Source organism: Diadema antillarum, unplaced genomic scaffold (genome assembly GCF_040938485.1).
Source record: "Diadema antillarum isolate AM-2024a unplaced genomic scaffold, OU_Dant_1.0 seq00000667_RagTag, whole genome shotgun sequence".
In the NCBI taxonomy this organism is placed as follows: domain Eukaryota; kingdom Metazoa; phylum Echinodermata; class Echinoidea; order Diadematoida; family Diadematidae; genus Diadema; species Diadema antillarum.
The window spans coordinates 440827-512915 of record NW_027271577.1 but is presented as its reverse complement, the minus strand read 5'-3'; the positions used below and the strand labels follow the sequence as shown (position 1 = coordinate 512915).

At 37.6% G+C, this 72089-nt stretch overlaps 2 protein-coding genes across 2 annotated transcripts; both read left to right on the top strand.

The window, feature by feature from the left end:
• Positions 1-12635: 12635 nt before the first annotated feature.
• On the top strand, positions 12636-35718 carry LOC139736850 (uncharacterized). The gene is made up of 9 exons (XM_071647513.1): positions 12636-12788; positions 19612-20133; positions 25229-25404; positions 26012-26140; positions 26572-26908; positions 28618-28894; positions 29702-29807; positions 31902-31952; positions 32801-35718. The coding sequence occupies exons 2-9, from the start codon at positions 19734-19736 to the stop codon at positions 33212-33214; spliced, it is 1890 nt and encodes a 629-aa protein (XP_071503614.1). The 5' UTR covers positions 12636-12788; positions 19612-19733; the 3' UTR covers positions 33215-35718.
• A 5191-nt stretch (positions 35719-40909) lies between these two features.
• LOC139736851 (uncharacterized) lies at positions 40910-63219 on the top strand. Its single transcript, XM_071647514.1, has 9 exons — positions 40910-41395; positions 50483-50670; positions 53934-54062; positions 54273-54606; positions 55592-55751; positions 58627-58705; positions 59405-59455; positions 60164-60356; positions 60759-63219. The coding sequence occupies exons 1-9, from the start codon at positions 41026-41028 to the stop codon at positions 60944-60946; spliced, it is 1692 nt and encodes a 563-aa protein (XP_071503615.1). The 5' UTR covers positions 40910-41025; the 3' UTR covers positions 60947-63219.
• Positions 63220-72089: the final 8870 nt, after the last annotated feature.

The following is a 72089-nucleotide window of genomic DNA, read 5'->3' as shown; positions in this document are numbered from 1 at the left end:
TAACAATAATAATAACCCACAAAAGAAAAACAAAACACTGGTTATGGCTATACTGTGGATCTTATACATTAGGATATAAGAGCAAAAACGAAACCTGCGTGCTCACAAACACGGAACTGGACTGCTATATGCTTCCATAATTATGATCACCGCCAGTCTGTTACTAGTCTAATTCTTCACCAAAAATGCTGCTTTTCTCGTGTATAATTCGTAACGGCAACCCGAAGCAGATCGTGAGGGATGTATTGTTATTCAGTGCAGCATCTTAATCCGTGAATTGCAGGATCTTTCTTCTATGTCTTGGAGACCAAAAAAAAAAAAAACAAAACATCAACAACAACAAAGAAACAAACAAACAAAACAAAAAATCCAAAAAGAATTGAAAGAAGTAAGCTATAGTACAATACAGGAAATATGAGTGTCTGAAAATATGATGAAAGTCTAAACAATATTTTCCTGTCCTGAACAAGTAACATATTCCCATACTGTATATTCATGTAGTCTATCCATCTTTTTGGACTCCCAAAAGAAAATTGTCCTACGATGAAGTGCGCTTTTTCAGAAAAAAATAACAACCGCACTAGAATGGCGTATATCCACCTAATAGGCTTGGGAACACCCTTGACCTACTAACGATTTTACCCCTGACCTTATCATATCGTACGTGAATAGGTATCGTTCCACGTGCCCAGAAATGATTATGATCTATCTTAAATAAGAATGTGCGGTTTAATTCTTTGAGTACCACACTGAAACATGGTAACTGACCCAGTGTCTGGGTTGTAGAATCACTACTTGTCGAGCCGGAAATACCATGTCTTTCCTTGAAATTCGTTTAGGTCGGTGTTTGTGCTTTGTGAGCGATTCTGCCTGACTTTCGACTGAACCATGTTCGTTCGTTTTGGTTTTTCATTTGACAAGATGGCTGCGGATAACCCATATCCAGCTGTACTATGTAGCTAGTCTTTGAGTGGGGACCAGTTACAGTATACTAAATACTTGGGTCAGTTTTGAGTACTATTATGTAGGCCTACTTGACTCTGTACGAAACAGTATACTCTATTTCCTATTTGTTCCATGTATAGGCACTTCACTGATATGCGACCTGCCTCATGAGTGATTTCCTTCTGTGTAAAACTGCAATATGTAAACTGATTCAATCTTTACTGTTGTAGAGTCCATTGTCGAGCTGGATACACCATGCCTTTTGTTAGACTTAGGTTTCGGCTATTTGAGTTGGCTCGGTTAGAAATCCCTTTAAGCAATACTGATTTTCAGCTTGATCCTGACTCTTTTAAATCCCTTGAGATAGACTCTGTGACCCAGATAAAACCTTCAGTTTTCAAACGATAATTACTGATACACATCGAATCCATCACAAAGCAATGTAAGCTACAATCATTAAAGATGTCTTTGTTACAGTGTCTATTCTTTCGGGAAATTAGTCCGTTAATTGACGCATGCGCACTTTGCAATATTACTCTGCCTGGCTCGCGGTTCGAAAGTGGATTTCCCCGCTCAAAATCTCCTATATCACCGTATGTACGATTCTACAACCAGGGAGGTGAGCAGTACAGCAAATTCTCTCCAAAGGGATATTAATAACGCTACTCTTTCTTCTGTCCAGTGAGGCATCTTATATGAAATTAACGAATTGCAATGTTTAAACAAATCCAAAATGCACACAATCTGCAAGAATCTTCAGCTAAGGTAGAGTGGACCAGAAGAAGAAGTTTACAAAAAAACAGCTAGCATGCACGGCACTGAGTTTTAATAGGGAGGTGAGAGAAATCACCTCCCTGGTTTTAAAGATGACAACAACAATAGGCCTATAGTACACACATGTGATCCTTGAATACACCGTGCGTGTAATGTACTATACACAATCACTAGCTGCTTGTACATGCGCTTTCCATTGCCAGCTGGCTAACCAGAAGCGTGGAGGGATCGAGAAAATTTCGGGCTGATGGAGACGCACCCAAGATAGCGCGCTATTTCACGAATTAGCGCTCTAGTTGACGAACTAGACCAAGATTTTGGGGGAAATTTTCCCGATCAAATAGCGCGCTATCTGCGTCTTCACTACACAGATAGCGCGCTATTTTGACATCGGACTAGTTTGGTAACCGCAAGATAGCGCGCTATTTTGAAACTTCGGGCTGATGAAGACACGCTTTAAGGCAACCCGAGTGACACAATGCTTTACTAGGGTTTTCGACACCGTTTTGTCTCACCAGCCAAGCTTCTTATCTGCACAGTTAATCCCTTGTACAAACATTGACCTATAACAGAAGAAAGCACTCCTTTGAATCCATACACGAGTGGCAAAATTGATCTAATTGGCAAAGGGTCTGGGATTCAGACTACCCTTATCTAGAAAACGGTGTCGAAATAATCCCCAAACCCGAGTTGGGAAAGATTTTAGACGTGCAACTCCTCCTCCAACTCGGGTTTGAGGATTATTTCAGCACCAGTTTGTAGGTGTGTAGTCTACATCAAAGACACTTATACGTTTGCGGCAGTGGAAATGCATTGCTGATGACCAAATTACTTTTAATTGTTGCATGATTGTGATGTGGGCATCGTAATATTGTGTTAATTTTCTACCAAACACAAGCTGCAAATTTTATTATTACGTATTCTATTCAAGAAAGTGCAATCTTTATTTGTGCAGGATTTTTTTTTTCTCTGCAAGAATACTTCACAGTTCTTTACCACTCTAGTCTAGGGATTGATTCAACACTGTTTTAGGGAATTGCAAGGTCTAAAACGTGAATTGTACAAAGATATCATATTCTGGGAGGTGGGGAAGTCTCTTCCCACCTTCCCGGCATGATTGTAGAAATGGCAGAGAGAATACTCATGGCAACATAGCAACAGCAATGTGCGGCAAAGCACACTGATGTGCGCGTCCACCCATGCATGCAGTCATGATAAATGTAAAGAGAGTTCACAAATCAGTAAAATCAGTTTTCTTGTCAACACAGCCAACGTTTCACTAATACACATGCATGCACAAATATCAAACTAAGGTACGTGTGCCGTGATTATCAATATTTGTTAATATACTGGCAATTTCAGACGGGAAATCCTTCGTGTTTCACTTGAACGGTGTCCAATTTATTGGTCAAGTGACATCTAATGTTATCAAACACTTTTTTGCTTTATTTTGTTGTGATTGTATTCACACTTCAGCGTGATGCGCTGGTGTGTATAAATGTGTGTTATTGCTTATGGGCTTAAGAAAATTACAGTTGTAACTGTAACTGTGAACTGTGTCTTTCATGTATATGTAGTTTAATCATGATATTATCATGCGCAAAATCATATCATGATGTACAATGTATGTATATATATATATATATATATATATATATATATATATATATTTATATATATATATTTATATATATAAGAGGAATGAGTCTCAAATACGCCATCTGTAGATCCAACAAGAAGGTTTTTATTCACAACATTTTCAACCCACCTCGGGTTGTCCTAGTATACACTACACTGACGAAGGCCCGAGGCGGGTTGCAAATTTTGTAAATAAAAACCCTCTTGTTGGATCTACAGATGGCGTATTTGAGACTCATTCCTCTTATAATTATAACATTCGAAGTCCCACACGTGGAAAATTCCAAGATATATATATATATATACATAAATATAGTTTTATTTATTTATTGAAAGGTTTATTATTTTATTCATATCACATCTCGTAGCCCGAGGGCTAAATTGCGTATAATATTACATAAAATATATACATACAAATTCAAACATTCAGACGGTTACAGAGTAAAGCATTTGCACGTGTGATAGAATTATGTGGGAAAATATCACAAGTACGCAAATCAATAAGTTGAGCATTATCCTATATAATATATCATGCAAGATAAGAACATATTCCACATTTGTCAAAACAAGCAGAACTATATAAAAAATACTGTGACGGCTGGTTTGCCTCTACTCCAATAAAACTACATAACATCATACACAAAACATCAGGTTTGCATGATTGATGATAACCAAACATAAAATATTTAAAAATTTAAAGATGTGATTGCACAACCCCAATATAATTATATCAACTATTTTTTTTTTTAATATTCAATAACCAAATTTCATTCTAATGACTAGATTATCAGATGAAACATATACCCTAGCACTCTCACCCGACCCCTAGAAATACCCGTGACCCACATTCTTCTTTAAACATAATCCAAATAACAACACCAAACTCACAGAATAGTTCCTCTAACGGTCCAAAAAATATACATAAAAATATACATAAAAATGTCATATTTCTCCATTCAGAATTGCAGATTTATGAGGAAAAAATTGCTTTATGGGGGTGATTTTCAAAGCAAGTATCACTACGGAAGAGATGCAGAATATAGAGATACGAGAGGGATAGAGGGAGAAGGAGAGATAAAGGCATGTAAGTAGATATGTGTATACAATACATATACAAGTATACACAATACGCACAAATACACAGCCATTTGCATGTACTCACATACCATGTTCAAACCTTTGTATAAGGGGGCAGGGTTACAAAAATAACATATTTATATTCTGCGTAGCTTTCTCAGTAAAATACATATCATAAACCACACATATTTGTTAATAGATATTGGGAAAATAGAAAGATACCCGGTGATGAACAGCAACATAGTCAGAAAAGTTGCTCCATCAAAATAATAACATTATCAGTCAAAGCTTTCGCCTCCCGGGGGAGATGGGAAGGACAAAACAAATTGGATAAAAAAGAGGGTCTAGCAAATTTTGGATGTGCTTATAATACATCATACAGGTATACACATACATACATACGTACATACACAGACTTATGTATGTGCATACATAAATACGGACGTTTGTATGGGGTGCAGAATGAAAAAATAACAAATTTATATCCTATTTAACTTTCACAAGAATAAATACATACATATCGTGGACCGCACATATAAGAATTGTAAAGATAAGGAGATACAGCAACGTGATAGGGAAGGTGGCCCCATCAAAATAAAAACAGAGTCAATGAAAGCTTTTACCTGGTAGAGTAGATTGGAAGAACAGGGTAGAATGGGTAAAAGAGGGGTCTAGTAAAGATAGAGAGGGAGAAGGAGAGACAAAGAAGGACTACGTGAATGTGTGTGTGCACACATACGTATACAAACAAACACAGCCATATGCATGTTCAACTTTACTCAGGAATCCAATATTGATGTAATCAGAAAAGTAATCCATTAAGAAAGTAACATAATGAAACTCATTTGTATTATGCAATAGGGTAATAATATAGAGGTTATGACCTTGATAACCTTTTCTGGACAGGAAAGGAGGAGGTTAAAATGAGAAAAAGAAGTAAAAGGCTGAAGGAGAGAGAGAAAAAAAAAACTGTAAGGAATGAGTATGAGGGGCGTGCCATCGCTCTGACCAGACAGAGACCTGTCAGTCATCTTAACCCGGGATAACAATTCAAAATGATTTACATTGATGTAGAATTCAACAGCCTTGTGAGGTAAGGAATTGCACTATTCTCGAAACGCTTAGTGCGACATCTTTTTTCCATCTAGCGCTTTGTGTGTCTGAGTTTTCGAAAGGACGCATTCAGCACAAACCATTTCTGGAAGTACACAGAGTTTGCCGATTTCTGCGCAAATTTCATAGACAACTCCTCGCGTCTCACTTCTAGGCTGGAGATTTGGGCTGTTTCCAGTGCTACCTCGTAGATATATACATATATGTGTGTGTGTATGTGTGTGTATGCGTGTCTATGCATTCATTTTTTTTTTAACACCATGATATGTTATTGATGGAATCGGAACCAGGAAAAATTCATCGTTATTAGCACATACTTTACCAACAGTACTTTTTGAACCAGGAATCAATGTAACGGCTAACAATGTCGTATGCTTATTAATGTACCATTCTATGTATCATACACTCCTAACACATTTTAAATCCATGTAACGTCACTTTTATCAGTGCCTCTGGACCTGGATTTCATTAGTGGTGAAATAAAAATGACGCAAATCTGTATCAGATAAACGTTTAAAACGCTTGATTCCGTGTCAGATGTGATGCTTTTTAAAAAAATTTCTACATTCATCATCATGTTTGTTTCTGTGGAAGGGCAAGATGTGCGGGTATATGTGTGGGAAAGTGTAGCGAGCCATGAACGTTTTCATTTTGCGGTATTATACCAGTGCCTGATGATGAAAGAGTTAGGATGACAGAGTTGCCTAAGATATCTGTGGCTTGTTGAGTTAAACTTTTTTCCATGAGAAACACTCTGGTACGAACTGGGAACTGATTCTTCCGTTGACTTCAATAGGGGGGGGGGGGGGGGTAACTGTGTTCAAAAGTAACCTGAGATTTCTCACCTAAAAAGTCTCACTCAACCCCTGGTTACGCAATCCATTTGGCTCTTTTTTTTCTCATTGGGGATTTTCACATTCATCATATTAACTGTTCAGGGACGGTTTTGTGAAAAAACAGAATTTCATAACTTTCCTAATTTTTTACTCTTGTGTTTGCAGAATTTTACTCATTCATTTCAGACTAAAGTTTATCTCGTCATAACTTCTCTTTAACAATCTATATTTTGTCAAGCTGTAGACGTGTAAATGGCATGGTAGGCTGAATTTAAGTTAAAGGGGATGGCTAGTAACTGATCAGTGGGATTCAGTGTAAATGCTGAGGGATGATTGTTCCAATCCTTGTGGGATTCATTTAAGAGTACATTATATATCTACTGTTGTGTGAAAATTATTTGCTTCAGAACGGTCTCATATTCAAGTCATGTGCAGATTAATGCCCCGTCACTGACCAGGCACGCTAACCTGGAAACATTAAACTGCACATTACTTGAATATGAGATAGATATATAATGTACTCTTAAATGAATCCCACAAGGATTGGAACAATCCTCCTCTAGCATTCCCACTGATTCCCACTGATCAGTTACTAGCCATCCCCTTTAAGGGGTGATATTTCCTCATTCACAATTATGAACATGACATTTGTACGTTTTCTGTTGGGCCTGCCGTACCACTCCGTTTTGCATATCCCATCCCTACTAGTCATACGAACAATCTAGGTATGAACTCGGAAACGCAAGGAGATCCAAATTTTGACTGTGAGTCATCATACATGTAGCCTACTGATGCATTGAGAAGGAAAAAGAGATCTACGTAACCCGCCGTTAACGGGACTGTACAGTACTGGTTGAGGTAAGGGATTCATGTTTTGAACATTTCTAAGTGAGATAATGAGAAACCTCTTATGAAATATGAAAGAGCATGTAATTTTAAAGAGGATTCAACGCTTATTTGATGAAAATTGGTTTTGAAATGGCCGAGATATCCAAAAAAGTGATGATAATAAAAGGCGACATGCCACAACTTTATTAGGATCGCTTTGTTTCACCTTGTTTTTGGATATCTCAGCCATTTCAAAACCGATTTTCATCAAATCAACTTTTGATACCTTTTAGAAATGCATGCTCTGTGACATCTCATAGAGTAGTTTCTGAATATCTCGCAAAATGTTAAAAGCTAAATCCTCACCTCGACCAGAACTGTACACACCCTTTAAGGCTGCAATTTATGATAAATTGGCTGTTCGTCTGATACACACGCACACACACACACACACACACACACATACGCACACACAAACAACAAACAAGATCAACAATCTAACAAAAACACAACATCGATCTGGAACAATCAACGTTGAAACCGTTTATCCACAAAGTGTCAAGACACGAAGGCATTCTTATCTATCACTTGTCAAAGCTTTTGAAAATAATTGTGATTATGCAAAAAAAGGTATAGGATTCCCCTCCCCAAGAAAAGAATGACTTTTTCTTTCATTTGTTTATATTTTGACTATATTTCATGTCGTATAACTCTCAAAAAAAATCGAGTCAAATATTCACTCTTGAAGGAGTGAATACAAAAAAAGAGTGAATTTCGAGTGAAATTGGAGTGAATTTTGAGTGAAAAGGCTCATTTTCACTCATTTTGGAGTAACCTCAGGGATCACTCGAAGATTTTGGAGTGATCCCAGAGGTCACTCTAAAACGAGTGAAAATGAACATTTTCACTCGAAATTCACTCCAATTTCACTCTAAATTCACTCTTTTTTTGTATTCACTCCTTTAAGAGTGAATATTTTCACTCGATATTTTTTAGAGAGTATGAAAATATCTATTAAATGGCAGCATCTTTCGTTGTTTAGTTTTGCTGTTAAGTTTAGTTGAGTCGATTAACATAACAAAGTAATGTGAACTCGCCTATATATCAAAGGTGATAAAGAAGATGAAAAACATAGTGCATGATTTGAGAAGGTATCTAATGCACGCTCTCTCAATGAAAGAAAAAAAAACAGAAAAGAAGAATAACAGAACAAGCAGTCGAACAAAAAAGACCAAATCGACCCGGAACACAGAAGGTCACAAACTGGAGTAGCCCGCCTTCATCATACTCACGTGCTTATACACAGGTCCTATCAGTGTACACATGCAGTATATCAAAACACAAATGGTGTCGGTGATATGGGGAAATCCCTCTGAATCAGTCGAGTGTAAAGACAGATGAATAACCTTTGTGTTCCTTTGCTTCTGTGGCTGCCTCTGAATAGCACCGCCAATCATTAAACAAACATAGAAAACCGCCGCCCACTGGTGTATGACTCTTTCGCTGATATTAATACTGAATGTCAGTGTCTCAGCTCCAAAGTACGGAGGAGCAATTTTGATTATGAATTTTTTTTTTTGTCGTGGTTCACAACATAATAATGATAAAAAAAGGCGTCGGATGAGTTTTCACGATACTTCGCAAATTCATGCTATGTGATGAATAACTCTACTGAATAAATTTTGATCTTATTTTACATCATTATGAAAAATCAAAGGTCAGTGAGCTTTTGCTATAGCCGTATAGTTACTGGTAAGCTAGGACTCTCTATTTGTATTACAGTTTATTCATGTTTTAAATAAGTTGATACTTATGTCCACGAAATGCTGCAAAGAAACGTCCAGTGATAAGCTTAACGGTCAAAATATTATTTTCTAGCAAAGCTTCAAGCCAAAATATTCAGAGATAATAATTGGCAGCATATTATATCATATAATTATACATACAGTATATGTATAAATACATATGTATATAAACATGGTGAAAGGTCGAAGGGCAAGGACGAAGACCATTATAATTTCCTTTGAGATTGTCATTTTACAACCAATATACCAACAAGGAAAGACTAATATATTAGGTAACTTGATGAATAACACAGACAGAAATAAATTGGAAAAACATTTCCTACATGCACAAGATGAGTTGTCTACTCAACCCTTTAAAGTTATAGGTTAATTATTTGTAGGTTAATCTAATTTACACGATAAAGGAGGGGACACGATGGAAAAAAATCGTATGCAAAGTCGTCAATGTCAACGGCATTCGGCAGTAGCATTGAATTAACTTTGGCATCGAAATAGTTATGTACGTGTAATCACGTCTCAGCAGTTCTCAAAGGAATATGGGAGTGTAGTCTGGACGGGGAAGAGTATGTTTACTCTAACACCCTAAATATTGAGAAACTTTTGTGGGCAAAATGTGAGCCCTGGATTAATAGGACCATACGCGGATAATGGAGTCAATAAGCCATTATAATCATGTCCTCCAACGGCTGTTGTAAACGCTTTTTCCTTCTACTGCTATTTTAATTGTAGTTTAGTCCATACAGATTTCTCAGTGTTTGCATCGCAAGCTTTCCCATTTTTAAAGGGTTATATCAAATTCTTTAAATTTTCATTGATTTTACGAAAACAGAGGGAAGCTGCAGCTGTTGGCTACGTGTGCATAACATTTGTTGTACTTTGCGTGACATTCAGCTCCTACATTTCATAATTGCATGGTGTCTTTTAAAAACTATGGATTTGATACATAGCATTCTTCATCTGTCGAGTTTTTGTCGTGCGGGTTTCTAAAGACGATTCTAAAGACGTCGTACCAACAGGTTGTGCTTTTTTTCTTATGGATCTCTTATTGTTGGCTAGTCTTGAAGGAGGGGGGGGGGGGGGGAGGGGGTTAGATACATTGCTCTATTCGTGAAAGATAACAAGCAGGAATAATGATACAAGATGTCTGAAGGACGAACTATCGAATGAGCCACCCCCTCCCCCTTCCTCATCAGAGAGATGAAGGTGCTTTCATGCAGTACAATGTAAAAATCGCACACAACACTAGATATGTGATAAAGAAAGACGTGCCTAATGGGCTATACTCACACTGTTATTGTGAATGACCTAGAAATGAAGTGGATTATATGATAATTCACATTTTCCAATATCTTTCGAGAGAGACTTTGCCCAAACATTCTCTTTTATGTAAGTCTCATGTTGTTGTCGGTTTTTTTTTCTTTGAGAATGATGGCACAGATCTTTTTTTTTTTTTGTCTTTAGATCAATATCGGAATTGCAGTTTAAAAAAGAATACCATGCACGTGCATGTGACAGAGCATTATCGTAATGAACAAAAAGGTGACTGTGCTCTTGGTGCCTGTAGGTACAGTTCAATTATCAATACCACTTTGATAGCTTACCACCATTCCATTTTGGATTGTGTGTCCAACATATTGAACGTACTTATCATTTTATGTATAAAATATGTCAAAACGTGCATTTGCTTACATAATTATTATAAACGCGATGTAGACGTAACTAGCATTTTCTTCTAGTGTTACCTCTGTTGCAACAACCACAACAACAACAATAACAGCAAGAAAATGAAATGATAAAATGGCAGCGCCAAACCAATAGCACTGGTGAAATGAATTGTAGTTGGTAACAGCATAAAAATATGTGATGATTTGTCATCTGATTATTACATTCAGACATGTGACATGGAATCTGATATACTATAAATACACTTGTTTATTTCACATTTTTTTTAAAATGGTGAATGGTGAAATTCAACCCGCAACTCGATGAAAGTCATATGGGCCGATGACTAAACAGCTCCCCCATGCACTTTCCTTCTTCAGGGCCGGCGGAGCGTTTTCAAAAGTGGGGGAGGGGGGGGGGGGGGGGGGGGCTCTTCCGGATTTCATGAGCTCACAAGCAAAAAAAAATGAATAAATGAATAGATAAATAAAAAAGTCCTTAGCTCATTATCTCCCCTTCCATTTCCGGGTTTCTTCAGCTGACAAGCAAAAAAAAAAAAAAAAAAAAAAAAAAAAGGTCTTCAGCAGAAAAACATAACCTTACCGCGCTCACACTTCAAGATCTCTATAGATCTATTTCTATTAGTGCCACTTAAGTACTTTCGGGTTAAAAAAGTGGGGGGGGGGGGGGGCCAAAGTGATGACACCCTATGTATTCCTTTCTATGGTGCACAAAAAGTGGGGGGGGGGAGGGGGGGGGGGGCGAGCCCCCGCCGCCCACAATCCCCCCCCCCCCCCCACCCCGTTCCGCCGGCCATGTTCTTTAAAGATAGTATTGCCAAATTATTGCGACGCCGCAACATTTTGAAGCGAAAGATGTTTTTCCATCTGATTTGACGTCAGAACGAACGCCACAGAAAATTTGTTTGTAATCGTATTTCAGGTTAGATTCTGGTAAATTCGGATTCATCATCAAGAGTTCGGTGAACAGAACACAGAATAATTTGTCAGGTGATCCCATCACTATAAGCCCTTGAGGCTTTCACGGGACACCTTTTTCTTTGACTTTACTACACTTCTCTTCTCTTGTTCTTTTTTTTTTGGTCTAATTTGTTACCTCCTTGTTGTGAAAATCTATGTCATCCTTTTGATGCACAATGTTCATTAATAATGTTTTATTTCATCTTTTTCAGTTGTTTATAATGAAAGAAATAAAAGAGAGATTTATGCTCTCAGTCATATCAATAACATTAAAATAATTTTCAATTAACAGATTCGTATGCATCAAAAGATAATCACTATGTAAACAGTCAACGTATTCAACATCTCCTCCCCCTCTCTCTATCATTTACAATATATATATATATATATATATATATATATATATTGTGCGTGTGTGTGTGGTGCGTGGGCGCGCGTGTGTGAGTGGGGGTAATATAATACTTCATGTACAGAAAGAGAGTGAAACAAAGTGCGATGAGAAAGGCGAAAGGGGTAAAGAAACATAATCAACCAACTTAAGGAGATGTTACATATTTTAAAAGTTTTCAATAATGCTATTGAACTGAATGCTTGGCAAAAGAAATACTGGAAGTATTTGATCAGGGACCCACCCGTATGAATGATTAGAACTGGACATGCTGTATAGCTGCAATCGTTTGTTTGATGCAATATTATCGGTTTTCCAGGTATTGAAGTATGTTGCAGTCAGTACAGATACTTTTCTGACAGTTTAATGACACCTTTACGAACAACTGATAAGCTGAGATCATTTGGGTTACTTTTTCAGAAATAATGGCACGCAGATCCTCCTTGGATCCTCCATTCCTGCTCAAGCTTTTTCGATCAATCCGAACAATTCCATTGTTTGCGTCGCCTCCATTATATCTTGGATATTGAGCAGTATAGTATTGCCTTGTGTCACGGTTGTGTATGACTGCACATGCACAGTAGTATTTGCCATTATCGTTTCCCCTTTGTGCCCTACGCCTCGTTACAGAGAGCGGTGTGTTCCTGCACACTACATGCAATGCTCTATGTTGTGTGGAGATAGGATACGCTTTAGAGCATTTCTGGTCACAATATCTGTCAAGCTGGACCCCTCCACCGAGGTAAGTTTAATCACCTTTAAAGATTTTTCCTACGGATTCTTCTGCTATTTCATTTCTCTTTTCTTTCCTCTCTAACAGATTTAGATAAATGTGAATGTTTTTGAAGAGCTGGCTCTACAAGCTGGAAACTATAGGCTTACGCTCATAATAAACTCCGCCTGCATTCCTGGTCTGGTATGATCGCTCAGAACGGGTAATCTGATGCTGCCGCCGTGGCATAGCTGGATGGGCTTTTTAATACTAGTACGCGAGACCGCCAGGATCACGATTTTGTCACCAGTATACTAAAAACTAGTCCTGTTATGATTAACTGAGACTTATAAACAAACTGATGCTTTTGCATGTGACATCAACGAAAATGATTGAAGCGTGTGTGTGTGTGTGTGTGTGTGTGTGTGTGTGTTTCATAGTATTATGATTTGTGATTTCCAGAGATTTCAGGATTTACATAAAAAGCACCCAAGTTTGGTCTCTGTAAGTTGACACTGTTTCGACGCGAAATCATTTGGGTAGGGCAGGGACTGCTCAGTTAGTTTGAGAGATACACATAACGGAAACTTTCATTCATTCATTTATTCATTTATTTTCTCCATTTCCAACAGAACTTGTAAATACAAATTTTTCACATAAAATATAAGTACATAATATGTCAACATTACAAAATATGACATTTGACAAATGTGAAATTTATGAATATAGAAATGATTAGGTGAAAAATAAAAAAGCACGAAGACCATTCTGAAGTTTAGACAATGCAGGAGATGGGGAGGAATGCTGAAGAAACAATGCTCGTAGGGTGTGTTCCCCACTTGTTCTCGAGACCAACAAATCTTGAAATCTTGTTAATATTGAAGCTCCAAACAAGTGTGAAGATAGGGGCATGCTGCATGGTGTATTCAAATCCTGACTTTTGGTAAAACATGACAGGAAATGATACACCAATGATGGAAGTATGATGATTATGATGATATAAATGTTCGTAATAGTAAATCACAATAACAATATCATGAACGATTTCTTCATGAAGGCAAGAGTACAACATGCCCACATTTTCATCATCGACAATTACCGAGAATTATACCCCGATCGCTAACACTTAAGATGCTAACTCCGAGTTAAACATTCAATATGTATCTAAAAACCACCCACTTTACAAACTATTCGCATTCCATTATGCGAAAGTTTCTTGTTAATGTGTTAATTGTCATTCCGCTAAGCATAAAATTACTGTGAACATTGTCCAAGGACTGAATGAAGTAAATAGACAAATTGGTTTACAGTTCATTCATGAAAAATATTTATTAATTACATGGCAGCCTTAGTTCATTCTTTTGATATTCAATTTTCAATAAGGTAATCTCCGAACTCGTCGTAGTTGTCAAATATTCTAAATGATTCCAAGTTGTAAAGCAATTACTGATGGAGGTATCCTGTTAACTTTTTGAGAAATTTGTAAACACATTACTTTATCTGTTTGTATGAAGTAAAGATTGCGTTCAGGAGCAAGCATTCAATCTGTTAGGTAATGCAATTCATGTTCGACCAATAGGTGAAATGTTTTCATACACTTGTCGGAAAACAATATGGGCATAACATTATTCATTAACTTCAGAAAGCATGCGATATCAGTGAGTACGAGTCGTGAAGTGTAGGTCAGGCTCAAAATCTGTTCTAGTTAACAAATCATTTGCAAAGCCGTCAGCAGTACTAAAAACTGAGTCACTTTGACCCTCAGAGTGGCTAAAAGTACAAGTTTCTATTTTTGGTTCTTTATCATTATAAATGTATATATATATATATATATATATATATATATATATATATAGATAGATAGATAAATAGATAATAGTGTAACTTTCCACATGTTGGACTTCGAATGTTGTAATTATAAGAAGAAAGAGTCTCAAATACGCCATGGATCCAACAAGAAAGTTTTTTTTTATTGCAAAGTTTTCAGCCTGCCTCACAGGCAGGCTGAAAATTTTGTAATAAAAAGAAACCTTCTTGTTGGATCCGTGGCATTTTTGAGACTCTTTCTTTATATATATATATATATATATATATATATATATATATATAATTATATACAGTTACTATTTTCATTGGTATTGCTGACCGAACAAGTATTTTTTTTAACTTCACGATGTACAGACCCTTTGCTAATCTTTCAAAAATGAAGTATCCAAAATCTCATAATGGTTTTAATGTAATAAATGATTCCTTTTTCATTCAATACAACATTAGATACTATATCACAGTTTACCCACACATTGTTTCCTATTAGATTTTAATGTTCTCAGTTCTATAGCGTGCTATTGCCATTATTACAACTTTCACATATTCAAATCATACACTCAGATGCTGTTTCATTACTTAAACACATTAAAACCCAAAGACATTTGCATGCACGAACAGACACAATTCCCTTGAAGTAGAAAAAAGTAAAAGTTTTGGAAAAAGGAAAAGGCATTTTGATGAAGATTAAAGACTGTAGAAAAGTAAGACTTCTTCTGCTTGGGGAAGAAACGCGGTGGTCTGCCTCCTGGCAACGGGGGAAGGGCCTCGCTTCGTCCTACTGCCAGTACTACTAGGAATGGCCCTCTTCCGAGAGAGGTTCTACTATTTGACAGCAGGAAGGGGCACCTTGAGAAGTGATTGACTAGCTCCGCCAAATTGGAGAACTCCTCTGTTCTCAAACGTTTAACTGTACATTGGATTTTGGTTAACGTTGGTTCCAATACAAAAAGAAAAAAAATGCGTGAGATTTTGTTCATCAATCATCTTCTGTGCAAATCAAATTTCATCAAAGAAAATCGTTGCTGCTTTTGTACTTTATATATTCAAACGCTTGTGCATTTGGGGTTTTTTTTATGAATATCACTTTTACCTTCGCATTTGGGCAAATCCAGGAGAAAAAGGTTTGAGTTAAAACAGACAACAGAATATATTTCTGAAAAAAAAAATCATATTTTTGTCAGCGTTTGCGGAATACGCTTGGAATATAATAAAGTATATTACTGTATTAATGCGATATATTTTGAAATAGAGCACAATACCTCCTGCAGTTCAGATCATCAATCACCAATTATTATAGAAATGAAGACTATATCTCCCTGAAAAGGTAATTACATTATTTTTTGTAGAAAGTGGATCGGTTTGAATATTTTTTTTTATTGTCACAATTTATGTGACAAGCATTTATCTTTTGTTACACATGTCAAACATATTTCATATGTTACATTTTGATATGTTTATTTGATACCGACAGATCATCATATCGATTGTAATATGTTTATTAAAAATGATTTATGTAACTATAATGCTTCATGATTAATACTCTCATGTTCACCGAAATGTTTTGATTCGTTGACGATGTCAAAAAAAAAGGGAGAGAAGAAGATAAAATCTCTGTGGATGGGGGTAACGGAAAAAGAAATTTCCCCGTTGTTATACAACACATTTCTACCTGGACTCGAATATAGATTCATCTAAAAAGGTATTTACCCAGCCAACACAACATCTGTGAAAGGTTTTTCGAGTTTTGGTCACCGTTGAACGAAAATGAAATAACAACCGGCTTCGTACAAGAACGTACTCCTGAAAAATATGGAAGGGCAACTATACATTAAGCTATCAAAGCTATATATGCACAAAATTTACACTTAATTTATACATTTCTAGAGTTTACATAATCTTACACTGTCAGGCATACATTCTCATACATTCTCACACAACGCACTGATTTATATTGAAACGACATTCCCCCACACTCATCTACACATTTACAAGAAAATTGTCATAGTGCAATATTTCGTCTCGCTTTTTAAACCATGATAATTATGCACGGTAAAGTAAATAACATGAATAAGGACATTTCCTTTTGTAATTTGTTTGAACCACCATCCAAGTCTTGTGATGGAAATCTTGTGACGTTTTCCTCCCTATTTTCTGACTACTCATTTCTGTGTCGTGTTATTGAATTTTATCAAGGACAATTGTTTATTAATTTACAAATTCTCTAATTTACAATTTATACATAATGAGTCTATCTTCTTTGATTTGCATAATTTGTTTAAACTCAGTTTATATTTTTGTTACCTTACCTTTATCATAACGTGAACCAAACCAAACAGTAGATGCAACAATAAGGATAAGACTGTTGACGAAAATAATAATCAGTACATTGACTGTAATTTTCACTTTCCCACTGATACATCGTACATCAGGATGTATTTTGTATAGATACTAACAAACGCAATGCTTGCTCACAGAGAGTACCGCAGTCCCTCATAAAGATATAAGAGCAGGCTGATGGTATTATTTGTTTTTCGTGGCCTTTACCGGCATGAATCAAAATTGAATATAGTAAAATGTGTAAAAAATTCGACACAGAAAGTCCCTTGATAAAAAGTACGAACCAATATGCATTCCTTTCAAATGTGAATTGTCACTATTGTGAAAAAAATCCACTATTGACAGATGTAATATACGAAGATTTCATTCGGCTATCGTGCTTAACCTTGCCGCAGTCAGACTGGCAGTAAGGAAGATGAAAATGAATACGATTTAATTTCTTTATCATTTGACGGGGACATACAATACTGCTGAGAGAAAAGAAATAACAAAACCTATAAATAATTGTCGAAGATACAAAAGCAGATGTCGTTTATTATCACTGCGTGCATTGTAAATGTTGCTATGCATAAGAGACACAAGTAAAGATTTTGTATTTGAATTGCGAAACACTTGAGAGGGACATTCCCGAAGAAGCAAACTCGTAGTGAACTCCTGCTTTCAGGAGTAAATTGTCAAGTTTGGTTAGAGAAAGAAGAAAATTCAACCCTAATGTTCAGATTCAAACCTCATACTGTTTATAACTGATTTCGCAATATATTCAGAAATAAGTAAATAAACCAACCGAAACTAATTTTCGGAGGTTTTTTAAACTAGAAAAAAAAAAAATCCGTTACAAATCGTTGAAAAAGCAAAACCAACGCTTTTGCCCTACAGAGATATGGCCCCTGTGGATGACATCAATTTGAAAGGTATTTTGAATTGCCGAAATAGATAATAGGCCTTCAGACGTTAGAGGTCTATCATGTGACACACATGGTAAGGATGATATTGAGGATGATAATGATACAAATGATAGTGGTTTATTATAGGTAAAGCGCTCACTCCATCAGCCTTTATTAAACCAGACTGTTACATGGGTTACAATGGACACTATATATGTATATATATATATATATATATATATATATATATATCTTTCTCTTTCTCCTGTGTTCTGAGTGGTCGTGCAGGTTCACCTTTTTTTCCTTTTTTTTTTTCTTTTCAATAAAGTAACGTAAGCATCCCCCTTCCCTGCTACTGTGTGCAAGTGGTTAGATGGTTTCCTAGGAGAAGTTTTGATATTTCTATTATCTATCTCGTTCTGAGTGAGGATTAGGCAAACAACAGAGGCAGGCAAACATAATGTTATAGCAGTTACGCAAATGCTAAGACTTGGCAAATCATTTGATCTCTTCGATTGAGCAAACAAACCGCCATTAAAGTAAACATAACTGACAGGTTGAAGTCCAGATTGTGGTTCTTACTCTTTTGATGTGCAACCTGACGCAAACCATTGGTACCAGCCAAACTAGGAAAACTGCTTCGTGTGGACTTGATTGAATATCCCACCCCAAAACAACAACAACAGCAACAACAACAACAACAACAACAACAGCAACAAGACTTTTATTTGCCTGTCTCAGACTGCATTCCTTCTTGAGCCATAGTATTGATGAGCTAGATGTGTTTCTATTTTGAATGTCAGTAATATAAGGACTGATCATGTGACGTACTTTGTACATGAATGTAAATGGAGCATCGCTATAAAATCTCTCAGTCTGGTAGAAAAAATAAAAGAATATGGTATCTTAGTTTTTGATCGTCACGTCTCCTCAGATACCCCAGCAACCTTTGACTACTGTGTCTACTTCTATCGCTTAGGTAACCAAACAATGGAGTACACAGTTCAGCATAGCTATCTTATCCTGTGTGAAACCTGAAACTGCAGTCCGTGTTCACGTTGCGCAAATTTAAATATTTTACGTATTATTTCCTCTTTGCAGTGACATTTTTCATTAGGAAGTATACGATGATATATGAGCTATAGTTTTTCAAGGCTTCCACGAGTAGAGACATACGTGATCGACGGTTAGTTTTGTTTAAAACTACTTGCCTATTTTTTTCCAGTGCTAATAAAGGGGGGGGGGGGGGAGCTTGAAATGGAGCCTCTGCATGGAAACTAGAAGTTTTCATAGGTCTTACCAGCTAAAAAAGAAACCAGTTTATAAGACTGGACTTTCGATGTACGAAAATGCATGCTAGTATATTCTAGGTCTCTTTACATTCATGCATGTTTGAACGCTTGTAATGTAGGGCCCCCTATGTATAAGTACACATGTGCATACAGTTGTACCTATGATTCGTATGAAGGTTTGTATGTGTGTAATTAAGTGTATGTATGCAGATATGTATATCCATACAAAAATACATAAATAAGGCCTATACAAGTATAATGCCTGTATCTAGACAATAACGTCGAAACTATGAGCAGAGAAAGCCCGTCTGTCAACACTTGGTAAGCGGAAAACACTATCCCCACTATAAATTGAAGTACTTGATGTCACAAATCCATGATGAAGAAATGCGTAGAAGTGGATAAAGGTTTCTAGCATTTCTATCAAATGTTGCTTACACAGTGTTACGTCTTGAACACCTCATTCAATTGTGATGTTCTTTTTGTGTTTTTGTGTTTTCTCGTTTATTCTAGATTCGTGGAATGTTGGGAGAGGACTGTATATAAATGAAAGCTATGGGCAACAAGCGCTGTTTATTATGATTGATTGTGGACTCAAGGTACATGTCATAGACAATCATTGTTTCTGAGTCGTGATGTCCGGAGTAATTGATTCTGTGCATAAGACTGGCCGTATGTTGCCTGAACCAGCAAAACCGACAAGGAAGCCGCGCCCTCCCCCGCCGAACCCGGGTACCGAGCCGCCATGTGAGGCTCCCGAACAGCACCCACGTACCCTAAACTTGGCGTCAGAAGTGTCTGGGAAGGAGCGCAGCAATAAGTTGACGAAGTTTGTGTGCGAGAACGTGTTACCGCAGTGCATCAAGGTGACCGAATCGTACAATATACCGGGATGTGACGTCAAACTCGAAAAAGGCGCAATTCTTATGCTGCATTACATCTTCAAGAATCCAACCGTCTTTGCCACCAACCATATGGGGAAGAACGTACGACTGCCTGTCTACGCGCGTCAGAATTACGAAATTCTTCCACTAGGTTAGTCTGAGTGGTGACACGACATTTGCTCCTGCGACAATAATATTTGACTATTGGTCAGGTCTTATTTCATTAGTAGCAATTATAGCAGGACCAAATGTCATGGAACCAGTACAAAGACAAATTCATTTTGAACTCTCTCCTTGAGGTCCTGTTTTATCCTAGATGTTTGCATCTTTATGTTTTATATAATATCTCATCTCGAAAGCTTTATTCTTTTCTCATGAGTGGCTTTCATTTGGCACAGTGCCACAATTACTCTAGTAGATTAGAAGATATCGAGTTGGTATAAGTGCGTATGATAATACTCTTCATTGGCAATAATCGGTTTCTAACACCGCAAGATAAGTCGAAGGAAAGACATGGAAGAAATCAGCAGTCTTACATTCTGGCCTAATCTGAACGTGTCTATCAAAACCAATAAGGAACTAACACAACAACGAAATATTCTTTATGATTTTATAGTATTTGCTATCAAGTCTTTATTATCCTCCGAAACATTCCACAGAACGTTCTTTATGTTATCATACATTTTTGCTTGTCAAAGCCGTTACGTGCACCACAGGAACATCACCGCTTTCATAAAGTCAAAAGTTGAAAAAATTACCCGGAGAAAGGCGGATGTTCGCCTAAATGTGCATATTTTACGCCATTGATTATATTTTTATTCAAATTATAATGGCAACGTGACAAATCAACAGAAATGGGGATACATTCAAAGTATTTCATAAACAGACAATGAATCAACTGACTTGCGTTGTTTCTGTTTCAAATTTAAAGATAATATATCTACATGATTTACGAAAATGTAATCATACTATGATTTTTTTTATCAATGAAAAACAAGGCTTTATACGAGTCGATGATATAACACTTAATGCAAAGAAAGGATAAAATAAAAGGAGAGCGTATTTTTCTCTTCGTGTTAGTCAAAAGGTTGAAAAACACTTATGAGCACGAAACCATGACTAATCCAATGAGCTCATGGGATCATTAGAGAAAGCGCCAAGAAAGGTGAATCCTGAAGAGGTACTATTTCTCTACATTAACTATTTTGAAGTGGTTAACTGAAGTGTTTACAGGGATTGCCGACCTTAAAGGATACTTCCGGATGATTTTCAGACTTTTGCATTTGACCATTGATTAGTCATACTGGCTGCATACTGGGACGAGGAATATAAATGTTTTCAAAGTCCATAACAAATAACAAGGAACGAGGATGCGTGATGACATAGCAGCTTCACTTGAAAATGTATGATTGGGTGCACAAGAAAACAAAACAAAAGACGAAAATGTACATAAATAATACCTAAATAAATACACAGGTGGATTTGTTGAACAGAATAATGGTTTTGTATGGAATTACATTGCTCCATATACATGTCAGGAATATGTGAGCCTCCTGCGTCATCATGTTGCATTTCATCGTTTTCTCATACATATCCCAGCGGAAGAAAAATGATGCCGCGTACTATGGTAGTAATACATTGTAATACAAAGGAAATGAAAGGATAATACTGTGCGTATCCCCCCCCCCCAAAAAAAAAAAAAAAGAAAGAAAGAAAGAAAGAAAGAGGTAATCCAACTTTAGAGGGCTACTGTTCCATAAATGTCAACTATGAAGGGCGCAATGTTGGTTGTGAGGAAAGGGGAACCATTTTTTCTCTCTTTTATTGATACCTAGTTGTGTTGACAAATGTCATGATTCACTGAGCACATTAACTTTGAACACAATAATGTAATGTTGCACCTTTTCCAAGTTTTAGCATTATCAGGAAGGAACATTGAGTTTCTCACTGAAATGCACGAGATTTGTCAATGAAAGTGATCTAGTAAATCGGCCAGCCTGCAGGTTTGTGTTTACAGCTTTTACTTTTTATAGTCTACAACCTTAAACATGACCACCTATTAGATAACCTGGTCACTCCCACAAAGGACAACCCACACAATCCGTTTTCTCTATTCATATTCAAGACATGGTATTTCTTTGTGAGATAATATGTTGGATATGAAAAGAGAAAATGGATTGTATGGGGTGGCCTTTGTCGGCATGAACGTCCGAAGGAAGCAACACTGCTATAATCATGCATTGCAAAACTTTAAATAGAAAAAATACTGTATTAAGATTTCATGTATACTATAATGCTTATTCTGACATTATGGACATCGGTATTACATTAATGGTTCTTGATTGTAGTGCACTGATATGGTTGACAGGGAAGAAACAATTTATGTACGATTGTGATTTTAGGAAACCACGTACCTAGTCAATCAATTCACTCCCATATGCACTATTAATAACACAATAAATTTTCAACGGAGCTGATGACTAAATAGAATAGATGCAAATGAAAATGCCACCGGAGGAGACCCTGATAATGGGATATTCTAAAATCCACACAAACTATGATGATGACCGAAAAGTCTCAGATAAATATGTCGCCTCATGGACAAGTCGGTGTTTGTTTGTTTGTCTGTCTGTTTTTAGTTGTGCGAATATTTGCAAAACGCTGACTTTTTCATGCATTTGCTCACGATACAGCTAATTGGTTTTACTTTGGGAAATCCCTTAGAAATCCAATGGTAGTTCCATCTGTTTATACAAACGACCATATTTTTGTCATTTTGGCGTTGGATACGATATAGGAAGTGACTACTTTCACATCGCGAAGAGAGGAAGAGTGAAGTTCGGCTGATGTACCTCGTGCTATGTAATTTCCTTCAGATTGGTCTGACTTTAACCTTTTCTTGAAGTGATGTCAATCTTAGATTTTTGACGATGCTTATAAAACCAATTAATATCATGTTATATCTTTATCGCTATAAAATCAAATGTCTCCGTACGATCTGTCATCTATGGTAATATAAAATCATTTTACACATGGGAAGGAGAGACGAATTGTTAATTTTGCTGTCAGTGTTTTGTTGAGCCATCACAGGCAAAGTACAAAAAAACAAAACACAGCACTTAAACTGAGGAGGAAATATCTGCTCGGGAAAACACTCCCCTCTTGTCGTCCGAACAAAAGGGCCTGACAGTTATGACAGAATACTTTAGTTTAGGATAGTCTCATAGGGTGCTTTGCACAATATTCATTAGTATCAAGTGGTCGGTATATTACTAAGTTGATCGATGGAGATCCGCATACTTTCCCATACTGTTGATGTCCGAAGTGGCCTACATTAGGATTTCACTCAGACCTTTCGAAATCAAAGTTTCACACATGTTCACACATCTCTGGCAGGGACGTAGTTCTATAATTATGTGGAAACCACTTCCTTTCCCAACTTCAGTTCAATGGATGAAGCTTATATAAGAATATCGTGATTCATAACATCAAATTACTTCCGTGTTTGTCAGGAAGAATTGTTATTGCTGACGACATATTTTTAATGCATCGTCTCCATACTCGGTTTGTAGATTTTTATTCGTGAATTATACAAACCTCACATAGTCACGTACACGTGCAGATGTTTGCTAAGAAAAAAAGTTGTCTCTCTTCAGTGCCATTCCATCCCACTCTCAAATAAACTTGATTTGATTATCAGGAAGTAAAATCAACGAAATAACAGTTTGGAGATCAGACATACACGTTACAGTGCTACTATTCGCAGCCATATGGAATGAGTTGAAGATGTCATCGCTTCACTAATTTCCCCGGTGCTAATGTTGCATTTTTATTGAACTGAAATGAACATTAAAAACTTATATATCCTTTTCATAAAGGTATTGCTGTATTTATTTGGGAATGGTAACTTTATAAGTGATGGGTTTTGTTGTTGCTATTCCAAATTATCTAACATAGATCATAACAACAAAATATAACATTATAATGATGATGATAATAATAATAATAATAATAATAATAATAATAATAATAATAATAATAATAATAATGATAATAATAATGATAATAATAATACAATGTTGCACAATGTATTATTGCCAATTGTGGACCTCCCGATTTGGGCTGATTTTGGCCGGCAACTTTCTTTTTCAACTTCAGCTGGTTTTATTGTTACTTCCTGATCCGTGAAGGACAAATGACTCATACGTCATTTTAGCGAGTTTAGGGGATGTCCCACAAAAATGAGAACGAATCCTCTGCGATTTTACTGAGTAAGCGCATAATAGACGGAATCAAGCTACCTGGCTTTCCCGCTCCGTTTTCCATCATTTGCAAATAGCGTGTATTGTGATAGTGATTCTGAGGTCACCTCTTTCCAAGGACCATATTGAAAAACTGCTGAACTGAAAAAGTTCTCTTTTTAAAGACATTGATTATAGGAATATTTTGAATGGACGAGTGAGCTAAAGGCTTTGTGTGAAAGGGGATTCCAACGATGGTTTTGGCATATTTTCCATATTTTGTCCAATTTTTACACCATTATTAATATTATTATTGTTATTATTATTCTTATCATTATTGTTATTATTACTGTAATTATTATTGTTATTGGTATCCTCATCATCTTCATTGTTATTATCATTATTATTATTATTATCAGTAATGTCTGGTGGATAAACACACATAAGCATTAAATTGTTAGTGCATTATCTGTTCTGAGTTTCAAAGTAATTGAAGTGGCAGTAACCCCCATCTATCTATCTATCTACACTAACCATTCCCTCTATCTCTCTCTTACTTCTTATAAGAAGTTCATAAAATTTATCCCAGAAACTCTATACAAGTATTACATTTTCTCAAGAAGTTATGGATTTGTTTGGTTGATTTTGTTTCTTTAAGATTATAAAAAGAAAAATAAGTAGTGTTGCATTACATACAGTATTGAATGATAGAAAGGAATTGTCACGCAAGTAGGCCTACTTCAAAATGCGGCTGGATGGCCCTACTCAGCTCCGCCCTAATGGCGGAGATGTTCTGCCGAGGGGTCCGGGAGAAAATACGTGAACATACAAAATCAGAATAGCATCCAGTATTACAATTGATATATTTATGCAAACATGTTTATACTATGTTTATACAATACGGCAGAAAACATGAGGTCAGTTTGGATAATGGTATTTCCGTTCTCTCAATTCACCTCCCTTCCCCCTCCCCCTCTCTCCTCCCCCCTCCCTCTCTCCCAATAGACCAAGCACTTGATGACGTGGAGTACGACAGCACCGAGGAACTCATCAACGCCAAACCACTGCCAGGTGCCGTGCGCGTGCTCGACGCACACTGCTCCTGCCATCCCGAAGAGCCGCAAGAACCCGATGACGTCATCGAGATCGACCGGGTGGAGGTCGACAGGGAGCGCGGCAAGGTTTCGAATTGCAATTCTTGAAATTCGTGACATGCATTCGTTCATTCGCTTTCCCATAGAACCATAACATTTGCTCACATTTTGACTGTTAACACACTGGCGATTTTACCCATCAATATAAACACCCAAACCCATATAGTTATGTGTGACGTTTAGAGTATTCGATATTCTGACGTGTATGCATGACATTAGTGAAGAATATATAGACATATTTTCTTGTCATTCTGCTCCTCCTTTTGAAAGATAGGTGTGCCTGATCCTATATCGAAATCATACACCTAAAGGTTTTTGATAGATGATGTTCCATGCATTTTATTTCGGGAAGGGGGGGGGGGGCGCTGTTTCATTGTGCTTTGCTTGCCAATCTATGTAACAAGAATATATCAAAAATTACTAATTCGAATGTTATCGTAAGAGGGATTTTAGCGAACATAAATGCCCCCGTCCCCGATAAATGTGGTCCGAGGTCTCTATATGACTGAGGACCGAGCTCCATAATATATCACATCTATAAACCGAATCTGCGTATCGCATGTTATCCCGAGCATGTTGTCCGTCAATAGTGAGTAGAACCGTATGATCATACTTACTATTCCCCCCTTCGCAGGTTTTGGTGGGTAGCTGCGACGGAGTCAAGCTTCGGTACTCCACCGAGATGAACACAAGCCGCTATACGACCATGGTGTCTCCAGACTTCCATACCATGTCGGAACTCAAAGACCGCAAGTTTCCTCAGGTGAGAGTAAAACTCACCATTCAGTAATTTCTAATGGCATTATGTTTGTTTGTTTGTTTGTTTTTGTGTGTATATGTGTGTGCCTGTTTGTGTGTGTGTTTGTGTGTTTGTTCGTTTGTGTATTTGTGTGTGTGTGTGTGTGTATGTGAGAGTGTGTGCGTGTGCAGGGGGATGTTTTGAGTAGTATGAGTGTGGCATCAATACGCAATATTATCAGAACTAGGTGTCATACCAACGTGGTCAAGATGTTTCCCGGAGGATGTCGTTTCTTCATTGATGCCCATCCATTATAAAATTGACATTACTTTCTTTAGTTCTCCGTGGTTTCGCTGATATTTCGCTTATTCATCACTGTCAGTATGCAGATGGTACTTTTTCAATATGTACATTCACTCACACACGCTATGAAATATCGTTATGTCTTCAATCAGCGCGTTCGTGTTCCTGACCTCAGCAGAGGTTTCTCCAAGCGAGACATCCAGAGCGAGAAGGTCTTCGTCCTGCACAAATTCTCGATGGAAAGTCACCTCTTGGCTACGAAATACGGCGACAAGCGTGTCTACCAGATACCCCTGACCACGCCCCTCTCTTTCGAGCCCAAAGCGGGGACTGCGGAGATCGCACGAGCGCTATGTCCACCGATGTACGCGCTCGTCAACCACACCTGGGGCTTAGTGGACCCAAGCCAATCGACTCTCCCACCTTCTATGGAGGCCATACCGCAGCCGTTACCCCCAGTCCTCGAAGCGTGGTTGAAAAGTGCTGAAGGTGAATGACACGTCCTTATCACACCTGCAACTCTTTCTTTAAAGAATACAATGCGCAAACGAAATCTAAAATCTCGTAGTATAGAACACATTGTTGCTTATACCATATAACATTTTTTTAAACAAAGAATAAGCTGGAACTCGTGCATCATATTTATCATTTTTACAAAGACGAGTTTTGTGATCAATGGTATCAACCGCCTTACGAAAGTCTATAAATATGACAATAACGTGCTCTTTTGGTGACCGTTGTTTCCCAACTCTACTGTACGATAGCAAAGTCAGTTGAATATGGTTTTAAAACCAAACTGCTATTTATTAAGGGTGTTCTCAACTATTTAATTTCAGGGGGACTGTTTAATTCTTCATCATTTATATAGTCAATTTGATGATGTGTTTTTACTTTATTTATCATATCACTTATCACCTCCCTCATTTGGTTCATATCATTGTTTGCTTTTTGCAGTTGTTAATTCTCCTTGATATAAGACATCTTAGACATACGATTTTAGTAAACTTATTTGGTCATGTTTACACATAAGGGCCAGTTATTGATGCAACTTACTATTTACGGGTTTTAATTTTCAAAGGGTTCTTTGCTCTTTTTGCACAATTTTGTTTTTTACTTGCTAAGGTATTTCATATGATGATTTTTTTATAGTAATCAACTTGTTTCACTTTGTTTCGGGATACATTCAGAAAACACGCACAATTTTAACATGGTAATGTACTTTGCACCATAGTCCTCCTCCCCGTAAATTTAGGAATCGTATTGAAACAAGCTGATGATGTGAAACCAGAAAAAAATGTATCTTTTATGTTAATTATGTCATAACTATTTTGAAACGTGTTTTCATGGAGAATTATTTACAATTGTAAAAACTACAGCTGTGTTCTGGCATGATCAGTCGCCCTCTGTATTACTGTAATCCAGGTCAGGTTTATGCTATACGTATGAAAATCATGACAGTGAAGTGACAAAGGCGTTGACGAATGGATCATATACATGGAAATACGTAATGACAGCATTGCGAATGTAGGGCTCCATATCTTTCCGTATATTGTGTGTGTGTGTGTGTGTGTGTGTGTGTGTGTCAAATCTTAAAAAATGACGAACACAACTCTATTGCTTTGCTGATTTGTGGGATTTAGCCAATTTCACTCCTGATCCGATCTACTTGAGTATTTAGGACGGTAGAAATGATTAGAGATTACACAAGTCAAATTAAGACCTTCCCCTTAATGTATATATCTCGTCAATTGCAGCTCCAGCTGTTTGAGGGGATAATATACACCGTATGTGTATGTGTGGTTTTCTCGTAATTAAAATACAAAGAAAGGTGCCTTCCCTAGGGTAACACGAGGACTATCATAGTGCAATGGCGCAGTAGTCCGTGTTCTCATTGACTGTAACGCACAGAGAATTTTTTAAGCATAAACGAACCCCCCTCAAAAAAAAAAAAAAAAAAAAAACAAAAAAAACAACCGAGATGGTGAATTTGAATTGAAGAGTTATCAGGTTGTAAAACAAACACGTTTGTACATATTTTTTTTTTTCGAAACAGTGATAATGGTCGGAACAGAATGTATGCAAATGAGGTGATTATGATGATTTCATCACTGCACACCATTGCTTCGTACACAAAGGTATTCAAGGAGTTCCTGATTTTGCTCAATAATCTTGGTAACTGCTGACCCTTATCTTTCAAGGTAAAAATATGTCAGCGACAACAGCGGACCGACGAAATAAGGATCTCGAGGAAAAGGTTAGTGAGGCTAACAAGGAGATGGCCCAAATGAAAGCTGAATTAAACGCTCTGAAGCGCAGAAGATCCCCCGGTGCTCCCGCGCCTCCCCCTCGGCCCGCAAAAGAAGGGTTAGCACCGGCACAACCAACGCCTCCTTCTCTACCGCCACGCCCACCTACCCTTAGGAAGCTCTCAACATCAGATAAAGGGGAATACGACCAGCTACAAAATGATGAAGTGTAAGTGATAATAGTAAAATGTGTGTGTGTGTGTGTGTGTGTGTGTGTGTGGTTGGATGTGGTATGGGTAAACTATTACATTTTCATTACAATTGTTATCAATTAAACAAATGAAATGCTCGGTGTGTTCGTTATCAACCTTTAGTTACTATTACAGGAAGAAACTCTTTATTATTATTTTTGCCCAAGTGTCCAACTGATGTGAAAATTTTTGTTAGGTTGTACAGAAATGTTAGATATGTATCAGAAATATGTTCTTATTACAATTGAGCTGAAATTGATAAATACCTCTAAAAATGTGTGCGTGTGTGTGTGCTTGTGTATATGTGTGTGTTTGTATGTGTTGTGGTGGATGGGTTTTATGGGAAACGAATGCAGATTTCATTCTAGTGCATGCATCGTAGTGAATTCTAGCACGTTCTACCACTTCAACAGAAATGTTGAAATAATCATGTTTGGTTCATTCTTTCCTGTGTACTTTATAAACTATCAATTTCTTCTACTAAATTAAACAACAACATGAAATTGATAAGGGGATGTTACTCCTTTACACCAGAAAAAATATCATCCCTTATGTGTTGATATAATATTATATTCAGACGTTGAAACCAAGGTTTTTCCTTATTGTATTCACTTATGATAACCAGGCTAAGGTGAATAAAAAGAAAAAAAAAGAAAAAATATCATAATTGTCCTCGTTTAGAAAGTCTGCTGCTTGGAAATATGATAATAGACTTATGATATAGTCAATAATGTCATCTAACATATTTTCGCATCTCTTTGTGTCACTTTTTTCTTTTTTGCCAGTTACGAACACGTCTGGAACTCACAAAAATCCCCCAAGCCTTCCGAATCAATGGACCCGCAAACATTGACAAAACACGTGAACAGCGTATTGGCAGCGAAAGAAATAGTAAGAAAACTGGGCATTTTTTTAATTTTTTAGTTTAAAGAAGAAATCCACTCCAAAAATAAATAAATTTCAAAGGAAATAGAAAAATAGTCCCTACAGAATGAAACAAAAACGACAAAAAAATCGGATAATAAAATAAGGAAGATATTACATTTTGAAATTTCACATTTTTTTCGGAAAACATTTTTTGAACAGTGCTTATGAATATTCAGATAATGATGCTTACCCTCGAAATTTTTCATGTATGTTCTTTTTTTAATGAAATTCGGAAAATTGTTATATGTGACCCTGCACCTCAAAACAAACAAAAAGTCGCCAGACGTGAATTTTTAGTTAAGACCATATTCTGAAAGAGCAGACTTTAAGCTTTAAAATGATGTATAATTCAAATCAAATGGACTCTCCTAACCTATCTAAATATTGGAAAGAAAGCACAAACTCAGGAAAAGTGTGAACTGAGAAAAGAGGCTCTGAAGTACAGTGTCTATTCAAGCGCTTAATCTTTACCAAACCGCGCTGGCTGTGCGATGAATGGGACAAAAAACAGTAAGTAAACCACCAGAGTAACAACAATGAAGGGATTATTAGATTAAAGTGAAATTAAGCATGCCTCATTAACACAATCTGTCCATAATTAATGCAAACTTTTAAAGCAGTAGCACTATCCTTTCAAAAGTTATTAGAGTTGAAAGTGAAGAGTGTGGCAAGGTTTTTCAGAAATGAAAAAGGGATTCTAAAGACACACCTTATCACACTATTCTACCAAAAATGTTCGAGCTAGGTAATGCAAGTAAAAGCATGTTACCATACCAAGATATATCAGACTTAACATTTGTTCCTTTTTATTTTTGGTGGCTTGTAAAAGAGAATTTTTATATTCATACAGGTGAAATATGAGATATTTGTTACTTTTGTACATGAACAGAATTCGAAATTTTAAGAGCATCACATCGTCAACTCGCTCATTTAAATATTTACAATGACTGGTCAAGAAATGTTTTCCGAATAAAATGTGAAATTTCAAAATGTCACATCATCCTTATCATTTCTTATTCGATTTTTGTCATTTTTGTATCGCTCTGTAGGAAATGTTTTCTCTTTTTTTTTTGGAAGATTATTTATTTTGGAGGATTTACTATCTAATGCGATGAACTTTAATTCACTTAAGCATAACCTTACAACTTACGACGAATGGACGCAGGAAAAATAAACTACATTATTATGTTCTGAGAGTGTAATCGTTATTGGATAATAGGGATGGTACATATGTAACAGGATTTACAAAGTGTTTGTTTGTACTTAACCTTTACACGGTTGTTGTTTTTTTTTTTTCTTTCATTATCTCTTTAAAGTGAGAAATGTACTCATGTGTGTGGGATGTATGTTAATAAATTGAAAACAATATATCAGAAATAAAAATGTAAGTTGATCTAATTATTACAATTATTACATTATCACTTCGTGCTTTTTACAAAAATTAAGTTAAAATTCGTATAATGTGCGTTATTAATAATAGCGATATTAAAGAGCAGTTCAGATTTTAAGCCTAATTCGTTCCGTGAGGTATATTGTCATGTTTGATAAATATAACAAAATCTGAAGATGAAATATGAAAAAAGATGTCTCAAGAAGGAGATTAGTGTGCGATCTCATCATACATAATCATGAATTCATTTATGTCATCTTCATCGTTTGAGTGACAGTTGGCAATTGATTAAGAAAGGCTTAAAGGACTCAATCTTCCATGTTTTTAATGTTTTGCAACGTTGTTTACATGTCTTCGACAACCTGATCCTGCCCCGCATCATTTTGGTTCCGAATACCCCAAAATGATGTGTCGTCACGCGTTTGTTGACCCTTAGTGATGTCATTTAATCGCATCACCAAAAATGTACAGCATTAGGATAAAATGTGCCGCAACATCGACTTGTTTGTGTGTGTGTGGGGGGGGGGGGGGGATGGGGGCTCTCATTTCTTGGCTGTTGTCACGTGGCTTAATGCTATTTCGTCAAACAACATAGTGATTATCACAGAAGTTATATCAATTTCTAATCGTGTAACTCGGCACCATCTTTTGTTGTGATAAACCTGCAGGAACTCGTGGACGTCAGGAGGGAAGCTAAATTTCTGGCTCAGAAATGCGAGGTCAGTATATCATCGAAAGTATGGCGTAACGTTAACCAAAGGCAAAGAAGCACATACCAGAACCACGTATTGTGTCAGTGTGTGCAAGAAAAATTTAGCTCTGTACTTTGCGTTTGTGTCAGAATATTGTCAGAATATTCTAAGTTTTATACCTTTTTTGGTTGACGCGCATGAGGCCTGTATTTGAAAGTGACCTAATGTACAAATATAAATGCAGCATAATCCCATTTAAGCTGACTACATCATCTCTTAAAATAAGCATGATAAGGGCTGGTCGATTTCGTAACATTCTGAGGGCGCTCAAGACTTTTGTTGCTAGCTTTTACACTATTTTGTAGCAATGAGGTGCTGGAAAAACGACGAGGAATGACTTGTAGCATTGCAATGCATCATTGGAAAGCTTAACATGGCCAATAGAAATAAAATTAAACACAGCATGATCAGGAACTGTATTAGGTTTGTTTGATTAGGGGTCACATTTATATAAACAAAATATTCGTTGATTGTTTGTAATGATATTGGATGACACCAGAAAGTCATGAGAAACAATCAAACGGCCATGAAATTTTGTGTTGAAAGTTCTCGTCATGATCTTATACATGCATTATTGATTGCTAGACAAACTTGTCAATCCCATCTCACCCATAAAAAGGTTTAGACAGTACTTGAAAGATTTTGTCCTCAGTCGTTCTTTAATTTTCAACTGACGAGCATGACGAGATTCAGCTTCAGCGTGTATTTCCTGTGGTCTAGCTGCCTTTTTGATAAGGTTAAGAAGTTGTGTTCTTTGTAGGTCAGTATCTTCGAAGCAATATGTTTGATTAATTTTCCAATTACATGCTTTGCAGAAATTGACAAAGGAGAATCTGGAATTGAGAGACAAGCTATCCAGATCGCCAGGGCGATACGTAAATATCCCCTCTCGAAATCCTTCCGAGGAGAGGGTGGAGGATGACTACGAAGACAGCCATGAGTACCTCACCCCGATCATACCAGAGAAACGACCTCTGCCCATCGGCTCGTCAAGCACGCTTCCCAGATCGACGAGCAGGGAGGACGTAGAATCGCTCAGCGTTGACGGGGTCAGAAACTTGCTTCTAAAGCTCGGACTTGAACAGTACGCCAAGCGATTCGCTGACGAAGTCGTGAACGGCGCCTTACTGGTCCATTTGGAGGAACAGCATTTTCTGGAATTGGGCATGAGCGCTTTCCACGCACGCAAACTGAAGGTTAAAATTTCAGGCGGATTGCCTGCCACTTAAGTCTACGAAATGGGCGCAATTCCCTGAAATCTTGATAGCGGAGGTGTCCATGTTATCCTATACAGTGGAAATCTGACCAGGACTTGTGACAAAGATCAATGTAGATCAACAACAAAAAGTAAAGAGGATACTCGGATCACCTAATTACATGTGACAAACGCGAAGATTTGAACTACTCCTTGAATAAGGACGACAGGAATGCGATGCGCGGATGTTCCTACTCAAACCCATTTCCTGGGATTTCTCATAAACGCAACCATTTGCCAAAGTCTAATAGACTGTAATGGATACACTGAGCGTGGTCCTGGCGGACCCTTGGTTGTAACCTGAACATGAAGTCGTATATATGCCACACCCGGGTGTTTTCATGATTCTAAAGTGTTTTTCATGGATTTCATCGTTTGACAGAAAATAGATGATTTATCGTCACTGTGTACGCATTCGCCGGCCCTTGCAGTAACTCCTATTAAGTCGTTCATAATACAAGAAGTAAAATACGTTGTAAATTCCCAAGAAGAGCGCTTTCATATTTGTTGGACATAATGCTTATCAGGTGCAGAGATTGGTCAACCAATAAACCATCAAAGAATATGAAATGATGAATATGATAATATATAATAGCTTACTTACGTACATAGTCTGCATATCCGTAAGGTTAAACAATAAAGAAAAAACACTTTGACACAAGCATTTTGCCCGATAAAAGCTGATGGATCTTGGCAGTTTGAGCATTAATATGCAAACAAAGAACACGCAAAAAGCTTTCTTTTTTATGCTCTAACAGTAATTTTTCTTCCAGCGTTGGTGCTGTTGAATTCTATTGCTGTGAATTGTAGGATTTTCTAGATGAAATAGCAATGTGCTTCATGTGGCATGTTGAAATAAACGTTACTCTTCCTGTTTGTCTGAAGAAACTTATAATATATCATAGGCATATTTACGCAGGGTAGCCGTATGTGTCAGCACTGCTCTCATTATCAACCAGTCATTGCACGACAGCTCTTTGTCTCCTGTGTCCCAACTGTCCAAGGGGCGTTGTAACTAAACGTCTTGACCGCTGTTAAATGTATCGGAGCTGGACAAGCCAAAGAGGTTCAAGAGCTGCATTTCCAGCTGGCTTTGACATCATTATTGGGTGTCATCAGGTGTCAGTTTTCTATGAGTGTGACAAAAAGACTTTACAGGTGCCTTAGTGCCTTTGTTGATGATTGAAGTCGTCCACTTTCTGACCAATGTGAAGGATTATGCTGAGTACGTTTTGCTGGTTTAGTCATTGAATGAAAGAAATAATGTCACCTACTGGTAACAAAAATTAATGTGAAACAATTCATGTTAGCTCTGCTCAGTATATATATGTGCAAAATTGTAAATTAGGGCTGTATTTTTTGAAAGTGTTTGAAACTGTACCCATATGGAAAGCCACTGTTATCACCCTTCTACTTGACTCCGACATAACTAATGATATGATTATCAGATTCGTGTCCTGAAATGCCCAGTCAAGTATTTTTTTTTTTGGTCATCTTATCTTATCAATCTTTGAGCAATCTCTATTAGCGCACCTCTCTCTCTTAACCTTTTAATGTATCACTCATCTTTTATAAGCAGGGATGGCGGAAACTATTATACCCTCGTAAAGACATGTATCTTTCTTAAAGAGTGGCTGCATGGTCATTATGCAATGAGATATGATATGTGAGACAGATCCAGTTTGGCACATAAGTAGTTGTGGCTCCTTCTATCGTACCTCCCTGGATGGTCAAACCAACTCCTCGGCAATGGTGCTCATCAGAGTCCAGAGTACGGCCACTCTTACATTCATTATAGTGCGCCCTCAACAGCGTATCTTATTCCTAAAATGCCTTTGATGGAAGCCAATGGTAAGAAGAGGATACAATACATGGTGTACTTAGTCCACTGAAATTTTACATGTTTCTTTTTCCTGCTGTCATGCACATTTTGTAAATCCAGATGCATTTTGTATTTCTCTTGTATGACATGACAATTGAGAGACACTTCGCTGTGTGCCCGAACACTGCTTCGGAAAGGTCACTTTCAAGATATTAGCTTCAAAGATGTCAGAACATTTTTTTTTTCTTTTTGTTTGTGAGCCATGACTAAATCACAGACAATGGATGAAATCTACGTATTACACATGGATTTTCGCTTGTATATAACCCTCCTATATAGCTCTAACAGGGAATGATAATGATTAGTCTATAATACGTCTGTGAAAATCCATATGGAGATAATTATAGTGTTCATGATAGTCAGACCTCCACTTGAAATAATGAATTTCAGAGAATCTAAACTGTAATGAATGTATATCATAAATCCGGTCCATGGTAATGGAACATTGCCTATTCCCTGAATGTCTTATCACTACATTACAGCGTATGAATGTGCGTGTGTTAGTTGTATCTTAAAAATACATTTCTATGGCCATATTTTGCAGATATTTGATGTAATTTCTATAGAAAATAACTATTACTGAAAGAAATATCACATAAAAGACTGTCATGTTGAACTACGAACTGATTAATTTGGTCCTTAATTATCAATTCTGATGTTGATAAACGAAAGTTCAAGATCAATTTAAAGTTCATGTATATACGCACAACACACATATGCACACTCACAATGGATGTACTATTGTGTTTGTATTATATACATAATATATGTGTGTATTATGTAGGTACGTATGTACAGTATAATGGTCTGTGCATCATGAAACTTACAAAAAGTCGCCAGACATGGGATTTCAGCTTGGGCATATTCTGAACATGCTGTATAACTCAAATCGACTCTCCTAACCTTTCTAGATATTAGAAAGAAAGCATACGTTCTGGAAAAGTGTATACAGACAAAAGAGGCTCTGAAGTAGGCCCATAGGGTCTAGTAATCGCTAATTAGTTCTTCCAAGCCGTACTCTGTGCATTGAATGGAACATAAAACAAACAAACAAACAAAGTAGGATGTAAACTTCCATAGCAATAATACCAAAGAGATTATCAGATAGCTGAAATTGAGCGTGCTCTATTAAGACATTCAACCCATCACTAATTTCATTCATTCATTCCTTTTATTTTTATTTTCTCCGTCGCAACATTTTCAATAACATTATATACTACTATGCACAGTAAAAATTAAAAAAAAAATCAACATAAGTAGTCAATAAAAAGGGGTATTTTAGAAGGGGATCATACAAATAAGCATTATAATGATAAATCAATCAAAGGGTGGAGATGGGGGACCCACTGAAAAGCTTGTAGCTAATACTAATACTAACTTTCAACTACTAACACTAATACTTACTTTCAAGCACAAACATTATCCTTTCAAAAGTTATGAGAGTTGAAAGTGAAGAGTACAGAGTGTCTAAAAGGTTTTTAAATCATGAGAAGGTGAATGTAAGATATACGTTATCGCACTACTAGTATTCTATACAAAAAAAAATGTAGAAAAAAACTGCTAAAACACAAATTCCTGTTCGTTTTATGCTCTCTCAGAAATGTGAAAAACACAAGATTGACCATGAAGGTTGACCGTTATCACCTATTTGAGTCCTCACTTAAATTCAGGGCTTGCGACTTTCCGTTGGTTTTGTGTTTGTTCGTTTGTTTGTTTGTTTGTTTGTTCATTTTCCATCTGAGAAGATCCATGGGGTCCAGTTGGATGTGAGGCGGGACCACTTCACCGGGCTAAAAACCTTGCTCTTTGCGATGAATCAAGAGGGATCTTTTACGTGCATGAGTTGTGACTCACACACGGGACCTCAATTTTGTGTCCTATCCGAGGGACAGAGTGTTTTGCCTCTTTCTAGAGGGGACCGTATATGTTCACACACAACATTGCTAAGTCCAGACTCGGTTCGAACGCGGGTCGCTTGGGTCGGAGGCAGACGCGCTACCGACTGAGCCACCTCACCGCCCTTGTGATGATGCTCAGTCACATACATGTAGATACATATTGGATGGGCGGCAATGAACGGGTTACCTCAAGATATTGTACATCAGAGGGCCATTCATAGCTCGTGTTGAAGATTAGTGCATAACTCTGCGGTCCTTTCAAGGTAAATGCTACATTTTTTTTAGTTCCTTAATTGAAGCAGTTCGATGCGATTAACAGTGGCGGATTCAGAGGGGGCGCACTGCGCGCGCGCCCCCTCTTTATTTTTGCGTGTGTCAAAAACAAGAGAAATACAAATAAATATTTAAAAAAATGGAAGAGGGGCGTACCCCCCACCCCCTTTAATTTTGTAAAGGCGCCTCCCCTTTACGGAATTCCTGGATCCGCGTCTGATTAATATCTGTGTATATGTGTAACTCCTCTGTCTTGATTTCGCCAATCTCCTCCCCCCCCAAAAAAAAAACAAAAACAAAAACAAAAACAAAAACACCTGCATCACAAAACAATAAACACCAAAACAAGCCGACGGATATTTACAAGTTCAGTGCATCAGAGTATGTAAGCTGTATTTTCTGTAATTTTTGGGATTTCAAGTTCATCAAAAAGGTTGTTTTGATAGCAACCCAAGCTGCAATGGCAAATGTCATGGTAATGAGAAGAATACTGCTTCCTGATTGGCTGTTGCTACGAACAGTTGCCATTCTAGAAACAATCGCTGTCATTTCTTTTCTTTTAAGGAAATACGAACTATTGCACAAATGACATTTACATACAAACTATAAGAAACTGCAACAACATCAACATTATTTTGAATGGCATGCAAACCATTATTGACATGGCAGTGGTATACTCGTACGTAATATTCATATGTCTGGATTGACTTACCGCTCATGTAAATTTACGTGTCTTTATTTGTGTCATGGATTTTGTAGCTATCTCTTAATAAAGGGAATTGCAAAGACTGTCTTTGAGCTATTCATCCCTTTACAAAAATACAATTTCGTCCCCTAGAATAATGCCCCTAAAACAACACTTAACACAGTCAAGCTTGATCATCGACACAGCCTATATTTTGGTATAGTTTTTCATTCAAAAGGTATTGAAAGTTCAAGCGCTTCATCTATACCATAATATTGTTTGTTTCGATATCATATTGATGATTCAGCACACAGCAAGCGTGCATCAGCTTAGCAACTCCTTGTCTTGTTTCCGATAATAACAAAGCACTCACTGTTGCCTGCACGAGACATATTAATATCTAATGCTGTCGTCCCTTGCAGTACTGGGGAAAGGGAATCTAAACGGAGAAAAAGATTCTACTTTCTGTAGGGTCCTAGCTGATACACGGAAAGTAGCTGAAGACGTAGCTGCATTAGCATTATCAACGGGGGTTCTAATTATCGAGGCATGCAGCGTGGTGGGACATCAAAGTTCAAATTTCTTTTCATTTCCATCAAATAAACAGAGAACATTATAAACAATGTACAAGCAGAACATATTGAATCATTGCACAAACGTAAATTAACAAAATACATGTCATCATGAGTAACAAAATCAAGAAAACATGATATTCTTAATATGTACATAATAGTTCAAATTAAACAAGGATGGGAGTGGAAATAGAGGGTCCCACTAAAAGGCGAAACTAAGTACTTGTTCGATAGAGGACTCTCAATCTCTGGACATCTCTGGACTGCATTCAAGAGTGACAAATACTTTGAATCTATATCCCTCCCAGCTCACCAGATACGAGCCAGAATCTTGTCTCACCTTACCCGCCCCCTCCAATAAATTAAAACAAACAAGCAAACCAAAAAAAAAAAAAACAACAACAACAACACACACACACACACACACACGCACACACACACACACACACAACACGATACACAAAAATGCCCGACAACATGTGTACTATACACCCGTAAAATTATCCTTTTCATGCTGTGTCCATGTTTGCTACTAATAATCTATTATCGTGTCCAAGTTTTCCCAAAGTGAGAATTAAGTGCCTTGCGTGAGTAACGCAGTGAAAGAACAATCAAAATGAAGACCGTTTTGTTGTTGTTGTTGGTTTGCAATAATATTGAACTTTCTGCCAAGCATGAAAGAATACACACCAAGCGTAAAAAGCCTACACACCTAATGTGCAATTCATACGTTCTACAGGGATGACTCTGGTTTCATGTTTCTCTATTCATATAAGACGATCACTTAAGTAGCATATTCAATGTACACTGTGCCATGTCTGGTCGATTGTTATGGTTAATGCGTTGCTAAGCAACTAATTCATTCTTTCGAGTAGGATAAGTATGTAATAGACTTGCGTTGTTGGGAGTTCATAAGAGCTAGTATTCCCACCCTGGGATTCACGCCTTCGTTGATGTCGATGCGTATTCACAACGTAACTTTAGATCTCCTTTGAAGCCAGTTTATCTTGAAGCTCAATGACTTAATCGCACAGTTCATGTTTTATGTAATATTTTCTTCGTCTACGGCTCCTTATTTCATAGTTCTAATCATAGTTCAGATAACTTTCTTTCATAGAGGCTTTCTAGCGGAAGTGGATACAATTTTGCACAAACGGTGATTAAAAAAAAATGAAGCATATAACACTCCGCTTGCTTGTATGGATTATCATTTTTAGGTTATGTTAAGGTATAAGAAAACTGTTATTAAGTGTGAAAGAGTATGAAATTCCAAGAGGAATTCAATATTCATTTGATGAAAATTGGTTTTGAAATGGCTATGGTATCTAAAACAGAACAATCCTAATAAAAGGTAGGACCCACCTTTAATTATGATTGTTCGTTATACGTTGTTTTTGGATGTCTCAGCCACTCCATAACCGATTTTCATATAACAAATTTTGAATTCCTCCTAGAATGGTATCCCCTGTACTATTTCATAAGTAGTTTCTTGGTATCTTGAAAAAGTTAAAAACCCAAATCCTCATTTCAACCAATATTATATACCATCCCTTTAAGGGGCATTTCGGACGAGTTTCATAATATTATTGCACATCATGGAGTACATAAACAAACAGCTCCATGATTAGATTTGTGGAATTAATTGTGGTCCTTGATCAGAAAAATCAATACTCTGAAAACCAAAAACAAATTACACTGAACAAAGCTTCACATATTTCAGAAATGTAGCAATGTAATCCCATTACAATACCTGGTGCTTAAGTTCCCCTGTTTAGAATTTATGCATGCTTTCTTTTGTTCTGCTTCCTTGAGCCCCTCTACTCACGCATTCTTATCATGCTTATGGTGAGGCTACCATGTCATTCTTGTTCATTGTCACATTTTTAAAAACATTTTTATTCCTTATCCCGATCACTATAAATTCTGAAACTCTGCATCCAGTATAGACATATATATATATATATATATATATATGCAACAGCAACAACAACAATAAAAAGATTGAGGACAGTTTGAAAAGGTCTTGCAGGAAAACAATGACATTAGCCTTTGTCACAAAGAAAATAATGTCTTCGACTGCCGAAAATTACATATCCCTTCATGCTTGCTTTAAAATACACGGTTGGAGATATTTCTGAATTAAAATTTCTGAATCATGGAAGTTTAATTGTACGTTAATCATCTAATTTTCATGCTATATTACAAAAGGTCACACAATTAGGGAATATATGCGTCTATATTATACGATAACTTTGTTTGTTGCGCATGCGCATGTGTCGGCTGACTTCATCATGTAATGTGCGTAATGACAAAGGGAGTCCTGAAAGCGGAAGTATAATGCACATAAGTGTTTCGATGACAATCAGTGTACTAGCCCGTTCGTTCACAAGCAAGCGTCTGGCTTGGTTTACCTGATCAATCGGTAGCGATGAGAGCAAGTTCCTGGCGCAAAAAAGCACAACAAATATCATCAATATGAACAGGCTAAGTCGACACTTCGCGGCTTCAAAGACGATCAAAACGCCGCAGCTGCACCCTCAACTTACGGATGACCCGCAGTCTGCAAGACCCGCCGGGCCGCGCTCGGTCTGCCTTAACTTCAACAAGCTGAGAGTCGAGGAGCGAACGTCCAACCTGGCCCGTGTTGTCAGCACGAACACTCTACCCGTCACCATACATCTTGCAAAAGACTTTACAATAAAGAACTCCCCGGTAGCCTTTCAGAGCGGAGAGCTACTCCTCTTGTGCTTCGTCTTGGATGTGGAAAGAGTGCACGTCACGATGGGGAAGAACACCTACGAGCTTCCTCTCCATGCCAATCAGTTGTACGAAAAATTACCTCTAGGTGAGTTTTAATTGACAATGGCCAAATATTCAGCAAACACTGATTCATAAGATAATGCCTATAACAATAACCTTACTGTTTACATGATGTCTTTGTCATGAAAGCAACTAACAATCAATTCATGCAGGAACAACGACTTCAACAGAAGTTCACCGTCATGATGGTTACCATAGGACTACATTTTTTTTTGTCATAACGACCCTCTCATTTAAAATTTAATTGTGCGATTACGAGAGTGACGCACGATGATTTGAGTATATAAGCGATTGTTATATTACTCATTCAACAGACTTATATGTGTTTGTGACTATTTCTAACATGAAACCAGGAAATATGCATTCTGTTTTACAAGGAACGAAGTCAAAAGCAGTCGATACGTTGGTTACAATTAGAAAGCTCCCCGACTTTAATCAACTCGTTATTGTGTGAATCACCAAATGCCGAGCCAGGTTCACGTAACATAAAAACATGATACATCACACAGACACACACACACACGCACACACACACACTCACACACACACACAAACGGGATGTCACTTCACCATTACAATTTCTAGTAATAGTAATTCATCATTATCTCAGGGAAGATATTTGCTCGTGCGAAAGTTTTCCTCCCGTTTAATGAATAGAAGTAACGGAATACTTATATGTATTACGTCATATACATTCTACTAGATAAAAGCTATATACCTTTTTTGTGTCATTCTGCGTAATGGCTAAGTGACTCACTTCGGGATGAATACATTTAGATGACGTCTATTTTATATATCTTTTGCTCTATTCCAAACACTTCTTGTTTGGTGGTATAGTTCTAGTGTATTTTCATTTTATTATTTTAATTTTAATGAAAAGTACTCATAATTCCCTCAACTTTTTACCAACTCATGTTAGGGGAAATGATATTGTTCCACCTACCTTCTGAAAGAGGCAAGTCAAGTGCTCTTGCAATTTGCTAGAGATATGAAAACATGTTGAATTCTGGTAAAATGAAAGAAAGATATTATTCAGAGGGGTGAAGGCTCAGATTTGAGTTTCTTCAGTTTGTCTCCCTCTACAAATGAAAATTTGTTAAGATGGCAACTGCTGATCTGTATTAACAAACATATCGGAAAAAAAAGGAACCAGTGGGACTCGAACCTGTCATCTACTGCTTTCCGGGCAGCGACACTACCACCAGGCTGTCCCTGGTTGCCGGCAGTGACACGATGAACATGTATTATATATATACATACGTATGTTACCAGCGGGACCAATAGCGTTAATCTCATGTATCCGCCTAGTCCACTGCCTGGACTGTTTTGTGTGATCATTTACCGCGCGCACACACCGCTACAGCACGCGTATGCCCCACCGTACGCTCTTGTATTAATTTGCCGCGCACGCACGCATCTCGACCTCGGACAGGTTTGTTGGCGCCCTCATCGATATCGAGCGGTTAGACCAGGCGTCCACTAGGGAGCGGACAAGACGCGGACAAGCCCCGGAATGCAAATTTGGTATTCCGCACTCCTTCGGGAACCTGTCCGCACGTTCCTGAACGTGTCCGCTCACTGTCCTAAACATGTCCGGGCGTTTCCGCACCTTCGGGAGAGAGAAAAATTTCCGCGTCCAAATTTTGATCGAGACCAAAATTTGGACGCGGAAATGAACTTCCTGACACCTTCAGCGACTTGTCCTGACGATGTCCTGAGGATGTCCCGCTTGTCCGGGACCCTTCCGCTCCTTCCGCACACGCTCCGGAAAGAATCCCGCGGTGTGGGGAAGCTTCCCGAATGAAAGCGGAAGACACCAGGAATGTTTTAGGACAGCGCGGAGCCGATGCGGATCTTATGCAAGTGTCCGGAACCGATGCGGAAATTTTGTGATCCAGACACGAAAATGTCGACACTTTCCGCGAGCGTCATGCCAATGAAACGCAAAATGAGCAAGAAGGGAGGCGAGGCCCCCATGCAAATATCCCCATCACAGGCAAACCTTTCGTCTAGTGATGAAGAACAGGTAAATCTAAGGAATTTCCGGTCCCAGAAGGCAAAGAAGAAGGTAGTAGAGACTGTGCCAAAAGCAACCAGAAAGAAGTGAAATCAGCCCCCTAACTTCCTAGTAAGTTTGTTTTGATTTGATCTTTTCAGAAATTATTTTTCATCTGAGTGACTTTCCTGGTTCCTATTACTTACTATAGTACATTTTCCTTTATGTTGTTTTCGTATTTTATTTGCAAACAAACTAGGTTGTCCCATGTGACAGCCCAGTTGAAAAATCACAAAAGTAGGTGGAAGTACACTCAGAAAAAAAAGCATAGAATTTTTGGCTAAATGTTAATGTATATATATAAACATGAACAAGTTGTTATTCATACGTAAATGCTTTCTAATGATACAACATATTAGAACAAAAGACAAATTCATCACACTAAAAAGCATGAATTCAATTGCAAAGATATACCTGTGGTCTCATTACAATGTAATATCTTTGAAGCCCAAAATAACGATGAAAGCTAAAGATGACGGAGGAAAATGAAGAATTTTCTGTCACTTCAAAATTCAAGTGAAATGAGAGAAAAAGCAATAAATCATGAACTCGAAAAGGTGTTAAATTTCTGTCTTTCTTTTGTGTTGTTTTTTGCTGAGTGTATATATTTAAGTACACATCAAGCATCACAAATTATTTCAGAAATATTCTTTAACTGAATGATTTTCATAGTTGTTATTACCTAATAATTTTTTCTTCTCTTTTTGTTTTAGTTGCAAATAAACTCGATTGTCCAATTTGACAGCCAGCTGAACCCCCTCCCCCCCAAAAAAAAAGTAAATTAAAGTAGGTAAAAAATATTTCCTCATTTTTACACTTCATTGACAATAGGCTAGTAAGCTCTAAGCATGAAAACAATTTCTAGGACATGAAAATGTTCAAAAGTGATCAAAAATAAGAGAGGGTTAGAGATGCACAAGGGTAAAAATGAGAGAAAGAAAAACAAATTTAATGATTAGGATCATTTTGGCATGCTCTAAAAAAGTATCAGACAAAACCTGTATATACTTCACGATGGATAAGGCACAGGTCTAAAAAAGGAAATATAAAGAATATATATATATATATATATATATATATATATACTCCTAGATGGGTCATTTGGAAGACATTTCCATTTGTTTTATATGCAAATTTTAAAATACATGTTCAATGGCAATTTACGCAATGGAGACACGAAAATTGTCTCCTTAATGACCAGTTGTCTCCCTAATGAAGACACTTCCCCCCAATATGTCTCCCTAAGGTGCCAACTAGGGATATATAATATATATATATATATATATATATATATATATATATATATATATAAGTAACAAAACTGCAACAAAGTTCATGCTGTATTCACCAACGGTTTATTTCTTGTGAAGAAATAAATCGTTGATGAACTTTGTTGCAGTTTTGTTACTTATCTTTTTATCTTGCCCACACGTGGACTACCTTATCAACATGATTATATATACATATATATATATATATATATATATATATATATATGAATATATATATATATATATATATATATATATATATATATTTACATATATATATATGGTTCAAAAAGTTTGCGAATATCATCCATGTGACTTTAGGCAGAGAAAAAATTGTTCTCCCAGATGAGACAAATAAAAAAGAAAATGAGTCGTCAGCCGACATGCAGACAATCCTATTCTTCGACTTTTGGTGGTCACATTTATCAAATAATATTTACGAATCATATTAATATAATATCAGCCCCTACTGCGGAAGCACAACACGGAGCATCAATGACCGCTAGCAGTCAAATTAGGAAAAGTCAAAGTCAGCGCCAAATTTATACCTTTCCATTTTCCTGGTATTGTCCGCAGTTTGTCCGCATGCCTAACTTGTGTTGTCCGGAAGGCATCCTGATTGTCCGCGTTCATTCCTGGTGTAATCCTAAATGTTTCCGCGCTGCCCGGCTACGATTAGCATATTTCGAGGTATTTCGCGCTCTTCCGGAGTGATTCCTAGGAATGTCCGCAGTCAGTCCGCGGACAGTCCGCGGACAGTCCGCGGACAGTCCGCGGACAGTCCTAGGAATGTCCCAGGACAAGCCGATTCACAAAGTTATTCCGCGTCTGTCGCGGACAGGATGCCGAAATAACAAAATTTGCTTCCGCAACCCTTCCGGGGCTTGTCCGCGCCCAAGTGGACGTCCGCCCTTACAGGGGATAGCGCGATAAGCTGTGGAGCGCGCATGGATGCGTAATGATAAGAAAACGTCCAGAATCTGGACTAGTATCCGCCATAAAACTATGCAAGGCGATAGCATAACTGTATTTGCCTTTTTAGCATGCTATAAAGCGATAGAACTTTACTCTTTTGCCCCCCCCCCCCCTCGTCACATGCTGTATATAACAATCACTTATCACCTGGTTTCATGTTTTGAGTACCATCGTGCAGATGATGTAGGCCCTAATCTTTGAAAGGGGGAAATTAGTTATTCTTTTCTTATGTCTGAATTGACATTGATCATAACCAAAGAGGTACTGAACGAGCCCTTCAGCAGGCCAACATATTTGATTTAACTAGTCATAACGTATAGACATAAGCCGTGTAGAAAACGTATAAATATGATTCCATATTATCACCATCCACACAGTTTCCTGACTGGGCATCATTTCATTGCATTATACTATGCAAATAGCTTTTGGTTTGTTAGTTTGCCTGCTTCTTTGTTTACTTCGTGCTTGACATCTCCATTCTTTTAGAGTTGATCATAGTTGGTCATCGTTGGTCCTTGACATAATGTCATTTCTGGCATTGTTCACATTGGCAAAGCATACTGCATATGCGATCCCCATTTCCTGTTCTCTATCGCAAGTTGAGTATGGTTCTCTTCTAATATACCCCTTTTAGTTTGCATGTGATAGTGTGCCAATGGTTTTGTGAAGTACAATTACGCTTCGCTTCTTGGTTTAAATGGGATTCAACACAAATTTTTGAATTGGACCATGCACTTTGTACATCATTTTTTTCTACAAAAAGAGGGATTATGTGATAAAAGGGGCATTTTAGACAATTTTCATAATTTCACATTATGTAGTGCATAAAATAGTTGAATGTATTGTGGTCCTCAGAGAAACCAATACTTTGAAAAACTTAAAGAAATTACCCTGAACAATGATGATGTTATAGGAGGCTCACATATTTAAGTAATATTGCAGTGTAATTCCATTACAATACAATTGTTTAACAAGTTCCCCTGTTTATATCTTTATGGTTATGTATGCTTTCTTCTTTTGTTCTGCTTCCTTGAGCCCAAGTCATACAGTCTTCTGGTGAGGCTGCCATGTCATCGTCCTGGTTCATTGCGATTTGCTTTACATTTTGAAAACATTCTTATTCCTCATACCAATCACTAAGAATTCTGAAACTCTGAACCCAGTATGGCTAATTTATAGCTGTTCAAAATGTACAAGTCTGAAAATCATCCGGAGGTCTCCTTTACGTAAAGTGAACTGTAAAAGCCTCCCCCTCCCACGGAGTTCTTTCTTTATATTTGGTTTTTGTGGTTGATGCGTATCATCTTCATGTCATTATTTAGTGACTTTGCACACTATCTCACATACACGCACACCTACGCACACACAAAATGAAAAAAATGAAATGAAAACAACGACAACAACAACAACAACAACAAAACAGAAATACGACTCTTTGTGTGACTGTACATAATTCTGGCTAGAATTATGCTGCGCAAGTACACGTATGCTAGGATAAGTGTGCCGTGCAGTAGGAGTGTAGGTAATAGGAATATTTGAAGATGATAGCGAGAATTATAGGCCTACATTGCTCAGCTCCTGATACAAACATGGTGCCTGACACTGCTGTGCTTTAACTTTCAACGTAGATCATTTCTAAGGGATGGCTTCAATGCCCACAAATATCTATCGGAGTACTTCTTCTGTCCAACTTTCGGATTCGCTAGGAAACACTGTCATTCAACTAATCGGTGACTGGATTGAGTCTATTAGCTCTATTCAAAATTACGAAACTATTATTACGGAAGAGAGTCACACATTCTGACAACAAAACAAATCACCACCATCACCATATCAGACTTAAAGTAACTAGAAAACTTTATCCTTCCCTGGCCTCAAGCGTCATCTCCCCCAGTCTCCATATTTCTGTGTTTTACTCTCATGTCTGAAAGTTTAACAGTTTGGGCGGTGCTCTACTTCTCCTGCTTTACTATAGCATCAAAACATTCTGCCTTGCGTATGCAATCGGTCAAATCTACTCCTTGCCTACAGTGCTCAAATTGGCCTTGACCAGCCTTTTCAATCTGGTCACTATCAAATCCTGGCTAAGGAATTGGTCTACATCAAAATTGGCCATGATAACCATTACGTTAGTACGACCGTACAAAATGGGCACCACAGAATATTGAATGTCAAAGCAAACGAAAAGCTATTTGAAACGACCAGAATGGGTTCGGGAGACCAAACAAATGGACTTAGTCACAAAGCGTCACCTTCAACAACTTTGCAGCAACATGCATACAACCAGCTCCAGGTCACAAAGTTTTCACCTTATCCTAGAAGCGGAGGCATATTACACCAAACGCCCCACAAAACGATTACCATGCATACCAGTGACCGAAAACGTAACTACATTCTATTCACGCATCAAAATGCGTAGCTGATGGGACTGTGCCAATTACGTCTCCGCAACGACACCTTCAACATCAAAACACAACATGACTTGAATTTCCAGTTCCCGGACAAGCCCCCAATTAGTACCGAAAGCAGGCAAATATGGCACGACAACGTGTCACACATTTCTGACAACAAACAAATCACCACCACCTTACCAAACTTGAGTAAGATCAATAAAACCTTATTCCTCCTTTCCCCTCCCCTCAAGCGTCATAGTCCACAATCTCGATCCACCTTTTTTCTCCAACATGGGCCGAACTGATGACCACACCCACAAATATTTAATGTATATTCATGACAATACAATGTGTCTAAAAACTCAAACTGCGTTTCGATATGTTTCAATCACAGTTTGTGTTAAGAAGATATGGAAAATCGATAACATTGTTTCTAGGCAATGGATCAACCATCACAACTTTGTTATGCTTAGTAATCATCTACTTCTGAGGGTCCTTCATGTTGACTCAATCTGGGAGACGAGGAGTGACGTGTGTGAGTGTGTTTCTTCAGGCTCTTAAGTTTTAAATATGAAGTAACAAAACAAATATGAAATTGTTGTTTATTTACAAGTATATTGGAATAACTGCCGCAAATGCAGGATACAAACGATTGCAGTGCAAGTATGATCACTGATTGCAGACGGAATACTCTATAATACTTTTACAAAGTATGCAGCCAAGACCAACCCTTTCTTTCACCTTTAACAATTGCTTTACTGATTGGACGAATATTCATGGTATGTGTTTCTCAGCAACAGTTGCAAAACTTTAGTGATTATGGGAATTCACCATAAACATCGTTCACTATATAAAAACATTAATTAATTGCACGAGGACACGTCCTATGCTGACAACTGGTTCATCACCCGATCGTTAACTCGTTATAACACCATCGCACACTAGACGACTTTCGGTTGCACGGCTGACCGACTTTAGATGTGAAATAGATCAGAATAGCCTCAGAGTAAACACCCTTGTTTATTTTAGATCCTTTTACAATTTCACGATAGAGAGTTGATTAACACGTGGGCTAGCGCCTGGCCTCTGGTAAGCATCGGGATCATAGTATATCAGCACCACAATCCACACTCAATGCTTGATCTTGAGATGAGCTGTACTTGTCATCATGACTGTATAGGATTCAAATTCAAATTCAAATTCAAACTTTATTTTCACTTTCTTTTTTTCAACAGAATGTACAAGAAACAATATTATGAATTTGACATGCGAATCGTTGAAAATATACATAACCAGACAGGATTAACAACATGTTCGTGTCTACATGATCAGTACAATAAAGATACATACACTCTATACACTCTGAGAAAAAAAAAGTGGAGGTACCCACTCAAAGACTAAGCTTGTAACATGTAGGTACCTCTGAGGGAAAGGGGGGGGGGGGAATGGGGGTGAAAACGTACAATTACAAAGAGTGCGGGAAACTGGGGAAGTGGGGAAAAGAGAGAAAAAAAATCAATATTCGAACAACACAAATTATGCTAAATGGAGGGGGAAAGGAAGAGCAAAAATAAACAATGAAAATCTCTGGCTTTCATGCTTGACATTAGGTTTTGTATGTCTAAGAACTTTATTTGCCTATGTCTTTGAGATATTATGGTAATATACAGTTTGAACATACAGTAGCACAACTAGTTTCCTGGACCAATGTATAAATAATCGTATGTATAAATAACGGACTTTAGCTTCATCATGAATACATTCATTGTTTGCATGCTTATATCGCTTAAGTACCATTTGAATCATTCCGCTCTTGGACTTTGCTTCAATTGCTCTTGGCGGAGCGTATACATGACATGTAGAGTTTACAGCATTGTATGAAACAACCGCAGTTTACGAACGGACGTAACAATCAGTGCTGAAATTTTATTTCTGGAGTTGTTCTCTTTGGTCTACTCCAATATACGAGGTGAACGTTAGTCTCTAACCCCCTCCCCTTGTCATTCTGTACAATGAAACATGATCAACTAGATGATAAAGTAACGCAAACCCTGCTATCTACAACCTTTGGGGACATTGATTGGTTGATTGATTGGTCGATTGATTGATTGATTGATTGATTGACTGATTAAAAGGTCTTTATTCAAAAAAAAATCTGAATGGGCAACTAAAAGTCGAATTACACAGATATACAAAGATTATACATTGAAATAAACAGAATAATATCATAGTTATAATAGATACAAAAAAAAAATCACATTCAAACATACTGTATACACAGTGGTTCAGACTGAATGAATGAATATCACAACGATAGCAATAATAAAGGCCAGCAGTTATTAGTTATCTTCAGACGGTGATTTTTTACCTCGAGGATAACGCTATAGTCTCACACTGTTTTTGTTTTATGTTTGCAGATCCTCGTCTGGACGACAAGATATACCGAGGAACGAGAGCCTTGATTGAAGCTAAGCCTCGTCCTGCACAAGTGCGCATCGTTGATGCTCAGCTCTTCCCTGATCAAATGGCAAGCCAGTCGTCTGGTGACGTCATCACCATTCAAACAGTCGATGTTCAGAACCATCCCGAGAGAGGGAAAGAAAGGGTAATATAACTAGACAACAGAATGCATTGATATATGACGTCACACCATGGAGTCCTATCAGATGAATAACATTTCTGTAAGCCTACTCACAATGCTTTCTTTCTTTTTTGTTGCTTGTTTGTTTGTTTGTTTCGAGCGGGCGAGACTTCATATTTTTGAGGAAAGGATATTTTGGACAGATCAGAGGTTCCAGCACGTCTCAACAGCAATAAAAAAAAAAGTCAGAACGACATCATCAGTATGCTGAAAGCACCGAGTTGTCCACTGTAAATGTAATATACGGATATATTATTGAATAAAGCTTTGACATCAGCGGTAGATATGTTGGGAAGATTGAACAAAAGAGCGGGAATGCATGTACATATGTATGAGATGGAAATGTTGGCATTGACGGTGATGTTCGATTAGCTGTTTATGAACCACAAGCAGTGAACCAGAGTAAACCATGATATAGTAACGACATGTGGCTGGGATGATGGACGGTGATGACTTTACATACGGCGGTGGCTTACAAGCATCTGGAATCCTACATGAATATCTTGCAGGCATTATTGCCTCCCAACCTTCAAAAACATGCAAGCAAACAAATAGGGCTATCAAAAGTGACCAAGAATGTCGAAGGCATGCAAAAATGATTCATTATAGATGCAACCCCCCAAATCCGTAATTGTCTCAAGGGGGCCGACCAATGTTGTACAGAGGCGGATAAGATTTTGGTCTGGTCTGTTCGCTTCTCTCTGTACTGGTCGGGGGTAATAGCTAACCACATAGACACCAATCATCAACAAATTTCCAAAAGTTAGAAAGAGACTAAATATTGCTTCACAACAACAGTGAATATAAAATGCGGGAGGTTAAAATTTATATGGATAATATTAATGCTGCTCACAGCATATTTATTCACCGACCTGCCTTCTCGTAGGTCTGAAATATAGATACTTGATTACAAACACCAATTACCTTCCTTACAACACAATTGAACACATCACTCATCGCTTAACTCTTCTATACCTGTGGAGACCGTTTCATATTCTACCATCTTAATCTATGGGAAAGGGAGGGGTTTGGTTAATAGGGAAAATGATGTTAGTGGGTGTGGCCACTCATCTCCACATCGGCATGGTCGCGGGATGAGGTTCTCGCCTGCATGTCGAGCTCGTCCAAGGGCTGGGGCGTCTGTTTTAACTGGTCTGCTTTCACTGCTTCCTTAAACAGTTCATCACCATTGCCGTCCACGTTGGGGCAACCTGACAGGACGCTTCAACATCTCTGATGACACTAGTCGACTATTTGGAGTTCGTTACACCCAGATTGGTGTAAACCAAAGTTCTGTCTTGTCGTCATGTACCGTTTCTCGACTTCTTGTTGTTCACCGGTTAACTCATTAACTCTTGGGCAGTCCAACCGAGATCCTCGTCACAATCACAGCGTCGATAGGGTTTAGTTGATTAATATGGAGGGGAGAATGATGTACAAGGGAGGGGATCTCCTGGCTCTATCTCTGTTGTCTCCAACTATTCAAAGTAGCTCAAAGTTCCAAAGTATTCTGCAGCCTTTGCTTCACTATAGTGTGAAGCCTCTCCCATGATGCTTGCAATTCTATTTACTTCTCTCCTTTGCTCAAACTTGGTTTTTTATAACAAATTTACTGTTGGCATCCTTTCCCTAAAAATATTTCATTGGTTAAATCTTATTTTGGGGGTGTGATCTTCACTGGAAATTAATTTCTTATTGGTCAGATCTTTCATTAGCTCCTCCCATTTGTTTCTGTGGAACTCCGTTTTCTGTGATTCATCTCCATTTCTGATTACTAACTCGCCCACTGTCTTTTAGTTTCTTTATTTCCTCTTTCTCTGTAACCAGTGGTCGAGACTTTATTGTTTCTTGGATAATAAAATGATGAAGCAAATGAATACTAGTGTCCCTATAACGTCCAACATCACCGTCATGATTGTTCTGAGTTGTTGTCCCTGAATTTGTCTTTGGAATTCCTGTCTAACCGGCTCCCCTAAAGTACGTCAAAATAAAGGAGAAGTTCTGGCTGGAGAACGACCTTCCAGCTCAGAGGGTCATTCATGTTTAGGGATCAGAGGGCAAAAAAACACGTCATTCCCGTAATTTGGACGGGGGCTTTGGGGATGGAGAGTGCAGGGAACTGACCACTAGCAGGAGAAAGTATCCAACGTCAAACTCATAAATTCCTAGGACCAATAACTTTTCCTGGGAGAGGAGAATGGACAAAAAAAAAGAAAGTCTAGCTGGAAGCAAAATAAAGGGTTTCATAAACTCCAAAAAGGGGAAAAGACTGATTCATATTGACGTCACAGGGTGACTTGGAAAACAACTGTAATGCTTCTGTTTTCTTTAACTTTCTATCCTATTCTATTCTTTTCTTTATTATATGTGCTAGTAGCCATCTGGGCTACATAGAGTTAATTAAAATTTGGAGTATCCGTACCAAAACCTAGGCCTAAGTGGTTTTTTTTTTTGCGAAGGAGAATATAGTAGAATATAAAACGGCACCATGATTTTTTACAACTTCCAATGAGTGAATCTTGAAGAGAACTGATCTTGATTTTAATGTCAACATAAAAGTGAGAAACTCTAATGTATGTCCAGATTTTGTGTCGATATGATGTAATCCATTCATACCAATGATTAGTACTAGTGGCTCTAATTGAGTGTTTCTAGTCTACCACTGATTGTCTTTGATGCCATACTGCACATGTAAATATAACATACACCACATAAAATTTGATTGTGGATAAAGAGATACCTCATGAACAGCAGGCTTGAATAACCTGGTCAGGTTTTTTGTATGAAGGGCAAGACAAAGAGACTATAAAATACGTCAAAGAAGGATACTAAGCAGCTTTTGAAGATCTTGTACTCGAAAGCTACTAGTACTCTTTACTCCAATCTTCTGCCCCTTAAAACAATATTCAACTCTTATTCAAAGATCTTTACGCGCTTCTCAAATATTCTGTGCACATGAAGGTAAATATCTTTCTGAAGCACCACGTTGCAGTAATAACCGAATTCACATCGTAGACGCAACACTATCTCCATTGATAGCCTTCTCGCTTGGTTCGCACAACACACTATGCACTGTGAGTGGACATATCACGTTCATTATCATCACATTATTCTTACCCCTGCACACACGCACGCACACACACGCACACACACAAAACAAAATAATGAAAGGTCATTATTTGGTGAGATGAGATGAAAGGCAAGCTTTTTTATATTCCGTATTCCAGGTATTGGTTGGAATCGACGAACAGGGTGCCGAGGTTCGGTTTCCAGAAGCAATGGACATGGCTACCTACTCGACCATGATAGCTGATCACCTTCCACTTTCCGAGCTGCTCAAGTATGACATGCCACAGGTGAGAGAATGAGAATCAACCTCCCTGAGACGTGTAACGTGGTTAATTCTGCATATACTAACATAATGCCGAAAAGAGAAAATTGCCATTATTTTAGAAGTATTGAAAGTTTAAAGACAATTCGAGGAGCTTTGCCTAGTCACTACACTTCTGAAGCACTCACCGTGGGTCTCTGAAATTTTCCGTATCTTGTCACAAATACTCACTCAGCGCCTGCGCCTTCTAGATACTGACAATACTGACGCGGGCAAGATTTCTAAAGATGGAATTCTAATGCTGCATCACCATTACACCGACTATCACGTCATCACTGCCCGTGCCAGAGACAACACCCTTCTATCAATACCCCTCAGCTCATCTTTCGAATTTCACCTTGTGGAAACGACGTTTCGAGAGGTGCGATCTCTCTTACCGGCCGTATTCAACCGTGTGAACGCCACATGGGATGTGGTAGACATTACCCAACCCAGGTTACCTGCTGAAATGCGTCCCATACCCAAGCCGATACCGGATGTGTTCCAAGAGTGGGCCAAAAGCCATGAAGGTACGTGAGACCACGGTAAAACCGAGGTATGTAAAGGCAGTGTAAAGTTTAGAGAAACAGAAATCACAGCATTATGACCAATAAAAATGATAATGAGAATTTACTTTTACTAACATAATCCATTACAAAACCAGCAAAATGTTGCACGCCCTGGTTTTACTTGAAGATTCAAAATAGGTGAAACTGATCAATCTACAGTCAATCTTGACTTTTTGACAAATGGAAATAGTATTTTCATCGGTTATCTTTAACATCTGTTTTATAGAATGATGTGATAAGGTATGTAGCAGAGCACCTGCTCCTTTTTTAAAACCTACCTTTTCACACTCTTCATTTTAAATCGGCTTAATTTCAGCTTAATCTAACAATTTCTTCAATGTTGTTGCCAAGGAGGTTTACATCCTGTTTTTGTCTCATTCATTGCACAGAGCTTGGCTCTGCGCTTGAGTAAACTCTAAACTTCAAAGTCTCTAGTTTCTCTACAGGCTTTTCCAGAGTGTACACGTTTTCTTTCATGTATTTAGATAGCCAAGGGGAGTCCATTTGAATTGAGTTATACAAAGGTCCTAAGCTATATACAGTCTGGTTTTTTTTTTAATACACCCTCAACTTAAAATCCATGTGTGGTGACTTTCCTTTGGTTTTGTAATGCAGGGTGATACATAAGTTTATGTATATACAGTGTACGCGAGCATAGATACAAAGATAGACCGATCATGAGGGAGTGATCATGAGTAAAATTGTGTTCGCTTATGTCCAGTCGAATGGCCTCCGCGATTGCCGTCAGTGGCATATTCAATCCTTTTTTTCTTTTGCTAAGAGTGTTGATTTTAAAATGAACGTCTCACCATAAGCTCTTTCCCCTATCTTCTGAGTAGTGTGTTTGACTCACAATAATATGGATATAATCTTGTATTATCGTAATATGAATATAGATTTGTCGTGTTTTCTTTCACTCTGAGCTCCTGTTAAACTCTCTTTGCAGGAAAGGAAGTGACCGGAAGTATTATTCGACAGGAACAGAAAAAGTTGAAGAATATTATCATGAGTAGGGATGTGCAGATTTCCACTCTAAAAAATGTAGCAAGGCAGGCGTCAGAGACCCCGCGCCCGCCGGTACCGCCCAGGTCCGACAGACCATTGAGGTTAGTGTCCATTAATGTTACTCTTCCACGAGAGCACGCTATAATCTACTGCGTCGTACACGTTATTAGGGAGCTTTAGATTTTGACGCGCGGACCTTCAGAGGAGAAGAAAAAAAATGTTCTCAGCATGCTCAGAAGCTCGCCTCAAGTTGATCTAGTTTTAGCTTGCGTCGCCTGAATTTTTCACTACGCTTACTGGGCTATACGTCCGCACAGTTTGCAAACTACTTCATGCACCGATCATACGGGGGCGCCATTTTATTTTTTATACGTTGCTTCCCAGCGTAATCTATAAAGCTACTTTTCAACACGACGCAGGGGAGAGTAGAACGTCCAGCGCAAGCGTCGTCTCAAATGTCCGCACGTCAAAATCTAAAGCTCCCTACTATTTTATTACAGAATACCTGGAGGAATGATTTCCAAGTTCAACACACTTTATCAAAAATAAATAGACGGGATTTTGCGATTATATGATTGTTTGGTGTATCGCAAATCCTGTATAAGAACTTGTTTTACCTTGTAAACAAACATTGTGCAGAAAACAAACAATATTCATGGTGATAACACAATAATTGCATGTAATGATTACTGGTCAAAATCGAAATGGGATAGATCAAAAAGAAGTATGACGGTACCTACATGAAGGCCAGCTTGTTTGGCTGTAAGCCGCGAGGGTTTGTGTAATCAGAGGTATGCAGATTTTCATTCTCAAAAATATCGCGAGGCAAGCATATAAAAAATATCGGGTGATTGTAATCTGCTAGGTATTCCTATCCAAAACTATCGGGAATAATTCTACTCTAGGCTCTACATTGTGCCAGTATCGTAATTATACGTTTGAAGAAACTGTCCCTATTAACCCCCTCAAAAGGTACTAATAATGATAAAAATTATGGAAGAACAATCTTAAGAGGTCAAACTAGGTAATATACTTTTCAAATAACTCAAGACCTACTGTTCACGGAAACTACAACTTCTCGGGCATGTAGAAAGAAATATGTAGCAAGAAAACATAATAATTATGATTTTTCTGTTTGGGCAAAATCCCCTTTACATCATCATTTGGGGAAGTTTAAAAAAAAAAGAATTATCGTCTAATCATCATTATGTTCGTGTTCTGAATTTTACGGCATGTTATAGATTTAACTGGTTCATTTCCTTACAGTTGCACAAAATATATAAAACAAAAGCAAAACCAAATTGCCAATTTGAGATGTTTAGAGACAGGAACTGTTAATTTTTAAAGATACGCTAAGATACGCTGTCAATTTACGAACTAACTATTATGTCTCATCATTTGCTTATTGGTATACTAAGTTCACTGATCAGTAACATGACGTCTGACAGGATCAGTAAAGTGAATCAGCAAATGGATACACTAAAATGACATAATACCTACATACACATGGCCATAGGTATAAAACAGGGATATGGTATGACAAATTGATGCATGGGTAAACATGGCATATGGCAAGGGGTAATACATATATTGTCACACACACACTCACACACACACACACACACACACACAGAGAGAGAGAGAGAGAGAGAAACACAAGACACGTGCCAATCGAACAATCATTCTTCTGCCAATATTGCAAGGCACAATATTACAAAAGAATCGATTTTAAACGGATTTGTACGTCACATTTACAGAGAACTACATAGTGACACGTAAATGGAGACATCTTCCGAAAAAAACAACAACCCAAATCTGTCAAAGGAGAGTAAGAGCTTACTAAGTCCAACTAAATTCCATTATCAAAAATTGTACGGCGATCAATGTTTATTGAAATATTTGAAGAAAGTGTATTTCTCTGTTTCAGAATGGTCTCATATTCAAGTTATGTGAGGTTTAATGTTTCCAGGTTACCATGCCTGTACAGTGACGGGGCATTAAACTGCACATTGCTTGAATATGAGACCGCTCTGAAGCAAATAATTTTCACACAACAATATGCACTCTTAAATGAATCTCACAAGAATTGGAACAATCATGTCCCAGCATTCCCACTGATTCCCACTGATCAGTTACTCGCCATCCCCTTTAAAGGACAAGTCCACCTTCATAAACATAAGGATTGAGAGAATGCAACAATATTAGTAGAACACATCAGTGAAAGTTTGAGGAAAATTGGACAATCGATGCAAACGTTATGAATTTTTAAAATTATTGTGTTGGAACTGCTGGATGAGGAGACTACTACAGCTTGTGAGTCATATGCGTACAACAGTATAAAGAAAATGTAAAAGAAAATTCAACATATTTTCACTTTTTTTTCGCATAATAAAAGAGGACTTGACTTGCCTCTTTCTAAAGGCAGGGGGAATAACATTACCCATAACATTTGTCGGTAACGAGTCGGGGGAATGCGTACTTTTTTTCAAAAGATGGAATTTTGTGAAATTCTCTTTATATTTTCCTTATATTGTTGTACGCATGTGACATCTGAGTTATACATACACTGCAGTAGTCTTCTCATCCAGCGGTTACTGCACAAAAACTTCAAAAATTCATAACTTTTGAACAGATTGTCTGATTTTCCTCAAACTTTCAATGATGTGTCCTACTAATATTGCTACATTCTCTCAATCCTTATGTTTATGAAGGTGAACTTGTCCTTTAATTGCACATAATTATGTTTCATCATATACTTTCTGGTACACTGCAAAATGTATATCCTGCAAATTGAATTAGTTAAATAAACAACAATATGGACAGTGAAATGTATGCTTTGTATTTTGTTTCACCCCTCTGTTGAATGGAAATAGACGATAATTGAATTCATCTGAATAGGTAAGCATAATCATTCCACTGCAAGTTTTATAAACACTTATGAACTGATTTGCCAAACTATAATACCCTTAAATGCAGTACCGATGTCGCGAACAAACTTGAAACCGCTCAACAGACCATCAAAGAACTGAGGAAAGAAATTAAACAGAAAGACATCGTAAGTATAGATTTAGACATTGGCTTTATTCACTTTTCAAAAATTCTTTCTTAAATTTACTAGTGAAAAGAGACTTAACCAAAAAAAAAAAAAAAAACCATTGCAGAGTACGTGTGGCAGGTACTTTTGAATTAAATATGTGTAGGACAGGTAGTTTTGATACCCTTTTTTCTGATTTAATTACCAGCACGTCCATAACACAAAGCTACACAAGCTATCAGCTATTATGTATATCCATAGTTTTCTCCATAAATATTTGACTTGAACAAAACATGAAATCAGGCCATACACTTAAGCACTATCGCGTGATTCTATAAGATACAGGGATTAGGGAACAGTAATTGGGCGTAACAGATATTGGTGTAACATCAAAACAGTTGCTAACTTCAGGAAACAATGATAGGCCGAAATATATCTTTACTCTCTTATGGCCCGAATTTAAATCTAGATTAAGTATTATCAAGTGAAACGATGATTAAGACCTTTAGGTACCTGTTAATTATGCTGCCTAAATATTATGAAAATGTTTGTTGGAAATTTGATCACTCATCGGCATGTCCTCTATGAGTATCCAGATATTTCTCAAGACTAAATGAAACAGACTATACGTGCCTGATGTATAGAAATGCTACCTAAAAATTACATTGTCTTGATTCATCATTGCCCTTTCCACCTCATCCATCCAACCTATCACTACAGAGGATTATTGAACTACTCAACACCGAGAAAGAGTGTGGACACGAATTAGTGGTAAGTTTGAAGTAACATGGTATCGAAGTGGTCCTCGTCACAGGCGTGATACCGTCTACTGGTATATCATGGCTTCAATTTCAAATATCTTGACGTAGATGAATGTAGAAAGGGTCAAATTCTATAGGAAAATACATTGTAGTTCCCTGTCGTTCGTTCCTTCGTGAAAATGTGTACGTTATATGCTGAACACTTGAATGAACCGAAAACAATAGAAACATGTACTAGGTTTTTCAAAAAAAAAAATCCAACTTCTGATCCCTAATACAGTTGTAGTTTGAAAATATATATCGGATAACAATAAGTTACGAAACAGGGTCAATGCAGCTTGTTGGTATTTGCCTCGATTATCCAGAATGAATTATGTTTGCTGTAAAATGTTTTGCAGCAAACCATGCCGGGCTGGCCTTCTTTTCGCAGGACATGGCGCTGCAAATAATGTCTCGTCACTTATCCGTACGCTAGTATATAAGCTTCCCTTCTAAAGCTCTTGATATGGTGTCAAAATCCGAACTAATTTCCGTCTTTAAAGGGATATCTTTTAAGATGTGGAAAGACCTTATGTGTACGGTTGACCGTCTGAAGGGTCGAAACGCGGGATTGTACTTTAGAACTTACATTTACTTTTGTTTTTCCAATTTGTCAAAACCTGGACTCCCTCATATAAACGTGGTATGAACGTTTTATCTGCATTCTAATTTCTCCAAGGCTCTAAGAAGAGAAAGAGATGGATTCATGTCGTCACAACAGGCTGACCGTGCTGAGATTGGTAGATTGCAAAGTAGGTTGGACCAAATGCAAAGATACGGTAGCGATGGTGTCTACGAAGACCTCGAGGGAGACGGATACTGCAACCCACTATCCTTAGCGAAGAGTGTTTCACCGAAGATGACCACTGCTGGTAGGCTCGATCCCCACTCTCATTACTACTAACCTTTTAGAATATATACATGGCAGAAAATTCAAATCCATTAACTACCACCCCTTTCTCATTGTCTATCCACTTCCATTAATTCCATCATAACAGTCAACGTGATGAAGGCTTATCAAAAGAAATAAAAATATAAACAAAGAAATAACAAAAAAATGGGGGGGGGGGCGCCCCCTCAAATTTTTGTAAAGGTGCTCCCTTTAAGGAATTCCTGGATCCGCCCCTGTTTATCTTGTTTTCACTCATTTCCGTTCTTTCTCATTTAAAAATGAAAGAGGACACACCTAGTCGTCGTTAACTGAAGATGCCGTTTAGTTCTTATTCATTTACCTGGAATTTGTGGTTCCTCTTCTTTTCTGTTTTATCTTGAAGACACGGTGGATCTCCTTCGTCACATTGGTCTGTCCGAATACTGCGATATATTCTACAAAGAGGACATCGATGGACTGATGTTATTGGCCATCAACGAAGAGATGATGGTCGAAGATCTGAAGATGAGGAAGCTTGACGCCAGACGTCTTACAGCACATATCTCTAGACAATCAGAGTCGTCTTCATGATAATCTGTGAAAAAGAAAATGATTAGATCTGACAAATAGGACACACGCACACACACACACACACACAAACAAATCAAGATCTTCAGAAAACGTAATGTTGCCATGATTATTGCAATAACGGCATCACACATTATTTTGCCTTTTCTTCTCGTCTTCTTCTGGACCCGCACCTGGCCACTTGTGAAACGTGTGCGATTTTGTGCATTTATGGTAGAATCGTTGGACTATCAACGATCTTACGTGTGTGTATATGTGTGTGTGTGTGTGTGTGTGTGTGTGTGTGTGTGTGTGTGTGTAAGCTTGTGTTGTATGGTGTTTCCTTCCTTCTGTTCCTTCACCCAAAAGAAACGATACTCTCTTGATGAAGTAAAAGAATTGACAAGCAAAATGGAAATTATGATGAGTTTGGAGTGAATGCATAGTTCCATACCGTGTCCAATTTAACTTTGATTAAGAAAGTAAAAAAAAAAATCATGCGCAGAATGATATCGATTTCATTAAATTCGGAAATAATTTTGGGAAGGCAGAAATTCCGCTGCACCCACTCGCTATCTGGAATGGTGTTGCGTCTAGTGTATTCTTATTGACTGCTAGGAACCTCGTTCTAACAGTTTTGTGGCGGAGTTTAAGAATGTTCTTCTTGTCGAATGAGTCAGGCTGATGTGGATTGCTTGCAGAGAGTAAAGAATGTTTCCTCTTGCAGAGAGTATAGAATGCTCCCTCTAGACTTTTGTACCATGTTCGTTCACGTTCGCATGCCACTCCTCTCATATACATCAACTCCACTGGCTGCCAGCCAAGGCAAGAATATATTTCAAGCTTCTCGTACTGGGATCTACAAAGTAGTCAGCAATAGATCTGCAGTGTATATTGGAGAGTGTCTGGTACGACATGCTCACTCTAGGCGCACTCGTCTTTCATCATCAGTATCAAGTATACCTTCACTCAACCACGCTGCTTCCACGCTATGGTACAGGCTCCCTCCTCTTTTGAAATCAACACTTGATTACTTCAAGCAAATGTGAAGTTTATTTTGTTTTGTTTTTTGTAAAACTCCTATAGCGACCAGGGGTATCTTATTGCGCTTTGAATCCAGTGGAAAAGGCGCTCTAAAATATTAAATAATTTGGTATCATTGTGTAGGTTTCCCCTTCACCGCAGACAGAATGAAACGATTAATGTTAAACCAACTTTTGAACAGGTTATCGCTGAGTTGTTTAAAAAAGAATTATTCGAAAACATGATCCCACGGAAGGTCATTGCGGCTCTAAAGAGCGGAGAACAGGCAAAAACTGATTTTATCATTTTTCTGATCACTTTCAACAGATGCAACTGAATTATGGTTTGATCTTCAAGTACAATTCTCTACCAATCTGTATGTCGGATTGTGTAAAGATATGTAAAACTGATTAATTTCTGTTTTCATTTCATTGATCTTTATTCGCGTATATACCCATCCATGTGCCAATATGCATATACCGCTCCTCTTTTATGAGAACTAGGGACGGCGAAAAGTAGCTATACCACCACTGACTACCACTATTCAAAGAAGCATTTATAGATTGTTTTCTCATCTTCACATAATATCTGAATCTTCAGATCCAGTTTAGCACAAACCTGTCAAGTGTGGATACGCTGAAAAGTTAGATGTCTTGACGCGAAACTGGATCAAAACACTGGATCAGAACAGGATCCTTTTCAAAATGAGATAGTAGCAAACCTCAAAACAAAAACAAAAAACAAACAAACAACAATTTCTCCCTTTAATTCAGCTATATTGATTTCGCTGCATGTGGCATAAGATGAGTGAGTCAAGACTGGTGTCAGGAGAGAAATTTATCTTTGATTTTGCCAGTGAAGTGAAATCGAATTTGTTTGAGTTTGCAAAAGATTTAGAGCTTTAAAGTTGTCCTAGAAAGCCACTAGGTCAAACTGCAAGAGATTGACTGTCTGGAAATTTATATTAAATGAGACAAAGTAAAAGTTAAAGAATAAACTGGCATAGCAACAGCATGTCTAGATCAGTCAAAGTCAGACAGGGCATTCACATGAAATGAGACAAAGCAAAAGTTAAAGAAATAGCATGGCAACAGCATCCCCGGTTTGCAATATTATGTATTAACTCAGACTATAGAAATTGAGTGAATAGAGGTGTTATGTAATAGCTCCCATCCAGGTGGTGGCTAGGAATGTTCTCTAGCTCAGTCGAGACTCAGCTATGTCAGTGTCACTAGGGTGTTGGTTGTAGTTTATTGTTCATAAGTTCATGAGTAAAGATGTTATGTAACAGCAGTCTAGACGATGGCTAGACATATGTGTAGAGTTTCAATAGGGCTATATTTAAGCATGATGATTGGATGATCCTTTTTGTGTAGAAAAGGCATGAAAAAGTAAGTGTATGGGAGTGTAAGGGACTTTAGTGTTAATCTCTATGGTTAGGGAAGCTAATAAAAAGCTCAGTAATGTAGAGGATCGAGGAGAAATACTTTGATCAGACATCCAGCATAGATCTCCGCTTAGGCAGCAGTCGTTCTTCTGGGGGTTTTCTACGTCGGTGAGATGCGAGCTCCAGCTGCCGATAAAACTGAACTCGGACAGTTATGATCCGAACTTTGGAACGGAGCTCAATCTCCATTTGCCTGCTCGCCGTCGTTTGAGCTCGGGCATCGCAGATCAAGGCATGAGTCTGCGTGGTAGCAGGGACTAGTGAAGGCCGAGGAGCTGAAAGGACCGCCGATAGGGTAGCGTCTAGCTGAGTGGCCAAGTCAAGGGGTGCTTCCAAGAGACAAGCCAAGCGACTGTGCCGAGGTCGACGACGAGGGTATCGGACATCGATGACGACTGAGCCAAGCTGAGGGGATCACCAGTTCAGGTCATCCAAGACAACCTAAGTTATGTATTTGTGATTTGTTTCATATTATATTTTATGCTCAATGTATTGTTATGAACGAGAAAGCTGCAAAGATTTGAAAGATTAAACTCGAACATAACTGTATACGAACAGTTTGAATTTCCATTATTTTGGTGTCAGAGTAGCAGAGAGAGAGAAAAAAAAAGTCACTCACGTGACAACTGGACACTACAATTCCTTTGTGTCATAAACTCATAATTTGTTAAAAACACTTATTGCCGCTATCCTGGAATAAAATTGTAAATATTGCAAAGGTGGAATGTGCTACAGTCTTCATTTTGAGTCTCCCCATGTGACACCAACGTTACACAGTACCTTGTAGATACCATTCTAGCATGTGAAACTTTCAATTATTGCATGTCTAGCAGTTTCTTTGCAGTTACTGTATTTACTGTCTCATTGTAAACACTAACGGGATTTGATCTCTGAACCTGTGTATGCCTTGCTGTGGAAAAGAGAGAGAGAGAGAGAGAGAGCCATCAATAGAAGGGTTTCAGTTTGATTTGTCATATAGACAAACACAAGACATCAATACCACTGAAGTGGTCGGTTGGCTATGGTTTTGTCAAAAACATTATCCTAATATTGTATTGAAGTTCTATTTTTTAGAATACTGGAAGCCAATTGTGAATATTAATGTCCTGATACATAATATGCACAAATATCCGTCTTTGTTATATTGCATAACCACGGTAATCACACAATTTTGTGTTAAGCAATGTCACTTAATTGCTCAGTTCGATTCCATAGTAGGGGACATAAAGTGCCTGTTTTCTTTGAAAATCGTTCTGTGTGTGTGTTTTTTTTTTGACGATTCCTTGATGATATGAAATATAATAGCAAAATGATAAAACCACGATGAAAGCGGAGATTCTAGCTGCGAGTCCCAGGAACAAAATTACAATGTCAATACGTCTTACAATGAAGATGAGACAAAAGGCAAATTATACATGTACTACACGATTTTTTAGTTATGCCAACAGAGGTAAATTTCCAAAATTTGGGTCAGGTAAATATGACTGCTTTTTTGTATGCGTCTTTTTTTTAACTATACAAGTGAAAGTGAAATGAGGCTGGGTTTTTTTTTTTTTTTTTTTTTTTTTTTGGGGGGGGGGGGGTTAAAACAATCGAAATTACATAGTCATGTGTTTTCCGAAACTCATGTATAGTACGTGTGTCAAGCCGTACGTGATCGGATAGTTGACACAATTATAAACATTACTTGAAAACAATTTCAATTAAGATTTTAACAGGAATTAATTTCCAAAGAAAATAAAATGATTGAAAAATCTGTATGAGAACAAGAAATCGGGTTTTGTTAATCATATTAATAATGCAAACAGGCAAGTTTCGCTCAGTCTATAGGGGAGAGTGTACTCCAACCTTTTTTTTTTTTCTTTTTCTTTTTGTTAATCGTATAAGTATACAACCAATGACTGACAGATGATGTCCTTGACAGAGTACTGGTATTGGTTTGAAAGGTGCTTGTGTGTGCGTGTGTCTATCCCACGAATTTGGGGAAAAATTGGTGGAAAATTGTCATGGAATATATGACACGTATTTCATTTGCAGACATGAAATAGTGTTCAGGATATCATGAAAGTCAGCATGCATTTGCACTTCATATTTCCTTTAAGTCACATGGTCGATATAAAGGCCTAATGTATTTGAAAATTTCACGTGCATTAAATGACCATTACTTATGTTTCCAGGTATGGCATTGGGGAAAAAAGAAACCCATTAGGTTTGTATTTGGTTGTTTTTGTTTTATTACATTGAGAGACAATGTGCGGTCTGATTGAATCCATATTTTGATCTGACAACTCTATTCATTATATAATTATCTAGAAAGGCTGCTATGGGGGGTTATGTTGTGACAAGATAATGTTGGAGTAATCGGCAAAGACAAGATGTTTGATGAAGTTTTATATATATATATATATAACTTTAGTAATACTGTTGGCACTTTAAGTACTGACATAGTTTTGGATGACACTCCTTTAGAAAGAGTTTCACATTTTAAATTCCTTGGGGTTATTGTAGATGAGAAACTTTCTTGGAAATCGCATATCGATTATATTTGTAATATAATTTCACGTAATATAGGCGTTATTGATAGACTAAAATTGTGTTTACACAAAAAATCATTACTTATGTTATACTCCTCATTGATATTGCCTTATCTTAATTATGGACTTTTAGTCTGGGGCAACACGCACCAAAATCTGTTAGATAGAGTGTTCCTTTTGCAAAAAAAGCTCTTCGTGTTATTTGTTATTCTCCCATACGTTCTCATACAGATGCACTGTTTGCCTCTAATAAGTTGTTAAAATTTAGAGATTTGTTTTTATTTAATTTAGGACAATTTATATATATGTATAACAATAACTTTCTTCCTGATGTTTTCCATTCCATGTTCCTAAAAAAACAGTCATTTCATGGATATCCAACTCGACGCTCTAACGAATATCATTTACCTCTTTTTCGTACGATTTTAGCTAAGAACACATTTGTTTATACTGGCCCGAGTTATTGGAATTCCATGCATCCCGATATTAAAAATTCCCCCTCAATTTACTCATTCAAGAGGAAATAGTGTGGTAGAAGTGGTAGAATAGTGTGATTAGATGTGTCTTTAGAATCCCTTTTTCATTTCTGAAAAACCTTGTACACACTCTTCACTTTCAACTGTAATAACTTATGAAAGGATAATGCTACTGCTCTGAAAGTTGGCTTTGATTATGGACAGAATGTGTTGATGAGGCAGGCCCGTAGCCAGGGGGGGGGGGGGGGGGGGTGCGTCGGGTGCGTACGCACCCCCCCCCCCCAAATTCTGAAAGGTCCACTTTTTCATAATAACGGTTTTTAGCAATTCTCAAGATAACAATCCAAATAAATATAAAGACACATTATATGCTACGTAAATGTGGAAGAGTACGTTTAACAATGTTAAAAATAATTGTACGAAACCCTTTTGTTATATGAACCATCGATTCGTCCCCATGCACACAAACACAAATGTTATGTATCAATTTGTGCGAGCTATTTACATATTGAAAACTTTCGGTCATCTGCGAAGCCGCGCTTCCGCGCGAACGCTACAACACGTAAAACGGGTCAAAAATCGACGCATTTTTCCACAAAATCCGCCATAACTTTTAAACTGTTTAAGAAGCAAACTTGGGGCGCCCGGATTCTGAAAGTGGACACTTTAGGAATTATTTATGTGTATATATCTTTATTGTAACATTTGTAGCAGTGACGCAAATTAGATCAGAAAAGTGCCTTATGAGTAGAATTGTCTATGGCGAACAGTCCAAATTTGACGAATTTGAGCATATTTTGCCGTCTTGCAATTCTTCCAGACGGGATATCTCGAGAACGGAAGATCGCACAAACTTGGGGCGCACGGTTTCAGAAAGTAGAGGTTCTGCCCATTTTTGTGACATAAGAATCTTGTCCATTTGTTGAGCAGTCCTGACGCAAATTTGCAGTAAAGCTAGACTACCCATTCACTATTGCTGTTATAGGGAACGTGTACAATCCATACAGAACTATCACGTGACGAGACTACCAACGAAAATTTGAGCCGTTGACCTTCACTGTCTGCCGTTGTCAGCAGTGTGAATTCCTGTGATTTCAAGCTTTTGTTTCTCGCCAAATATCATTTTCAACGCAATATCCAGACACAGTTGTATGTGAGACATTATCTAGATACGTAGCAGCCTTATTGACAACATAACTGTTAAGTTTGGGAGCAAAAACGACCAAATACATTCCACATTCCATCTCATTTTTCGATGATGGCTGTAGTCGGACTGGTGCATTTCCTTCGGAGGTGGTAATAATGCAAGTAGTTGCAACGGTCACCTTGCCACCTGTTGTCTGCAATCGGGCGCTTATATACACGTGTTGTACACAGGTAATCAACTGAAATAATGTTGTAAAGGAATGATAAGGTCATAGACTATATCATTTCAACTGTAGATTTAACCCGATTTCTGTCGCCTACACACACATTATGCCATCAGCGGAAGTGTTTCCGCAGGAGTTGTTCCGATGGAAGCACAAGTACCAAACAAAACCCCCCAATGAACGTCCGTCTACTGCAGCGGAAACAATAAAACAGTGTGATGCAGACATGTTTCCAAATGTTTTTACATTGCTAAAAATATGCTGCACCATCCCCACAACCAGCTGCGAATGCGAGAGAAGCGCCAGTGCCTTACGCAGACTGCACACCTATCTGAGGGCCAGCATGACACAAGACAGGCTGTCTGCTTTGGCACTCATGCATATCCATTACAACTTTGACGTTGATAACGAGAGGGTGGTGAAATTGTTCGCCAGAAAGCATCCCAGAAGACTGGAACTTCAAACAATGCTTAAAGACTAGAAAAAGACTAAGCAAAGATCACACTGCACAAGTGCACATTCAAAGGACCGGCAAATGCTCCCCTCTAACTCCTGTTATGTAATCATCATTTTCTATTTTGGATGATTACTTGCCTGTCTCAATATATTGTTGATTATTAGTTATACATTTTCTCATGTTGTGACAGTTCGATTGGTTCTCATTTTGAAGTGAGCCAAAACCTAAGAACATTCTCACTTATAATTTCCAAAGAGTATTATGCAGGCACGCAAACTCAATTTAGTTGTATTTCATTTAAATGTATATGGGTAAGAGGGTATGAGAGAGAATGCTGAGCTATGAAGTAAAATGGTAAAGTAAAAAGTTTGTCAGATAGTATTACAAAAGCCTGAATATTGCAAGAGCTCCCGGAGTAAAAACAGTCAGGGAAAAACCCTATGTATGATAACATTGTGAGAGCGTTATACTGCATTGTGACGCGTCGTTATTTAATTTACATTCTTTATTCATATTTTTCATAAAAAAACACAGGTAATGAGCCGGATTGGGTTAAAATTCTCACTTACAGCTTTGTAGAAGTCTGAGTCAACAGTATCACACAGTACTTCATGACGTATTAGTACAAACGATTTCTTGAGCCTGCACCGTTTCAGGCTCTGTTCTGGATACGGCGGTAGAAACTCAGTCTTTTTTGTTGTTTATTTTATCATTATTTACTAATCTCTTTTCTAACTTACAGGTAGCGGATTTCTTTGCAGGCCAAATTCGGAAATATAGTGTTGATTATTACTTATACATTTTCTCATGTTGTGACAGTTCTATTGGTTCTCATTCTAAAGTGAGCCGAAACCTAAGAACATTCTCACTTATCATTTCCAAAGAGTATTATGCAGGCACCCAAACTCATTTTAGTTGTATTTCATTTAAATGTAATGGGTAAGAGGGTATGAGAGAGAATGGAAAGTGCTGAGCTATGAAGTAAAATGGTAAAGTAAAAAGTTTATCAGATAGTATTACAAAAGCCTGAATATTGCAAGAGCTCCGGAGTAAAAACAGTCAGTGAAAAACCCTATGTATGATAGCATTGTGAGAGCGTTAGACTGCATTGTGACGCATCGTTATTTAATTTACATTCTCCATTGATATATTTTCATAAATATCTCAGGTAATGAGTCGGATTGGATTACAATTCTCACTTACAGCTTTGTAGAAGTCTGAGTCAACAGTATCACACAGTACTGCAAGACGTATTATAGTACAAACGATTTCTTGAGCCTGCACCGTTTCAGGCTCTGTTCTGGATACGGCGGTAGAAACTCATTCTTTTTTGTTGTTTATTTTATCATTATCTACTAATCTCTTTTCTAACTGACAGGTAGCGGATTTCTTTGCAGGCCAAATTCGGAAATGTAGTGTTGATTATTACTTATACATTTTCTCATGTTGTGACAGTTCTATTGGTTCTCATTTTAAAGTGAGCCAAAACCTAAGAACATTTTCACTTATAATTTCCAAAGAGTATTATGCAGGCACGCAAACTCATTTTAGTTGTATTTCATTTAAATGTAATGGGTAAGAGGGTATGAGAGAGAATGGAAAGTGCTGAGCTATGAAGTAAAATGGTAAAGTAAAAAGTTTGTCAGATAGTATTACAAAAGAAACTCATTCTTTTTTGTTTGTTTATTTTATCATTACTTATCTCTCTTCTAACTTAAAGGTAGTGGATCTCTTTGCAGCCCAAATTCGAAAATGCCTAGAGACAGCTAGTAACCAAATATGCTACTATGATTTAATAAATAAGAAATAATCATTCCAGTATGTATCTTAGTGTGCACAGTAAGACAGATCAAATCAAATAGGAAAACATCTGAGCACTAAGCCTGAGGTCTGAATTTGCACTCAACTTCTTCCAATGGCTAACGGATGTTTAATTTTTGAATTTCACTGACCTCAAAATTTCACAAAGAAAACCTTCTTAGCATGATGGTTAATATGACATTTGACTGATATTGGAGATGTTTGCGAATCGGATCTACTACCTTTAATATTATTAAATCTAAAATGATTATTTGAAAGTTCGGAAATGCTGGAAATATCCTACCACAAGGAGGCAAAATATAAATGGTTCACATATACAATTCATTTTGTTTTAAAAATTTTCTTATTTATTTTCGTTTTTGACAAACTCGCAAACCAACGGCTGATATACTGTATAGTAAAGTGAATGTTTCATCTTCCAAACAGCATCCAATGGGATGGAAAACTCCAACTGAAAGGTGGACACCGTGACCATACTCGCTTAAGAAAACGCGTAATAGGGGTCGTTTTTTCTCACGGATTAGATGGAAAGTGTGATGTACGAGCGTATATAATCAAAGGGTATCAAAAAGGCCGAAATTTGGGAAAATGGTATATTGTTCAATCATGATGAAGTACTTCTTTAGGGTGCAGGAAACATTTAAGGAATACTTGTTTTTAAGGCCCGAAAAAATCATATGATCATTACTCGTTTAGGGGCCATTTTGAAAGTCCATGTATGAGCATGGTGTCCACCTTTTAATTGTCGCTACCCCTCCCGGGACAGTATCAAAGGACCGTTTTGTTAATTAACGCAATCCCCCCTTCCTTTAAAAATCCTGGCTTCAGGCCTGCTAACGCGGGTATACAATAGAAAAAATAAAAGTTAAAACAACACCAGGAAAATCACTATTCTCAATTTTGCAGCGCGCTACGCGCGCAGAGTCTCGAACACAGTTAAACTTTGCAACTTCCTGGCAAAATGAGTTTTTACTGTTTCCTAGATGAAATACCGTAACGCGATTGCATGCAACAGACAAAAATACAAATTTCCTCGAGACTTTAAAACGTCATTAAAACAGTCAAAATTCACAATTTGCGGCGCGCTTCGCGCGCAAATTCTTATACAACTTTTGTAGTTCGGTCGTCCAAAGAATATATATATATATATATATATATATATATATATATATATAATTGTGTGTGTGTGTGTATGTGTCTGTGTGTCTGTGTCTGTGTGTGTCATCATTGGTATTGGTACCGAAGGTCCGTTTTTTTAGTGACCGCACCCCACCTTGAAAAATCCTGGCTACGGGCCTGTGAGGCATGCTTAATTTCAATTTAATTTGGTAATCCCTTCATTGTTGTTACTCGGGTGGTTTACTTCCTCTTTTTTTTGTCCCATTCATCGCACAGCCAGCACGGTTTGGTATAGATTAAGCGCTTGAATAAACACTGTACTTCAGAGTCTCTTTTCTCAATTCGCACTTTTCCTGAGTTTGTGTTTTCTTTCCAATATTTAGATAGGCTAAGAGAGTCCATTTGATTTGAGTCATACATCATTTTAAAGATTAAAGTCTGCTCTTTCAGAATAATATGGTCTTAACTAAAATTTCATGTCCGGCGACTTTTTGTTTGTTTTGTGGTGCAGGGTCACACACACACACACACACACACATATATATATATATATATACATTATCCGCGTGTTGGAATAAGAGCATGAAGACGATGAAGACAAACAAGTTGACATAATGCATTAGATTCCAACTTCATTTATTTGTAAACCTAATTTTCGACCCTTGCACGGATCTTCCTCAGGGTAACAGACTGTTACCCTGAGGAAGATCCGTGCAAGGGTCGAAAATTAGGTTTACAAATAAATGAAGTTGTAATCTAATGCATTATGTCAACTTGTTTGTCTTCATCGTCTTTATACATATGTATGTATATATACATATATAATAGATATCAAGAGTAAAAACCTGGAAATCAAATTAAAACACCGCAGGAGCAAAAACAAAACAAAACAAAAACAAAAACTGGACTGAAGTTTTGGT

Bases quoted from the DNA above. Each gene is read 5' to 3' on its own strand.
- LOC139736850 (XM_071647513.1), top strand. From the start codon at position 19,734: ATGTCCGGAGTAATTGATTCTGTGCATAAGACTGGCCGTATGTTGCCT. The intron at 20,134-25,228 runs GTTAGTCTGAGT...CTCTCCCAATAG, and splicing joins TTACGAAATTCTTCCACTAG to ACCAAGCACTTGATGACGTG. The intron at 29,808-31,901 runs GTAAGAAAACTG...ATAAACCTGCAG, and splicing joins TATTGGCAGCGAAAGAAATA to GAACTCGTGGACGTCAGGAG.
- LOC139736851 (XM_071647514.1), top strand. From the start codon at position 41,026: ATGAACAGGCTAAGTCGACACTTCGCGGCTTCAAAGACGATCAAAACG. The intron at 54,607-55,591 runs GTACGTGAGACC...CTCTCTTTGCAG, and splicing joins GTGGGCCAAAAGCCATGAAG to GAAAGGAAGTGACCGGAAGT. The intron at 60,357-60,758 runs GTAGGCTCGATC...TTTATCTTGAAG, and splicing joins ACCGAAGATGACCACTGCTG to ACACGGTGGATCTCCTTCGT.